The following is a 72,089-nucleotide window of genomic DNA, read 5'->3' as shown; positions in this document are numbered from 1 at the left end:
GATTAACTACAGTGAAGCCTGGTTATTGGCTCACAGGAGAAAAGATGGAACTTATACACCTGAAGTGCAGCAAGTGGCTGAGAGAATTGTAAGCTTCCACCACCACTGTCATTATTTAACTTTTTTTTTTTTATTCCTAATTTTGATCAAATATTTTTGTATTTATTTTGTAGAGTGAGCTAAGAAGTCAAGTTGAGCAGGGAATGTTCCAATCCCAAGGACCGAATGATATCCTAGGTGAAGCACTTCAAAAGAAGCCTAATGGAAGTCGGGTGTAAGGATTAGGTCAATTCATCACCCCATCCATGTATTTCAATGTTCCTGACCCCACGGAGTTGGCGCGAGAACGGTGAATGTATCAGGAGAGTTTTCAGTTTATGCAAGCTCAATTAGATCAAATGAATGCAAGGATAAATGCCTGCAACAACACTGAAGTTGGCAGTTCTAACTTTCCTAACTCCAAAGGTAGTTGCAGTGTTAAGATGGAGATAGATCGTCGATCACCCAGTAAAGTTACTCCAAAGTCAGTGACTAACAACCCCAAAACAACTCCAAAGTCAGTGACCAACAACCCCAGAGCTACCCCCAAGTCGGTGACCAAAGTTACTCTAAAGTCAGTGACCAATGACCCCACTGTTTGTCCAAAACCTAACAAAACCATCGACAAACCTCCCCTGCCATCCCCTGCACAGAATCCAACCCCAGTAGATTGTGAAGCCACTTCAAAAATCACCCCAAGAAGATCTCCAAGATTAACTCCTTCAAAGAGAAAAGTGTATGGCCGAAAGTCTCCTACAAATGACGTGGTATATCTGTATGAACAGAAATGAACAACAAAGGAACCCGTTGTTGTAAAACCAGTGACAGCAAGGAAACTGGTTCTAAGAAAGAATACCCGTGGAGCTGTGAAAGCAAGAAAAGAGAACAAAAGTTCACAAATGAACATCTTTTCTTTGATGATTGAGAGCTCCCTGCCATAGACGATTATGATTGCCCATGATTTGAAGACTTTTGGTGTCTACTGGGAGAGTAGATTGGACAACCAGATTTGTAATGAAGTCATTGAGTTTACAGAGCTCTCAATTTCTGTTTTGGAGATATGGATCAAGTAAGAAATAAAAAACTTGATTTATGTTTTTACTATGTTTTCTGATTTTGCAAACTGTCATTAATTTATTTCTTATATTCATGTCATGAAAGTTTTTTTTTTTAATAGACACTTGTATGAAGAGATAGATAATGGCAGTGGTGTTATTCCAATTCAATTTGGATGCATAGCTAAGTTACAGTCAAGTCAAGCAAGCTACCCAAATAGGTGTTCCTATATTTCAGACCTTTTGGACAAGATTCAAATAGCCCAAATAATTGTCTTCCCATATAACCCAGAGTATAGTTTATTTATGTTTTATTTATTTTATTTTTTAACATAAATGATTTAAATTTATCTTGTAATCTGTTTTTTTTTTTACTTGTTTGTTTAGTGGCCATTGGGTGCTAGTAGCAATTGATAAGGTGAGGCGAAAAATTTATTATCTTGATCCATTAGGTGATAATCCTAATGATAAGTTGAAGCAAATGGTGAATGAGTAAGTTTAATTAGTTTACTTAATTCTTTGTTAATGTTTTATGTTGTAGATTAATTTGTTGCATCTGTTATTTATTATTTATAGTGGGATAACAATGCATCAAGTGAAGAGTAATAAAAAGAAGGCTGTGCAGTGGGTCTCTGTGAAGGTATTAATGGAACAAAGTTATGATTTCCATTGTTACTTCATCAGTATATTTGAAACTAAGTTTTTTTTTTTTTTTAGTGTCCGAAACAACCTGGAACCTTTAAATGTGGTTACTATGTGATGAAGTACATCCAAGATATTGTTCGCGATTTGTGCATTCTTGAAAACAATGTGAGTTTCTCCAGAACTTGTTTAATATTTTTTCGAAGAATGCATTGTGAAATGAATTTTCTTAAGTGAATTGTGAAGATGGTTAATGGATGAACAGTTTGTTGCTTTATGCTTGAAACTAGCAATATAATCATATCTTGTGCTAGGGATGAGAGGAAGTGTTGTGTATGTTTAGGATAATCACATATACTTTATTTGCCATATTTATTATAGGTAAAAGCTATAACACTATATACATTTTACTGAATGCATTCAACATGTTTGGAAAAATTGATGCCAATTTTGAGTGTGTTCTACTATGTATTTTAGGCACTTTAGTGTAAACCAAAATGACTGGAGCTGTTGTATGTACAAATAGAATGCATATAAATCTCAGTGTTAATTGTTAAATTATTATTGAGCAATTATTGGAGCTGCTACTTGTACAAATAGAAGGCATATAAATCCCAGTGCTAAGTGTTAGAAGTAATATTGAGTAAAGTAAATAATATATTATAAATTATCAGCTTCTTAGACAGCTTTGGTAACCGTTGTTTGCTACGGTGATACAATTTATTTGCATGTTCTTCAGTTTTGATGTTAATCGTAACAAACTTAAAAATATATGTTTTTATTGTGTTGTTTTATTTTAGGATAGATTCTAAAATATATGAATACATTTTGTTGCTTTATTTTTTAAGTTCAAGGGTTGTGATGAGTACACTATGGACGATCTTTCGCAACTTCGCAATCAATGGGCCATGTATGTTGCAAAGTTACTTGTAGCATACAATAATGAGGTAAATTATATTTTTGCTTGTAAATATCAAAGAATTGATTTTTGTAGCATAGTAGCTAATTGATTCTATATATTGCAATTATAGGTGGGAAAGGTGAAGGGAAAGGCAAAGGTCAAAGAGTAGATATACTGATTGTTTCCTGCAAACTGTCATTATGTGTTCATGTAAATATTTGACATGTTTTCAAACAATATTTTAGATATTTGTATTATTATTTTATTTTATACCTATTTAAATGTTAGTAGGAATGTTATATACTTATATTTAATTATTCAAATTCGTACTTTAGTTTAATTTGAATAGATTTTCTTTGAATACCATTATTTAATTGGCAAAATTAAAAGAATAATAAAAATAATAGAGTAACAACAATAATGTCAGCATCTTTTCTTTGAAGCCATTAACGCTAAAAAATGTTTCAGCGTCATAATATTAGTGATGCTATAGTATTACAAATTGCTGACACTGAAGTATTAGTATCCGTTCATTCTATCATGTCATCTCCCCAGTGTAAAACAAACTATTGACGTGTAATAATTGCTAGTAAATACTATCACTATAGTGTCATAATATTTGTGATACTATGGTGAAAGTAACTTTTAACAAGCGATCATTATCAGTAATTACTAATACCATAGTGTTATAAATCTGGTAATACTATAGTAATAGTAATCACTAACACCACTTATAAGTGTCACTAATTTTTTTACTCCCAGATTACTGACACAATTAACAAGTGTCAGTGAAAGTAATTTCTGACACTATTCTAAAGTCAGTAAAGACCATTTTTCTAGTAATGCTTGCAGGTCTTTCAATCTCTAGATCAAATTGAAATTCAACAAGTTTGTATTTGCGCATGCAAGAGTGATCTGTTAACAAAGCAATAAAATCAAATATTAGCACCGTCAAAATTGATTTCACAACTCAAAAATAAATAATCAATCCCCGGCAACGGCGCCAAAACCGTGTTGTTAATTTTACTTCAATTGCTATGGTGTCAATATGCAAGTGTACACAACAACTAATAAAATGATGAGTATTCAAGATCGTCTCCACAGGGATTGATGTTATCAGACTTGCTATAACAATTTCAACAGTGTAATCTATGTTCTAAATTAAATTAATACGACTAAGACTACCAAATAACTTGGTAAAATAAAATCTCAATAATTAAAAAAATGCAGTGAATAGAGTTTGCACATTAAACACAAAAGTTAAATCAATATGAATAGAGTAGTTGAGTGATTAAACTCTCTTGATAGTGTTGACTGTTTTATTCATGTCAAGTTCAGTTGCTGCAACATCTACTACAGCACCTGGGAGAAACCAGGTTTATCCTTAGTGGTAGCATGTTGGATGTCTTATATCTTAATGCACCCTAACAGTGACCAGTTGCTATGGTAACATAAGATATAGCATTACATGTTTAGGTTCTTTTTACCATATTAGATTAATCATTATATCCAGTTCATCACTAATCTTAGATTAAGCATGGTCCTTTTAGGACTCAAGTTAAACTCAATCCAGGAAACTTAATCGAAGACCAAGTATTGCTCTGATATGTTCCACTAAGATAGGCTCTTTTATGACTCTTTCCTAGCTTGTACCATTAAATGGGTGGTCAGCCAAAATAATGACTTTAAATAAATACTATCAAAGTAAAATGTTATAGCAAACATGCAGCAATATCTATATTCAGTCAATTAACCATCAAGCTAGTTTAATACTCAACCACAAATAAATTTAGTTCATAATTTGTGAAAGGTAAATAAGCAACCAAGTTCTAGCCGCCGAATACATCTTCAATGATCAATGAATAACAAATAAACAAGAAAAGAAAGAGAAAGAACATATTCCAATCGATTTTGCAAGTTCCTCTATTGGTGCAACCTTGAATTTTGATCGGGAATTCTATATCTTTGTTGTCTCTTTTCTGTTTTGATCTTGCTTGACAGCCTCTCGACTTTTCTTTTCATGTATGCCTAATTTTATATTCGCAAATTAGGGTAACTGAAAACTTTTAGGGCGCGCATCTTCAAATTAGAAAATTGTAAATCACAATATTCTAAATATGTTGCTTGGATTTTTCTGTCAATGCTCGAGAGTTGCTACAACAATGGCTACAACATCTTCACTGTTCCAGACTTGTTCCAATTCTTCTATAGTCATGCTCGTTTATCCTTTATAAGTCCATTGCAACAACATCCTTTTCATAAAATTCAAGTTTCCAAAGTTTCCAATTACCTCCTATTAAGCATATGTTTTAGGTATACAGTTCTTTAAGAATCACATAAGCTTTATCAAATTCAAACTAAAATGAATGTAATGCAAATTATCGTTAAAGTGCACTAAAACACATTAATTACTCTCTAAGTAGTCTTAATTTAAACTTAAAAGTCTCATGATAACTCTCATTTCATAGAGTTATCATGTATCAAGAAGACAAGAACCATATGATATTAGATGAGAAAAAAAAATAGAGAGCTTGGAATTTTGTTTATATGCGCTACTTAATTATGAAAGACAGCTGCATATTTGCTTTATTTAATGTTGGACTTGTTTCCTTAAATTTCTTTTTAAAGTTAGTTTACGTTACGAGGTTGTCTTACCGCAATTAATAAATTTACATTTATGATTAATATTTTGTTATAAGGAGAGTACATTTTTGTCGCCCTCTTATTGCTATTATGATCAATTATCATTGTTCGTTAAATTAAACCTATCTTAAGAGAATTTTAATATTCGAAAAATTATCAAGGGATCTAAGTAGGAAAAAAAAAGAATTTATAAATAATTTGATCGATTGATTGTGCAAATTGAGTTTCTATTTAAAACTTTTTAAAAGATAACATGGACTTTGCTGCAATTTTATTATCTAAAACGGGTGGGAGTATACAAATGGTAGGGGATTATTCGTATTCATAAGTCATAACCACTCAGTTGGCACTCTAAGAGCTCAAAAGCAATTTTCGAAGCCCAACTACCCAGTTAAAACAAAGGACTGGGTTCGGCGGGTCAATTCATGAAGGTTTTTGCCACGCACAAATCACATGCAGCACAAGTACTGACTGATTCAATATTGACCAGCTCATTAAATATATATCTATGTAAATGCAGCAGTTGTTTGTTGTTCAAGATCCGTGTCGTTGATTAATTTAGTAGAGATTAGACCTGACTGACCTGCTCTATTCAACCTTCAAACCGCGGCCTAAAGGTCAACACAAAACAAAAACCTTATAATTATAAATATGTGACCCACAAACAAATTAAATCTCATTCATATATTGACACAACTCTCTAAAGCCCTCTAAAAATCTTTCCCAAAATGGGTTTTAATCAAAGCAAAAAGTTCTCCAAAATCGTGCTCATTTTTTGCACCATTCTTCTGTGTCTGTCATTTTGTCTTCAAGCATCAGCAATGAGGCCCCTATTCGAAGAGCAATGGCTGCAAAAAAATCCAATAAAAATTCAATCGCTTCGAAAGGGTCCTGTGCCTAGTCGCGGCGGCAATCCATGCACGTACATACCTGGCCGAGGCCGCGGCCGCTGCACATTGACCCAAACCAAATGAACTTTGCAGCTACAGCAACAGCTCATGCAACACAACCAGCTTTTCCTGATATCGTCGAGAAATTTGCTGCTGCTTCTGCTAATGATGATCATAACAACAAGACTCATAAACATGATTCTAGCTCTTGATCATTACGTCGGAATTTTTTTGTTTATTTATTTGAAATGTAAATAGCTACAATAAGTCAGCTCCTAACCAAGGATTGTGACAAATTGTAATTTGGCACCATTTTTTTTCATTAGTAAATTGATTAATGGATTCTTTGGTTTAATTATAAGACCGATTCTAATGGTTGTGTGAAGGTTGGCTGACTCAGTAAGATTGTCAAATTAAGGATCCAAATATTGACCATGCACAAAAGTTACAGTAGAGTGTTGATGGGTGTTCTCATACGCACAAATTTTTTTAATCATTTTTGGGTACTCGTGACAGGCGACACTTGTTGAGAGAAAAAGGTATTGATGGGTGTTCTCACAGATCCACAAAATGCTTGGGCCTGCTCCAGATTTATTTATTGAAGTTTGAAAATTTTTGCTCTCTTGGGTGTTTCCAGACTTTCTATTTGAAAAAGTTGGGTGTGGGACTTGCTTGTGCGACATCTTGTACAATCTCAGAGACAAGTTCTCGCCATTTTAAATGCTCACATTTTATTTCAAATTTAGATCAATTAAGCTAAAAAATAGAGTGATTTAAGTTTCTTGAAAGTCTCTTCTAATATCTCACAAACTTATTATAACGGGAGATTGCCACTTTCCCCCATACAGTAATCAACATATACTATTTATCTCCCTACTGTTTTTATAATGGCCAAAAACCCTATTGACAGCATAAGTTTACAATAACACTTTTATTTTCAACTACTCTTTTATTTACATTTATTATAAATTAAATAAATCACATGAATAGAAATTAAATAAAAAAATTAAGTATTAAAAATAAGAAATATATGTTTTGATGTGAGCAAAAAAATTAATAATAAATTTTTTTCTTTTAATTATTTATTTTGTGAACATTTTCTTATAATAAACATTTTTGTAATATTTTAAAATTAAATGTAAAAAGTATAGGCAAAATATTTTAATATTTATCTTATAATAAATTTTTATTTGTTATTCAAATTTTCTTATAATAATTTTTTTATCATTTTATGATAATTTTCTTATATATTTATTATTAGAAAATTTTCACAAAATAAATAAGTACAAGAAAAAAAATTTATTATTAATTTTTTTGCTCATATCAAAATATATATTTCTTTTTTTTAATGCTTAATTTTTTATTTAGTTTCTATTCATGTAATTTATTTAATTTATAATAAATATTAGGGGTGGGCACGGTTCGGTTCGGTTCGATTCGGTTTTTTACTAAATTTTTCATAATCGTTCGATTACGATTATTTTAAAATCATAATCGCGATTAATCAAATTACCAAAATAATCAAATGCTCGATTAATTGAAATAATTCGATTCGGTTCGATTCGATTATTTCGATTATGGGCCTATTGGGCCTATTTTGGCTTTTTTAAATTTAAAACCTTAAATTAATAAATCTACTACAAACATAAAAAAGTTAACAAACAAAAAATCAAAATATGTTCAAGAACACATAACATATTCAAATAACAAGTTCAAATCAAAATAAGTAAGCAAAAAGTCTTTTAAACTTTAACAAAACTACAAAAGCAATAAACATCAATCAACTCCCAAATCTCAATTACTCCTCATATGCTTGTTCTTGTTGAGCTACTATTGGCCTACCAAATTCTACATTAACAAATTAAACAAAAATATTAGAATGATTAGTTAAGAGTGAAATAACCAAAACAATATCAAAATATAGTAGTAACATATTACCTGCTTCAATAACTTCATAGAATTCAGTTTCCTCCTAAGTAGGTTGTATTATCCGTTCTCCTAATAGAGTTGAGCGAAGCCAATTTTGAGTGCAAATCAATGACTCAACAGTTTTATGAGTTAAAGAACTTCTAAAAGGATCAAGAACACGTCCTCCTATGCTAAATGCCGATTCTGAAGCTACAGTAGACACTGGAATTGCCAAAACATCTTTGGCAATCTGAGACAAAATCGGATACCTATGCCCATTCAACTTCCACCAAGTCAAAATATCAAAATGGGCATTACTAGTACTCTCATTAGCATACGTCAAGTACTTTTCAACATAATTTTTCGAACTAATGTCTTCATTTGAATTTTGCTTCATCATTTTGAAAGATGAAAAAAGATCAATTGACATTATACTACTACTAGGACCACCACCACTACCACTACCACCACCACTACTACTACCATCATGGATATCACCAAAACAAACACCACCACTATTCCTCACATCACTCCCACCAATATAGCTATTATATAACTTCATCAACAACTCCTTAATGTTAGATTTCAATTCTTCAACCTTCCTAGGTTCATACATGCTACTAAAACAAAATGTAACAAACTCCAATTTACATCTAGGATCAAGCACATTTGCTACAAATAATAACATGTTAACCTGATCAAAAGAATCACCCCAATATTTAGCAAACTTTTGCTCCATTTTTTCGGCCATTTTCCTCAACAAATCATCACTAGAAGTAGCAAGTGACTTCAAATTAATTAGAACTTTTGCCATTTCATTTAAGTAATCATTGGAAGTGACATCAAGAGAGCTACTAAATTTCAAGGTCACATAATAAAAAATCGATAAAACGTTGACTAACCTCCTTGCATTTGCCCAATCTTCATCGTTCGATGGCCCCTCCCTCTTCTTTTCACCCTCATCCTCAACAAACTAATTAACATAATGTCCATCATCTTCCTTCATCCTATTAAATGCTTTTTCAAACACAACTGCTTTGTGCAACATCAAATATGTTGAATTTCATCTAGTAGGCACATCCAACACCATAAGCCCTCCATATGAGATTTTCTCCCTATCAACACATGTTTTAAACTTTTGCAATCTTGCTGGAGAGGATCTAACACACTTTACTGCATTGCGAATACTAGCTATTGAATGATTCACCTCTGCCAACCCATCTTGCACTATCAAATTTATTATGTGTGCTGAACACCTCACATGCATATATAAACCATTCAAAACCATTGAATTCACACTCCAATTTGCTAACTTTTTCTTCACATAAGTTATTGCAACTTTATTGGCACTTGCATTGTCTACTGTAATTGTGAACAACCTTTCAATCCCCCAATCAATCAAACATGCCTCAATTAGCTTCCCAATACCATCTCCTTTATGATTAGCTATAAATGTGAAACTAAGAATCCTTTTGTGCAACACCCACTCCGCATCAATAAAATGAGCAGTAATGACCATATAGTTAGACATTTGAATTGATGTCCACGTATCTGTGGTAATAAACACTCTCTGCTTGCTTGCACCAAAAACACTTTTTAATAACCCTTTTTCATGCTGATACAATTCAAGAATATCCCTTGTAATTATTCTTCGGGATGGCACATCAAATCTTAGGCAACAAGTTTGTATGAACTCTAAAAACCCTTCAGCCTCCACAAAGCTAAAAGGTAATTCATCCTTGACAATCATCTTCACAAGTGCCATTCTACAAGCCTCTTGACTAAACCCGCCACTAAGTTTAACAACTCCATCATCTTTATCTTTTCCCTTTTGATAGAAAAGTACTTGTTGCTTCGGATCCCCTTCAACCTTCACACTTTCATATGACCTACATCTATCCAAATGATTCTTCAAATTAGTGGTATTTCCTCTATTAGCTGCAAAGGTTTTACTGCAATGATGACATTTTCCTTTGTTTCCACAAGGTAGTTTGGTAAAATGAGCCCAAACATTTGATCTCAAAGGTATTTTTCTTTTTTTTCCATCATCAACCTCCACCTCTTGCACTTCCTCCTCATCATAATTTTCCATTCTACACAAACACATGCAACAACATAGACATAAATATCTAAAAAGCTGATTAATAATATTTATAAAAAAAAGAGTTATAATTATAATTATAACACAACAAAATGCAATTGTGGCTGCCCAATTGTCTTCAGATCCTCAAAACCTTATTGTTAGAATTATAACATAAAGAGTTCGAGTTCAACAAATTGTTAATTCTTTTTTATTGTTTTTAAAACATATTTGCAAATGGGTGAACAACTATTAAACCTTTTATCTTTCTTAATATATTCTCGGTTCAGAAAAATGAAAGGCCTCTAGCCCTATTCAAAACTTGCACGCCAATAGTGCTTTGTTGGCATGTCAATGTTGTCAATTACACGGTTTACACCAAATAAGACCACTAAAATTATCAAGTCAGCATATGCAAAATAAGACCAGAAGTTTCCAGGCTAAATTCGAACAATCTACTAATTTTAGTTGACCAAACAAGACACCAATGACCAATTCTTTTATGAACTAAGCTACATAAATTTTTAGCAAGTGCTTTAGATGACTGGAGCAGCCAAAACTTCCAAGCAGGACCTCAACTAAAACATTTCACCAACGTTTCAGCCAAAACTTCCAAGTTCGACAGAAAGAAGGATGCCTCAATTTGTGCAAGATCCCTTTACCAAAACATACCTCAATTTGTGCAAGAAGAAAGATGCACTGATTGACACTCAAGCAGTCAAGCTCAACAACAGCAACACAATATTCACAAAATCTCTTCCAATAATGCTCCAAGATGATTCCTATTTCCTCTTCTCATCTCATGGCTACATGACTCGATTGGTTGTTTCGCGACATCAACTAATACCAGAAATTCACAAAACAGTTCAACATAAAAAGGCACAGAAATTACCAGAAAGGAAGAAATTCACAAACCCGATAACTGAGACCCAGAAAAGAGACTCACCGTAGAGTGGCTGTAGTTGGATTCACTTCACTAACAGATTTGAATCTGACCGTAAAGAAGCAAATTTAACGGTCGCGAATAACTAGATCGTTTTGGTTTGGACGATTATTTTGAGTTCAGTTCCAGTTCGAGCTTGTAGTGGCGGCGACGAGCAGAGGGGACAGAAGAAGACAGAAGTGTGGCTGAAGGTCAGGACTCGAGCCTGTGGCTGAAGCCTGAAGGTCACGACTCACGAGTTCGATTTTTGCTTTTGGCTTAAGGTCACGATGAGCAGCGGCCAGCGAGAACCGAAGAAGTGACGACGAGCAGCGACCGACCAGCGAGGGAATCAAAGAAGACAGAAGTCAGAACTCATAAGTTTAGATTTAGATTTAGATTTTGGCTTTTAGCTTTAGCTTTCAAAAATCAAAACAATCGGTTTATTTGAGAATTCGGTTCGGTTTTCGGTTTTTTTTTTTAAACCGATAATCGAACCGATTAGTTTTACTATTTTGCTTATATTACTATTTCGGTTTTTTAGAAGTAAAAAAACCACATAAAAACCGAACCGAACCGATCGGTTCGGTTCGGTTTTTAATTAATTAGCTTTTTTTGCCCACCCCTAATAAATATAAATAAAAGATTAGTTGAAAATAAGGGTAGTATTGTAAACTTATGCTATTAGGGGGGTTTTTGGCCATTATAAAAACAGTAGGGGGAGAAATGGTATATGTTGATTACTGTAGGGACCATAGTGGCAATCTCCCTTATTATAACTATATGTAGCTAAATTTCATTTCATTCGGGTCTTAATAAGTCATGTCTGGGTAGGAACTGTACTATGAAAATATATGGTAAATGAGAGATGACAAAAAAATCAAAATATATTGTTTGGATTCATGAGAAAAGCTACTTCTACTAACATGCTATGGTTCTGTACGATTTCAGTGCAATCACATTTGTTCTACATCGCAAATGCATGGATTGGCACATATAGTGCATGGATTGGCACATAAATTAATATCGTACTTCACACTTCGTTGTTATTTATTTATTTATTTATATTTTCATTATCAATATCATTGACAATCGGTGATTGTCAATTCAAGTGTCTCTAAAATATTTTTTTAAAAAAAAAAACTTACAATTTATAGCAACTAAGAGTATATAATTTGCCAACACTTCAAAGCTTGTATTAATAACCACTTGGAATAGTAACCAAATTCATAGGTCAGTCAACACTCTAACGGACTGCAATTACAAAACAATCCTTGCAGCTTTACGGTGACCAAGCTTTTAGTTCATTTTTAAAATTTTTGGCAGATGCCTAAATATTCAAACAACACTTGAGCTATTGAGTGTTACTCTTGAGTGTAAGTTCTATGTAACATAACATAGCCTGACCCTTTAACTTAAGAAAAGCTAAATAAATAATATTTGGATGGGTTATTCACACCATAAAAAGTACTCTAAACATTCATATTTTAATAAAATCATTTATTCCTAAAATTTTTTGAAATCAGGCTAGCTTGTGCCAATCACCTATTTATGGATACTACATTCCATACATGTGAAAATAATAGTTTTTTAGCTCCATCACCACTATCTCTCTATCTCTTTACCATTTTTCTATGTTAAATTAAAGCTAAAATAAAGTTGATTTTGTTGTTTCTCTTAATTGGAAAATGTTATTTGTAATAAATATATATGTCGCTAACCTTTTAAAAAGATACAATTAGTAGTTATAAGATAACAATAGAAAACTAATTAATTCTTAATCGTATATTATCATACTTGCATATGTAACAAAAGATTATAAATAATTGAGCACAACTCAGTTCAACGCTGGATTCAAATCCTTTTTAATCATCACATGAACCCACATCTATTGTTTGTTGAAGGTTTTTTTACGCTTGACTTAAACCATTTTTTTTTTTGTTTTTTTTGTTTTTTTGCCATCAATCATATCCAACTGATAGCATTCAGCGTTCGCATTTTATGAAGTTGTAGACATCTGCATAAGAGAAAAGTACAACCAATAATACTATTGATCCTACTATATTCTCAAAAGACAATGAAAAAATTTATCAAATACTAAAATTAATTTTTAACTTCTCAACATAAATTTTCAATCTCCCAATAGTAATTTCAAACGGTTTGAGAAGAAATTTAAGATTAATAAAGTAAAAATGATACTTTTTAAATAAATAATGTAAATTCATTTTAGCTTAATTCTATTTAAAGATATCTACAAACACAAAAACAAACAAATATACAAGTTATTAGTAACTTGGTTCGTATTTGACGATTAATTAGTTTCTTAGGCATTACATGTTTAAATTATCCTGAATTTCAGGCGCGTGGCAATTGTCTTTGATGGTCAATTTCCTATCTTTTTCTTTATTATTGTTATTATTATAGCACGAGTCTCAGCTCAGTGGTACAGTTAATTGAGCATTAACTAAATACAAAATTTGTATTAGTTGTTTAATTTTGTATTAATAAACATATGATCAAATTCAAATTAAATCTATTAATTTTTGCTTTCCATTAAAGATCTTTTATTTGGATTAATCTGCTCGTCTTCTTGCACTGCAGGTCGTAAAAGACTGCTGAATATAAAGTCAAACTCAATCGACCGACATGTCATTTTGAGGAAATATGTGCATATGAATTATCATTTGTCGTGTTGCTGAAGCCAAACCAACATTTGGTGTTAATGTCATCCAAAGCCATTAAGTTAGTCACGTGCATAACACATGATTTCCAAATTAAAACGGCATGCTATTTCTGTCGTTTTGATGTTACTCGAGCACACGCATAGAAGGCACGCACGCATGGCAGCTATGGCTGTTATTTTTGGCGGGAACCAGCTGGAGCTAACAAACCCAGAAACAGACTTTATAATGACGAATTCTGGTGTGTTCTTTTCAGATCTAATGGAGAAAATTTCGAGCAAGCGAGAGGGAGAGGAAGTTAGTTGCTTGTATTCTCTATGAACATCTCGTGTTCTCTATAACTCTTGAATTTGATATAGTGAAAAAGCTTAAGCTTGTTTCCTCGGTGGATGTAGGCACCATAAACAGGTGCTGAAACACTTGATTCTTGTGCTTTTGTCTTTGTTTTGTTTCTCTTCTTGATCAATAAGTGTGTGTGTGGATTTCTTGATCTGTTAATCTTGTATCTTGAGGATATAGCTTGGTCCTGAGGTGAATCTAATACGATCTATTAAGGACTCAATTTACAACAAAGACAATACTTTAAAGCATAGTATTTTATCGAAACAGAAAAAAGTGATTTTCTTGCTTCCCGTTTCACCCAGGAGTCTTGTTTTCTTAAACTTGCAAGCGAAGTTCCAATATTACACCACTTGTCTTTTCAAGAATTAGACCGGATTATTCGCTTTTTACGAATGGGATACCTCACTTAAACCTGGATATTCAAAAATCACACAAAATAAATTTCATGATTAAAAATTAAGTTTTTATTGCTGCAGTGACTCTCAAGAAACTCCTACCAGGTATGGTCTAGACTTCTAGTGATCTTGCTAAGTTATTATTAGTTTGTTTCTTGATTTTTTGAGGTAAATATAGCTATTGTAAGTCAATTTATCATTGACATATTCGAAACTTTTAATTTTTTTTCTTATTTAACAGTTTAGGTATCAAGAACAAGATGAGATTAGATAAAAATAAAGAAGAGGTCATATGCTTTAGAGGTTTTAGTTCTACTATATGATGAGAAATATTGAAATTCAAAAAGTTTAGTTTGCATTATTTAATTTTGTTAGCAATTAAACTAGAATAATTTTAAAACACAATGTAGCAAACTAGCAATTGCGTTCTAACGAGTCAGGAATATCAGAATCCATGTCAAAATTCCACATTATCTGGTTAGAAATGGTCACTGGACTATTTATATATATCAAGTCCGTCATCAAACACTATGAAGCCTTTAAGTGGATTCAGAAGCAAAACCGACGGTTTCGTTACTATGTGGAAGGCGGGGTATTAGATATTAAAAATGGTTTTAAACTCGGACCTACCTCATGGTGTGAATCACCGAACCCAAACAATAGATTGTAACACCCAAGGGTGGGATCAGGTTAGGACCTATCTCATATCATGAATGATGAGTCCCCGTTTCAACCAGTACGAGGCCTTTTGGATAATTCAAAAGCAAAACCATATGGGCCAAATCTGGAGATGGAATTGAGGCATGGGTTCACTTGGGGGAAGAAGAGATGGCCAGATTTGAAAATGACAAGGAACTACTTGCTCATGTTTCCCTTAATTAATTAGCTACATTTCATGTTCTTTGAAAGTAAAGGCGATGCTTAAAGATTTTCTGGAATCAGGCTATGTTGCGCCAATCACCTAGTTATGGATATTATACATACGTCAAAATGATAGTCTATTGGCGCTCTATCAGCACTCTATCTCCTTAATATATATTTTCTATTTCAAATTAAGCTAAAATAAATTTCTTTATATTAATATATTACACTGCTTATAACTCTATAAAAATTTGATTTTGCTGTTTATGTTAGTTTAATTTTAGCTTACTTTTTTAATTCACTTAATAATCTTAGGTTACACACACACACACACACAAAATGAATAATATTGTTAATTCCCAAAAATAGCTTTTAATATCTTAAAATCAGTTTTCCAATAATCCCAAATGGACTCTTAATTGGGAAGAAAGCATCAGAATTTTAATAGCATAAAAGTTATTTTTTAAAAAATAAATACTATATATTTAATACATACTATGATTTATTGCGTCAAATGTTCAATGACAAGAAAATTTTGCATGAGACAAACTTATCAATTTACTCAACTTATTAAGGTGGTGAGCCCATACAATGATATTCTATCACGTGACAGAGTAAAGAGTCCCAAAATAGGACCACCGGTAGATTCCATTATCCAACCCACAAACAGTGCGGCCCATTGTGGATCTCATAGTGGCAAAGCACCGTTAGATGTACTCGCCACCTCAGCATTCGTGCAGGTTTTCTCTTGCAACGAGAAGCAGCAACTTCCGACTAGACAAAATGTATCAACGTACTCTACAAATCCTAAAAGCTTCTTAGAACACTGCCTAGGTCCTGAAGAATAGATCAAACCTGGTCCAAACCAGGAACCAAACGCATCGCTTGGCCAGTCTACAGAAAGTCAACAATCGCGCGACCATGCCCCTAAAGACACAATACGAGAGTCATCGGCCACACCATCACTGGGTGAAACCTATGGGCCGACTCCAGGCAAGCAACACTTAGCGGATCAACACATCAACAACACCAGGCAAGCCCATACTCTATTATTGTACCGCCCAACAAGTTCGAGAGATCAAGACCATGTTTCTCAAAAAAGAAATATGCATCAAATTACAAAAATAGTCTTAGGTGGGACCCGACTAGCGCATCAAATAAATAACTCAAAAGTATATCATTCTAAGCATGCATGAAGTGTTAAAAGCAAACAATGTCTTAATTAGAATCCATATTAAAAAGATGAATAACGACCTATACTTTTAAAGTTAGGATACTATATTTTAAGTGATGTGCTATCGATTGATGACTACCAACTCTTTAGGAAAAAAAAAATTAAATTTTATACTATCATTGATGATATTTCATACCACCAATGAATGAATGACACGTTAAGTGTCACACTATTTAGAATACAAACTTTGTATCTAAATTTGTAAACATATTATTACTCTAAAAAAATACTCTTTTATTTTGAATTTTATTTATTGTGGTCCATGGCAATTCTCGAAGATGAATCACAGAGAGATAAGATGGAAATACAGAAGAAATATGACCATGCTAAAAAAAATTAGGTGGGACAAGACTACTACATTATAGTACTATGTCATTTGGGATTACTTATGAGATAGTCAAAAGTGATATTAAGAAATTAAAAATTAATTTTGGTGCTTTTGGTAAAAATTTTAAAAATAACTTTAAGCAAAATTATCCATCATATACTAAATTGTTAAAGAATAGGAGGGATAACATTTCAAAATCTGCTTTTAAAAAGTATTTTTATTTTTACATGTAACTTCAAATTTTTATCACTTAAATATGGAAGTCCAAAATGTTTCTTTATTAACATTATTCAATTCCAACTCTATGCAGGGAATAATACTTTAAAATTTAACTAAAATGATCCTTATCGTAAAAAAATTTTAATGGAATTAATAAAAATTTTATATTTAATTATTATAAGATACAACATCAAACATGAATACTAGAAGAATCAAACAAGAATATTAAAGACGACTTTTTTTTTTGATATTATCAATTAGTCTTAAGATAGCAAAAAATAAAAGAGTGTACAACTTTTAATAAATATATTAATCAATATAACATACACAATATATATTATTCACTATTATGCCCATTTTAATTAGCATGTCCTTCTCCCATCTGCATATATATATATATATTGTTGTGCGCGGAATGTGGAATCAAGCGCACTAAATAATTATAAAAAAATAAAGGACACAAAATTTATGTGGTTCGGCAATATGCCTACATCCACAAGAGCAAAAGAAAAATAATTGTATTATTAATAATTATTTGAGTACAAATTTGAGTAAATAAATCTCACTTTCCCAGAACCCAAATACACCAAATACTCTCACACACACTCTCCAATTGCTCACACTCTCAGAACTCTCAAAAGCTTAGAAACTTATAAGCTTAACAAATTTTGGGATGCATGAAATGAATGAAATCCTTAACTATTTATAGGAGAAATGAGTTACTATGCAAAGAATAAAATAATTTAAAATATAATTTTTAATTATTATTATTTTTCAAACATTTTGGCTTTATCCCCTTTGTCTATTCTTTCTTTTCGGCTGCAAAATCAGATTCAATTTGATTTTGCTTCCTTACAATTGTTGGCTACAAGCAACAATATGTTTGACTACAACAAATCTCCACCTCGGTGAAAATTTACCAAATCTGAGCCGACTACCAACGGATTATTATCCCCAAGGTGATCCTTCAATAAGGATCCAGAATGGCTGTGTCATTTCGACTGCCTACGTACCCAAAATTTGGGATCAAGCCAACCGTAGTTTATAATTCTCCAAACTCGACGCATCCGAAGAATTAGTTTCAATCCGTATAAAGATTTACTCAATCTGCACACACGATTCTCCTTTCCATCAACTTTGAAATCACAAGGCTGAGTCATATAGATTTCCTCCTCCAAATCTTCATGTAAGAACGACGTCTTAACATCTAATTTAGCCAACTCTAACTCATATTCTGCAATTAAGGCAAGTAGGATACGAATGGAAGTATGTTTTACAACCGGAGAGAATACTTCATTATAATCAATACCTTCCTTTTGAGCAAAATATTTTGCTATGACCCTTGCCTTGTATCGAAGAGTTGTTTGATTCGGAGATCCTTGATTTTTGGTGTAGACCCATTTATTACTAATAACTCTTTTCCCCTTTGGTAACTTTACAAGTTCCCAAGTCTGGTTTTAATGGAGAGATTTCATCTCTTCCTCCATGGCTAACTTCCCTTAATCAATTTCACTGCTGCGTAATGCTTCACCGAAAGTGTTGGGGATGCCATCATCAATAATTGGATGTGCATAGGCTACCACCATGTCTTTAGTAAGCCATCCGGATTTCTTTATCTCTCTTCTTGGCCTCTTTGTTGCTATAGAATCATCATTATCTACTGTAGAATCTTAGGTGCTATTGACTGATAGAGCAACCCAAGACTCTGCCCCAAGACCTCCAGCCAACAGAACAAGATGCAACAAGATGGTTTACTGAAAAGCTATGACTAAGATGAAATCTATGGAACTAGATGATTAACCAAAATGGTCTAAAGAATCAAAAGAAAGTAACGTAAAGAAAGAACAAAGAATCTTAACGTGGTTCAACTAGATTTCTCTAGCTTACATCCACGGGAGGCCAAGAAACACAGCTTTATTGATTTCCAAGATGAATTACAGAGTAATGCTTGTATATTCAATAAGAGATCACAACTAGCTTTATATACCCAGTTCCCTTCTCTCTCTTTAGCTCTCTCTGCTCTCAAATCTGTTGCTTCCACATCAGCTGTTCCATAACAGCTTTAGTTAACGAACCCAGAAATCCCCAGCACCTCACGTGAGTTCCTCATGCTTCTAACGACATATAACGACCTTTGCAAGCTGACCACAAGCACGTGATATTAGCGTGCTTCACTTAAACCTAAACGACAACTCCATACGTTGTTCAGAAGTGTAATTCTTGTACTCATCAAAACGCAGGATCCTGTGCCGTTTGAGCTTAAGTGTTTCCAGCTTCTAAACGCAAAGTCTTCTGCCGTTTTGGTTTTCTAGATTTGCTTTCACAAACAACATCTACATCATCAATTGTTTCTTTATTTTATGGGACATCAGAATAAACAACCTCTTCTCCAACCCTATGTGTCACGTCCATAGTTGAATCTTTCTCTGATGTAGAACTAACTGGTACATATGGAGTTGCATCAAACTCCACCCGCTGCAATACCTCTTTGGTCTTGTTCTCCACCTACATAAAACTTGAAGCTTTAATCATTGAAGCTTCATCAAACGTGACATCTCTTCTACACAAAAACTTTTTAACTTCGAGACCCCAAATTTTGAAGCCCTTTACTCCACCTTTGAATCCCACAAAGATAACTTTTTCTAGCACGATGATCCAATTTACCATCTTTGACATGATAATAAGCTGGACACCCGAATATACGAAGGGAATCATAGTCTTGTGCATGCTTTCCAGACCACATTTCCATAGGAGTTTTACCTCTAATTGCAGTAGAAGGCAACCGGTTTATCAAGTGACTTGCGTAGTTTACAGCTTCAGCCCAAAACTTTTTATCTAAACCAGTATTAGATAACATACATCGTACTTTCTCTAGGAAAGTATGATTCATACGCTCAACCACATCGTTCTGTTGCGGAGTATGTCTCACCGTGAAATGTCTTTTAATACCCTCATTCTGGCATACTTGCAAGAATGGATCAGAAGTATATTCACCCCCATTATCAAATCGTAATACTTTGATCTTTCTACCAGTTTGAGTCTCCACTAGTTTCTTTTATTTCATAAAAATCTCTAGAACCTCATCATTTGCTCGCATGGTATACACCCACACACGTCTACAGAAATCATCGACAAATGTAACAAAATAATGGCTTCCACCAATTGATACAGTCTTGGTTGGTCCCTATACATCACTGTAAACATATTCAAGGATCTCACGAGTATCGTGATTAGCTGTATCAAACTTGACCCTTATTTTCTTACATACTACATAATGCTCACAGAAATTTAATTTACAGGTTTTGGTACCTTTTAAAAGTCCATGCCTTATCAGAATTTGCAAAGACTTCTCTCCAGCATATCCCAATCGTACATGTCATAGCTTGGTGGTGTCACTGTGTGTCTCGGCAACATTTACTTCATCAGTTGTATCTCCCTTCAAAAAGTACAAATTGTGATGTCGAACCCCTTGCAAAATCACTATAGCCCCATACGTGAACTTCATTGTGTCATTTTCAATAGTAACCTTGTAGCCTTTAACTTCTAGAGCACCCACAGAAATTAAATTTTTTTTTAAAGTTGGAACATACCTAACAGCTTTGAGTTCTCTAACCATTCCATTGAATAGCTTGAGTCAAACTGTACCTATCCCCATTGTGTGACAAGGTTGATAATTCCCCATCACAACTACACCAGATTCCAATTCGCTGAAATCTGTACACCATTCCCGAACAGGACACAAATGGTAGGTTCCTCCAGTATCAAGTATCCAATAGCTCGAATTAGCCATTTATGTTGCAGGAGTAATACTTAGTGAATAATCAGAGTCCTCATCTTTTCGTGCCATGTTTGCTGCTACTGGTTTCTTCCCATCTCTCTTTTGAGCTTTTGGACAATCTTTCTTCCAATGGCTCTTTTTATGACAAAAGGCACACTCGTCTCGAGCTATATTTCTGCTTCTCGATTTGGATCGAGAATTCTTTCCACCACACTTCTTCTTTTCCTCCATCGCCCAATCTTTGCTCACCAAAGTTTCAGACAATGCTCGTTCGGAATTTTTATTATTATTCCGAATCTCAAAGCTAGTCAATGATGTGCAAACATCTTTGAAGATGATCATACTCTTCTTATATATCAAAGTAGTCACAAAATGGCTATATTCACATGGCAATGAGTGTAACAGAATCATAGCCTTGCCGTCATCCTTAATATCTTTATCAAGATTTTTTAAATCAGCAAGTAATTTTTCAAATCTTGAAACATGATCGTATATTGACACCCCAGACTTCATTCAAAAGCCATATACTTGGCTCATTGCATGAAAGCGATTTTCAGGACTTTTCAGCAAGTATTTCTCTTCCAATGTACGCCACAAAGTCATCGCACACTCCTCATTTTTCAACAAGTATGTCACCTTTTTGGTCAAACAACATATGATCTGACCACATGTTTTCTCGTTCATACGATCCCAAATCTCTTCATCATACAAGTGTCTTTTATTTTTCAGAACAATATCGAGATCGATTTGAATAAGAGCATCCATAACTTTGCGCCTCCACATGCCTAAATTGATTTTCCCATCAAACTTTTCAACATCAATCTTTTGGCCTCTTATAACAGGTGCTGAATAGCGATTTGACAAATCCCGCCTCCCCTCTGAAGTGTCTCCTGAAATAGTCTCAGTAGATCTCTCCCTAATTCTGAAAGTTTCACCTTCTATCATTTTCTCAACGAACTATTTCTACTTCAAAAACAGCCTCTATGATGTTAATTTCGCGTGAATAAATGCATCAGGAAAATTCCCAGGAGACTGAATAGGAACTCGGTCCCAATTAAAAACCATAATCCTTAAACTCTTATCGCCTTGTTGACAGAACTTTTCTAAACATGCAAAAATACACACTACTTATAATAGACTGTCTCCCAAGTACAAATGGCCGTCTCCACCGTATACGAAAATAGTACCGTACGTGAACAGTACCGTATACGAAAATAATACTGTATACATGAACAGTATCGTATACGTGAACAATACCGTATCCCCCAAGTATGAACCGTCGGCTCTGATACCACTTGTTGTGCGCAGAATGCGGAATCAAGCGCACCAAATAATTATAGAAAAATAAAAGACACAAAATTTACGCGGTTCAGCAATATGCCTACATCCACATGAGTAAGAGAAAAATAATTGTATTATTAACAATTATTTGAGTACAAATTTGAGTAAAAAAATCTCATTTTCCCAGGACCCAAATACACCAAGTACTCTCACACACTCTCCAATTACTCACACTCTCAGAACTCTCAAAAGCTTAGAAACTTATAAGCTTAACAAATTTTGGGATGCATGAAATGAATGAAATCCTTAGCTATTTATAGGAGAAATGAGTTACTATGCAAAGAATAAAATAATTGAAAATATAATTTTTAATTATTATTATTTTTCAAACATTTTGGCTTCATCCCCTTTCTGCACTCTTTCTTTTCGGGTGCAAAATCAAATTCAATTTAATTTTGCTTCCTTACAACTATTGGCTGCAACCAACAATTTGTTTGGCTTCAACAAATATGTTATTTAATATTGTATTTATTTTAGTCAATGTTATAAAATTTTCACAATAAAATAAGTCATATTAAGACTATTCTAAAAATTTTAGCTATAAAAGGAAAATTTAGGAAAAAATTGAGAAGTTAAAAAAATTTTATTCTAGAGAAAGGGAAAACATGTACCATGTTTTTCTCACCAATACCTTACACAACGAGACAATTGCAGCTCTATGTAAGTTTCATAGCAATAAGTAATCGATCCATCAACATAGTTTTCAATATAGAGGAATCTTAAACTATAAACAACCAATTGGCAACATTGAGTATCTTGAGTTTTACTTGTAAACACTATAAGAAAAAAGAGAATAATTGACATTTAAAAACTATCAAATAAAGGTATGTTTGAGAATTAAAAAGTGCCAAGTATTTCTATGTCAAATATGCTTATTTGACATTTAGCAAAATTGTCATTTATTTTCATCCATTAATGATAATCAAATATTTTTCACAATATAAGATTGTCAAATGTGTATGATACTTAATAATAGTCATATACATGTGACATTGTTCAAAATTGTAAAATACAAATGACTTGATAAAAATATCAAATATTATAATTGTTTTAAAAAAATTACAATAGTGAAATCCCTTATCTTAGGTTGCACATTATATATATTATAACGTTGAAAACCTCTAATTTTGGGGTGTTTACTTCAGCATTCACCTCTAATTTTCCCTTGGAAGGCTTCATAGCTAACTTAGACATCTAGAAATTTAAGAATTCAAATGTGGTTACAATTTAAATTCTCAATTAAGAAATAAAAGAAGAAAACAAGTAATATATGTCAAAATCAATACCTTATTTACTAAGCAACCCACGAAACAAGCTTTTCGAGCCATAATATGTGTTGTCCTAACCCATCACGGAGATTTAGCTGGGTGACGTAGTTTGTCATCAATCATCCTTTCATTGGCATGCCAAGTTAAGTCTTTTGCAGTTCGAGGAGACTGAAACATCCTCTTAAACCTTGGTGTAGGAAGAAAATACCACAAGATTTTAGTAGGAATTCCCTTACTTTTCTTGGTACTTTTCCATCTTGAGACTCCACAAGCGGGACATGCAAATAAATCCTTGTATTCTTTTCTATATAGGATGCAATCGTTAGGACATGCATGTTTTTTTTTTCATATTCTAAGCCTAATGCAACCATAGTCTTATTAGCTTCATATATGGATAAAGGTATTTCATTTTTATTAGGAAGCATATCTGATAAACAACTTGGTAAATTTCAAAAACTTTTGTCTGACCATCCATTTCTTCATTTAATCTTGTAAAGCCTTATTAAGGCAGATAACTTAGTGAATTTCACACAACTAGGAAACAAAGGATTTTCAGCATCTTTAAGTAAAGTTTCAAAAGACTTAGGATCACTATTACAAGTATCAAATGCATCATTAACCATTTCTACTGTATTAGCAGCTTCATCATCTTGTTGACTGCGATCAAATGAAGCTTTTATATTTCATGGTTGTCTACTAGAAGCCCCTTCTCCATGCCAAGTCCATGTTTGATAGTTTTGGTCAATACCTTTCTAATAAAGATGATTTCTTAACTCAATAGGTACATGAAAGACCAAATTATCACATGCTTGGCGTGGACATCTCAAAAGTTTAGGATTACTAGCATAAAATATTGCAAACTTGAGAAAACTCATTTACCCTATTTTCATATTCTATAGACCTTTTATCCATCAACATCCAAGATTTATCCATATTTAAACTATTAAATTTCCTTCAAATGCATCACATATTATTCATTTAGTTTTATTAATATTAGAAATTGATATTGTTTGCAACCACAAGAACAACTAATAAAATTACAGAATCAACCCACAAAAAAAGGCAATGAGATCACAATTTGACTAATTAAGCAACTAGAGTGTCTATAATATAGTTTCTACTACTGTATCTCTGTGATTGTCAAGAATCTAACAGATGTCACGAATAAATATCTATAGTTTATTATTAATCAAATGAAGCTTTCGATATTGATTCCATTAATTAACATTACTTTTAATCTGAAAGCAATTTGAGAAGTAAAAAAAATCATCAAAATTAAAGAAAAAGTTTCTTGAAACTCTAAAAGAAAATGAAGCTGAAGCAAGCTGAAATTCTTCGTGCATTCTTCTTCAAGAGAGAATGAAGATGAAATTCGAAATTGAGCAATTGATAAAAAATGAGAGGTGATTATCATTTCCCAAACTCACCCATACTAATTGTCATAAATGGAAGCCAAAATCAAGAGCCAAGTTTGGCAATCAAATCTAAAATTGAAAACTTAGAGTGAGTTTACAGACTCAATAAATAAAATCTCATTAATTAAAAGCATGTCAAGTGAAGAAATCAAACTTAGGGCATTGAATAGAGAGAAGTCATTTGAAAGAGAGCGGGAGTGAAATAATTACCTTTAGTTCTTTTTTGCACAATCGAGAAGTGAGAATGAACAATGGAGACCAGTCCTAATTCTATTGGAGAGCATCTAATTTAGGAAATTGAGGGTCGAATTTTTTATTTTGGATGTGGAGAAACTTTGATCGGAGATGAAAAATGGCGATAGCAAGCTTATTGAATCGTCAATAGAAGCAGCAAGCTTATTGAATCGTCGTTTTGTGAAGAAGAGTTTGCGTTTTACTGTGTCCAGTTGAATTTCACTTAATAATCAAAGCACATCTTCTCTTTCTTTTTTTTTCTTTTTTTTATACCTAATGCTTTACGCTTAGTGAAAAAAAAAAGTGAAATATATTTATTTTATTTATTTGTTTGAAAAACATCAAATATGTTTTATACATCCATTAAGTGTCATTTATATTTGAGGTATACCTAATATTTAATAAAGCGACAAATAAAATTATTAATTTATAAAAACTGTTGACTAATAAATGTCAAATATACTAATTTTTCTTGTAGTGAAAATGAAAATCAATGTTGAAACAATCTCTTAGGAAATGATCAAACCCTCAACTCCAACCCCAAATCAACTTCACCATTACCAATTTTCCTGTCTTGATCAAATAGCTCCACCTTTTTCTAACTCTTTACTGTGCATCTACCATCTTGATTATAACAAACTTGTCATCTTCATAAATTAAATTTGCAGGCGTTATATATTTTAAATGATCTCAGTTTCCCTTTCACGTGCATGGCACTTTTATTATGGTCAAGTTCCTACTTTTTTTTCATCTTTTTTTTTAATTATAATGCGAGTCTGGTATACTTAATTAAGTGATATAGGATGGTTGTGTGGGACCAGTAAGGTAAAATTCGAAGATCATAACTTGGAATACAAGTGTCCGTTTTGATGTATAATACACAGTTTCAAAGTTGTGATGAGGTGAACTAACTTGGGATACAAGTGTCCATTTTGACTTGTAATCAAGCTGAAAATTCTTCTTCTTCCTGATTATTTCAATTTTAAGATATTTTCCTATTTTTCATGTTTCTTTTAGCATTTTTATCTTCTTCTTTTTTCAGATACTGGATTTGGGCATTATTTATTTTGGATTTCTTATTTAGATTAAGAGAATGTTATTATAAAATAATATTTTAGATTTGCCTATTTTGATAAATTCACAATATTTAGGGTTATTATATAAAGGGACCAAAAACCCTAATTTTGTTAATTCACAATTTTCTATAAAATTTTCATTATTCAGAAACCTAGTTTGTCCAATCATTGAACATTTTAACATTTTTGCATCGTCAGATAATATCAGAGTAAGTTGGCTTGTCAACATAGTATGACCACACGATTAAAAGAGCAACCATCCCGAAGACTATGATCAAGGGATACAGGCAAAAACTATGGAGGCTATCAAATAGATGGTCAGAGAAGCAATCTTGCAAGCCAATTAGGGTGTTTATAACGCAATAGTGACGACAATGGAGCGAATAATCGAAGGTCTTATGCTTTCCATGGACAATAAAGGGAGAGAGAACAACAGAAAAGAGCTAACCGCAAGGAAATAATTCAAGGAGTCAATCATGAAAAACAATCTCAAGATTATCACAGTGAAATGATACGTCAGCATGTTCATTGTGAAGTAGTGCCTTAGGGCGTCAATCACAGCATAGTGCTTTAGAATTAAAAGCCTACAGATGATTCTTGCCACACATACGTGAGGATTTAGGAATCAATTCGAAAGAAGAATAATCTATAAATTATAAAAGGAGATGCAGGGATTACAAGATTAATATTGATATTTCAAATTTTTTCAATGGGATGCATGCTGAAGAATTTTTAGATTGTATATCACAAATAGACAATTTTTCCAAGTATATGGAAATTTTGTAAGAGAAGTAGATTAAGCTTGTGGTGTTTAAGTTGAAGAGTATAGCATCGGCATGATGCCAGTACATTCAGAATACAAAAAGAGTTGCGAGAAAGTCATTAATCAAATCATGGGCTAGAATGCAGAGGATGATAAAAGAGTATTTCCTACAACATATTACCAACAGTAGTTGTATTTAAAATATCATAACTAAAGGCAAGTAAATCATAGTGTTGAGGAATATACAAAAGAATTTTATCATCTACATGAAATAATATGGATGAGTTGAAATTTTGAATAGTTGTGAAGTATATTAGCATATTGAAACAAGAGCTACAAGATGAGATTGTAGATACAATATGGGACATGGGTACGCAGTTGCTGGTGCGAAGAAGTTGGAAGAACACAAGCAGCTTGTTGTTTCTAAAACTTAGTAGTGACAAGTCACTAGTCTGCAAAATAGATTGAGCAGTGTTGGGTTTGAAAACAAGTAGAAAACATGGGCTCGAAGTAATCAGGCGCAGCAAACACTACTGCAACAACTAAAGTAGTAACTAAGCAGACAACGGTAGCCACCCAGACAATAGTAGTATCAATCATAGATGTTAAATAATCCATATATAAGTATGGGGAACCATGGCATCGATCAATTAACTGTCTAAAATTATGAATCGGTAGAGGCTGGAGTTGGTGAGGCAGAGATGAAACTTGATAAGGATGGGCATGATGAAGAAGTACTAGAGTTAAAACTAGATAAAGTGGAGATGTTGAATTGTATTGTGCCGAAGATTTTATTAATGTCAAAATTTAAAGAAGATGCACCATTAATAATAAGGTGCGAAACATGATAATTAATTGTGTTAGTAATGTTTGAAGCATTAGTTGACATGATGGGGCTTTCAATAGAAAAGTATCCAGCACAGTATCGGATATGATAAAAAAATGAAAGAAATACGGGTAACAGAGGTTTGTCATGTTTCTTTCTTAATTGAAAAGATTTATAAAAGTGATGTAGTTGTACAATACGGTATAAATAAATGTGTACATCTTTTACTAGGAAGACATTGACAATTTGATGTTAATATAGTCCGTAAAGGAAGGGATAATATGTATGAGTTTTGGTGGAATAGGAAAAAGTTCGTTTAGAGTCTCTAATAAATAAAAATAATTATATTGTTGTAGAAAAGAACTTTCTAACTATAGTCAAGATTCATTTGGAGGATGATTGCATTGGTTCCAAGAAGCTGGAAAAGAAAGAAGAATTTGAAGTGAAGATTGTTCCTGATGAAGTGTAGTCATTGTTAGTTGAGTTTACTACTGATATAACACCATTTGAGATGCTAGATGGCGTACCACATTTGTGAGATATACAGTGTCAAATAAACCTGGTTTTTAATGCGAGTTTACTTAACTTACCTTATTATCGTATAAGTCTTCACGAGCATGTGATCTTGCAAAGACATGTGATGCAATGGAAGTTTACAGTTCTAATATACCATTAATTCTTTAAAATGCCAGAATAAATGAACACTTTAAATTCACATTGATTCAGAGAATGCCATGAACTTAGGGGCTTAAGTCTCGTTGATCTTGTAAAATATCGAGAATGAACCAAACCTACAAAGTCACATAGAGCTTTGAAAAATGAAAATATTATTTAACTCAAATATGCCTTCACAAGCTACAAGAGAGGGCTATTTATATTAGTAGTAATTATTATAAACCATGAAGTAAAAGGAAACAAAATTATAATTAGAAAGGAAAACAAAAGTCGTAAACCTTAAATAATAAGGAAAATAATCCAAATATAATAAGGATTAGTAGTTTGCATCATTCCCGCTAGGTTGGAGAGAATTCACCCTCAAATTAAGATTATCAATAATAGCATTTTCATCATGATCACCTTTCAAAGGAATAAGATGCTTGATATTGAATACATCTGTGATGCGGATATGATTAGGAAGCTTTAGTCTATAGGCATTAGGATTTATCTTCTCTATAATCTCCAAAGGTCTGATTTTCCTAGGGGAAAGTTATTGTACTCGCTAACTGAGAACTTGTCTTTGGTTAGGATAGCCCAAACAAGATCTATCGCTTGAAATTCTAAAGCTCAATGCCTTTTGTTTGCCTCAATTTTATAACCTTCGATAGTCTTCTTCAAAGACTCTTGCATGGCTATATGAATTGTCTAAAGCTACTCAAAAAAGTCTTCAGCCTTGCTGCTTTTGCAAAAAAAAATGGAATTAAAGCTAAATTAATGGGAGTTCGTGGATTATATATGTAATTCACTTGAAAATGGCTTAAACCAATATTATGCTTAACTGAACGGTTATAAGCAAACTCGAATTGATATAACTTTTGATCTCATCCCTTTAAGTTATTGCCAACCAAACTACATATATGGTTTCCTAAAGAGCAGTTGACAACTTCAGTTTAACCATCTGTCTGTGGGTGGTAAGCAATTTCAAAATTCAAGTGAGTGTTGGTCAACTTCCATAATATCTTCAAAAAATAGCTAAAAAATCATGTATCTCAGTGAGATATTATAGAACTCGGTAAACCATACAATCTATAGGCTTTTTTAAAGAATAAATGAGTAATAGTCAAGGAATTTGTAGTCCTCTTGCGTGCAATAAAGTGAGCCATTTTTTAAAACTAATCCATAGCAAAAAAAAAATATTGAATCCATATCCCTTTGAGTGTGTGGTAATCTCAAAACAAATTATATACTCATATCAACCCAAGGTTGTATTGGAATTGACAATTGCATATATAATCCAACATTAGTTGTAATACCCTTAGAAACCTAACAAATACGATAAGTCTCGACATAGTGATAGACATCACGCATCATAGTAGGCCAAAAATAAGTGTTGGTTATTTGAGCCAGAGTTAACGTCACAACTTATATGCCCTTTATTACGTAATTATGCAATGATCTTCAGTCTCAAACTTGAGGTCATAAACACATAACTAATTACCTTTGAAAGGGAATCCGTCATGTAAATGATAGTCTAAATGAAATCCTGTAGCAATTTATTCTAATAAAGGAGCAAAGAAAGGGTTAGTAGCATATAACTCTCGAAATACTTCAAATATGAGGACTTGATTATGCATTCGTGTCAATAAGAAAGATTGTCAACAAAGTGCATTTACTAACTTGTTAGATTCACCAGAAGTATACTTTACAACGAAAATAAATTGTTGAAGCAATGTTGTCCACATGGTGTGCCAATGGGAAAGCTTATCTTGACTATTAAGATGTTTTAACGTAGAATAATTAGTGCATAAAACAAAGCCTCGATGAACAAGATAATGATGCCAATGTTTTAATGTTTGGACCACTACATAAAATTCCATATTATAAGTACTGTAATGCGCCTTCGCTCTATTCAACTTCTCGCTAAAATAAGTTATAAGCTTACTCTGCTGGATAAGAATAGCTCCAATGCCTATTTTGGATGCATCGCAATGCACCTAAAAATGAGAGAAAAATTTGGTAGTATAAGTAATGGGGCAGTAATCAACTTCTCCTTGATAATCTCAACTGTCTACGCATGTTCTCTAAGAACCATCTTTATTTAGAGTCAACAGTTTCAAATATGGCCTGGAGATGAATGGAAAATAGACTTTAAAGCTCGCGAAGGTTTATACAAGTGGCTATTAATGCCATTTAGCTTATCCAATGCCCCGAGTACTTTCATGCAAGTTATAAATCAAGTTCTTTGCCTTTTTATTGGAAGGTTTATGGTTTTTTACTTTAATGATATACTTATATGTAGCACTAGCCACGAATTACACTTACAATATTTAAGGGAAGTACTTTCTGCTTTAACAGTATCAAGTTTATACACAGCGGTAAACCAAGTGTATTTTCTTGACAAAGAAAGTATTATTTTTAGGATGTGTGATGTCAAAGGATGGTATTATACCTATTGATCAATTGAAAATGGATGCTATTTGAAATTGGCTACGACCAACTATTTTATTTGCCATAAGAAGTTTCCATAAATTAGCATCTTTTTATAGGCTATTCATTCCTCACTCTCAAACAAGACATAGGAAATTATTTGTTAGGTAAGAAGTAGTTTACAGATATTGTAAAAAAGACGAAGAATGTCTATATTTTATTGGAAATGAGAGCACAATAATTAAAGATTCATGAAGCTATGACACCTATATTAGAGGAATTTAAAGAGTTTTTTCCTAAAGAGCAAATCTTTAATTATTGTGCTCATTGTTAGGTAAAAGAACAATCTTAGCGTTGTTAAACATAAAGCTGTAGGTATTTCTTTTTCCATCTATGTTTCGATCATACTGCCAAGATCTGCTCAATAATAGACGACAAGCATCTATAGCCACAACATCACACTAAATTTGCTCTTCATAAATTGGTCCAATAGATAAAGAAACTAAATAATGTTTAGTAGCTGTTACTTGATTTCCTTTCTTTAGCCATATGAGCTTGTACAAAGTTTAATGAGGTTCTGTCTTTAAATTTAGTTTTGTTACAACTTCTTTTGAAATAACATTCTTGCAGTTACCCGAGTCTATGACTATACGACGTACTTTTCATCCAATTGTGCAAATAGTATGAAAAATATTTTATCGTAACCACTTGTCTTCATCCTGACCTTTAAGAGTGAAGAATGTGCGATTTAATATCAACATTGGCCCGCTATCACAATGTTCTTTAATGGATTGTGCACTGCCAATATTATCAAAAATTGGCTGCTAACAAACTCCTCGGTTTTTTCCTCCTGGTAGTCTTCATTTTCCTTAGTGCCTATGAATAAGCCTTAATTGTACTTTCCTACCTTTTTACACTTTGTCATTCAGTGCCCACATTTCTCACAATTTAAACAGCATAATCCCAAAGTTAAGGATTGGGTTTTACTGCTTGGACCGTTTTCACTAGATTTACTGATTTTATTTGGAGGATTTAAAGGAGTGAAATTATGAAATTAGAAAGTCAAGTTTTGAATTATCATTAACAACACTTCGAGAACCCAAAAGTTTGAGTCACTAGTACACCAATTAAATTGCTTCTGCAACTGCAAAGTCTGTTAATGTGCTTCTGAGACAGAGTATGGATCAAGTAAATTCAAATAGTCTTGAAACTGTGATCCAAGGCCCTCAATATAATAGGAAACCTCTTGTTCTTCTGTCTTTGAGAAATCATTGTGCGCTACTGACCAATGAAATTCTATAGTGTAATCATCTACTAATTAATTACCTTGCCTCAAATTATGTGTTGTTGGTATAGTAGTATAGTATAATTGTAAGGTAAAAATGCTCACGCAAGTGCTTTTTCAGCTTTTCTCAAGAGTCAATCATCGTTTTGCCTTGCCTCATCCTTCTGAGTTTTGTTTGTTACCACTAAGCTACTGCCCTTGCACGGAATTGAATTGCTACAAGTGACACCAATTTATTATCAAAAACTTTCCTGTATTTAAAAACATCCTCAATAGCATAATTCAATCTAACAATTCTTCTAGTTGGCTATTTTCTTGGAACTCAGGAATTTCAATTATCAACTCAGCTTCCATTTTTTTTAAAGCTAAAGGGAAAAAAAAAAGAAGGGTAGATGGATGAGGGAAGCTAAGAATTAGGCTTTTGGCTCTGATACCAAATTGATGCAGCATAATTTCACAATTCTAATATCTTGTTGATTCTTGAAAATACCGAAATAAAGGAACTCTTTAAATTCACATTGATTCGGAGAATACCATAAACTTAGAGGGTTAAGACTCATTGATTCCACATAATACTGAGAATTAACTAAACTAAAAAACTCTCACAGAACTTTGAAAACGAAAAATATAATTGAACTCAAATCTGCCTTCAAAAGTTTCAAGAGAGGGCTATCTATATTAGCAGTATTTATCTTAAACTATGAAGTAAAAGGAAAACAAAATTCTAAACTAGAAAAAAAAGTTTTAAACCTTAAATAATTAAAAAAACTAATCCAAATACGATAAGGATTCTTAGTTTGCACTAATAGGTAAATAAGTTATTGCAAAAAAAGTTCATTTGTGAGAGTATGAGTCCATGTGTCCTATTAGCTTTGTTGGTATTGAAGAAAGAATTAAGTTGGTATATGCGTGTACAAAGCAAGCAAATTAACCAAATTGCGGTAAAACATCAATTTCTATTCCAATGTTTCGAGATTTGCTAGATCAGTTAGATAGTGCTCGGATTTTCTCAAAGATAGACTTGCACAGTAGGTATCATCATATGAGAATTAGACCTAGAGATAAGCGGAAGACAACATTCAAGGTGAAAGAAGGGTTGTATGAATAGTTTATGATGGTGCTCAAATTCTGATGTTTTAAGATTCGCTAGATTAGTTAGACGGTGCTCAAATTTTATCAAATATAGAATTGCATAGTATGTATCATAAGATCATAATTAGACCTAGAGATGAGCGTAAGACAACGTTCGAGATGAAGAAAGGGTTGTTTGAATGATTTATCATGCCATTTAGGTTGTCAAATGCTCCAAGAACTTTTTTGCACTTAATGAATCAAGTTTTCAAATTGCAAGTTTTTGTGGTATATTTTGGTATTATTTTGATCTATTCTATTGATGTGATGACACAACTATAGAATAAAAGAATGGTTATGGAAGTGCTATGCAAAAACAAACTTTACATTAATTGGAAGAAGTATATTTATCTATAGAGTAGTGTAGAGTTTTTGGGTTTTATAGTTGGTACAAATGAGATTCGAGCCATTGAGTTGAAGACACAAGCCATTGGAGAATGGGCTATGCCTGAAACTATATGTGAAGTCAGAAGATTTCATAGGCTGCCGATATTTCATAGGAGATTCAGTCATAGTTTTAGTCCAATAATCGCACATATTACGGAATGTTTAAAGAACAAAAAAGTTCAAATAGGGAGAAGAGTAAGAGTTGAGCTTTTCTTTATTACAGGAAAAGCTGTCTTCCACTCTTACATTAGTCTTGCCAAACTTCGACAAGTTGATTGAGGTTGAATGTGATACTTCTGGTGAAGGATAATAGGGTTATTCTTTCTCAAAAAGGATGACCAATTGAGTATATAAGTGAGAAGTTGAATAAATTATAATAAATATGGTCTACTTTGACTAGTCGTTCTAAATAATCCTTACGGTATTGAAGTCATAAGTACATTATTTGATTCAGAAGGAGTTCAGACTTTATAGTAACCATTAACCATTGTAGTGCATTAATAGATAATAAAATCTAAGTAAAATGTATCCAAGATGGGTAAGCTATATGCAAAATTTACTTCTTCTTTTTCTAAAGCATAGAACTGGGCAACAAGATAAAGTAACAGATACTCTAAGTAGGTGTATTAGTAACACTAGACAATGAAATTACTAGTTTTAAATGTTTGAAGGAATTGATTGAAACTTTAGCGTGGGCTCACGAACGCACACCCTTAGCTAATTTGATTCGATGGAGAGATAAACCAGTGGCCCTTTCCATTGTGCAAGCACGATTGGTTGGATTAGCCCACTTCTCTGTAGGTTATATATTCACTTATGCGGCTTTCTTGATTGCCTCTACATCGGGCAAATTTGGTTAATTCTTTCTGTCTTGTATCCGCGCGATAATATCATTTCTTTCGGTAGAGAAGGGGTATGCCTTCTTATATTTCTACAGCTATATTTCTACATCTAGGATCCGACTTGTATCATTGATAATAATAGGGACGGAACCGCTATGGCAAGGCAAAGTTTGATTCAGAGGGAAAAGAAAAGGCACAAATTGGAACAAAAATATCATTTGATTCGTCGATCCTCAAAAAAAGAAATAAACAAAGCTCCATCGTTGAGCGATAAATGGAAAATTCATGGAAAGTTACAATCCTCACCGCGTAATAGTGCACCTACCCGTCTTCATCGACGTTGTTTTTTGACCGGAAGGCCGAGAGCTAACTATCGAGACTTTGGACTATCCGGACACATGTATACCAGGGATAAAGACTTTGGGCATATTTAGGATCGATATGTCGATCATCAAAATACGGAGGATTTCCTCATTCAAGATAGGTACTTGTTAAAGGATAATAAGTTATTTGTGCCTCAAAGTTCTATAAAGGAGCAGATTATCCATGAGTTGTATGGAGGAGGCTTAGGTGGTCATACTAGTCGAGATAAAGCCAACACACGTGTGGAAGAGCATTATTATTGGTGACAATTGAATAAAGATATGTGCAACATTATGCAGACATGTCAGATTTGTCAAGAAAGCAAAGGACATGCACAAAACACAAGATTATACATGCCATTACCTATTATGGAGAATATTTGGTTAGACCTATTCATAGATTTTGCATTCGGTTTGCTTCGTACAAGGACTAGTCAAGATTCTATATTGGTTGCTATTGATAAGTTTTTCAAAATAGTACATTTTATTGCTTGTAAGAATACTAAAAATTCTGCTTCAGTTGTGCATTTATTCTTTCAAAAGGTGGCGTATTTGCATGGTATACCAAAGATTGTTACTTCTATTAGGGATGTGAAGTTCATCAATAAGTTTTGACATCATCTCTGGGATAAGTAAGGTACAAAATTACAATTTAGTAATGTTTTTCATGCTCAGAAGATGGTCAAACTGAGTTGCACAATTGAACTTTGGGCAATATGTTGTGCTGTATTTATGGTGACAAGCAACGGAACTAAGTAGCTGTATTTCCTTAGGTTGATTTTGCTTATAGAAGCATGGCGAACTGATCTACTAGCAAGACCTCTTTTAAGATTGTCTACACTTGTTCTTTATGTTATATTCATGATTTGTCTATTACGCCAGCAGTAGCTAGAGGTACGAGATCACTTGAAGTAAGCAAAGCAGTGGATAATACGATAGAAAAGTCTCTGTAGATTTATGCGAAAGTGCGAGCTCACTTGAAGGCTATCAATCCTAAGTACAAGACTAATGCGGACGAGCACTAATGCAAGAAAGTGTTTCAAGAAGGTGATTTGGTGATGGTGCACCTGTGGTGTAGTCGTTTTCCTAGTATTCGTGCAAAGTTAGAGAAGCGAAAATTTAGTCCATTTCAAGCGGCAAGGAAAATTAATGATAATGATTATATACTCTAATTGGCGGAGAACTAGAATATCTCTCACACTTTCGACATCACTGATCTGTTTCAATACCATCTGGATAATAAAAAGTTGTATAAGCTTTAACTTGAGGATGAAATGGTGAGGGTTGTATTGCATATGGCATCCGATCTGGCCAACTATGGATGCATTTCTATATTCGTTACCACATCTCCTCGAGTTCCGAGCAAAGATCTTGAGCCACCCATTGAAACAAAAACTTCCTTTAGAGCAAATATGTCTAGGTCCGATATTGAAGAGGAGGTGCTACCAAGGACGACGTTGTTACAGCAATATCACTCTCCACTCCATGACAATAATAACAACATTGATGATAATGGCATTACATTAATGGATGTTGGAGAAAATGTATTACTACTAACGACGTCGTTGAAGCAACGGTATTCTCCGTATCACAATAATGATTTCCATGACAATGATGATCCTGTTGATGACATTAGCAACGCAGAGGCGGATAATGTTTGTGCAAAATCTTCTAATAGTATGAGGGCCACTCATTTCAATAATGCATGTATGATGGAAGTGTTGGTCTTTCTAATATTTAATCGTTTCAGCATGAGGATGAGTGTGAAGATGATATTCCTATTAATAACAGAGACAATCGATCTATTTCTCCAATGGCCGGTTCGAGAAGGAGGATTGACCCCCTCACAAGTCTTGTTCCAATTTTGCCTTCGAACATGGTTGCTCCAAGCTGTCTTAGCAATTCTAACTCAGATGATATCAGTGTGGGTAAGTTATTCGCTGAGAAGAATGAGTTAATATTACAACTACGCAAGGTTGCCTTTAGGGATAAGTTTGATTTGCACGGTCTACAACGACACGTTTTGAGGCTCATTGTTGTACGGAATCATATAAATGGCGTATCCGAGCAATTAGAAGTTCGAACTAGCATAATAGTCCTTGGGTGGTGAGGAGAATTGACAATGTACACACTTGTCATAATGAGGTATTGGTTTATGGTCGTCATTAAGTAAGGAGCTGAGTTGTCGGTCACATTATTATAGATAAATATATTCAAAAAAAAGATATACACTCCGAATGACATCAGAGCAGATGTGCTACAGGAATACGGTGTGCAGTCAACATATCAGTAGGCATATTGGACTAGAGAAGTTAGTCTTGAAATAGTTCGAGGGAACTCTACAGAGTCATACAACTTGCTCCCTAAATACTCTCACGTATTGACTAAAGCGAATGAGGGTACAATCACTCACCTCGAGCGGGATGAAAATGGTAATTTCTTGTACTACTTTGTAGCACTTGAATCTTCCATTAAGGGTTTTATGCAATACATTCAACCTGTCATTAATGTCGATGGTACTCATTTAAAAGGACTATATCGTGGAAGCATGTTCATGGCAACATGTCTGGATGCTAACAATCAACTGTATCAGTTAGCCGTTGGGGTCATGGATTCAAAAAACAATGATGTTTGGGAATAGTTTATGATGAAGTTACATGGAGTGATTGGCGATAGGTCGGAGTTGATAATTATCTTTAATCGACGCATTGCCATAAGGAGAAACGTTCTGAAAGTATTTCACAATACAGCTCATGGCGTTTGTTTTTACTATGTGAAAGGTAACATTAAGTCAAAATTCAGGATGTCCAAAGCTCTTTGGGATGAATTTGAGCCTGCCTTTATTAAAACAGTAAAGGCATATGGACACGAAGAATTTAAAAGGCAACTTGAAAGGTTGTGGATGCTCTACTCGGGTGCGGCTGATTACTTAGAGAATAATGTGGGTACGTGTAATTGGGCAATGTCTTAATTTGAAGGTAGGAAGTACAGTATAATTACCACCAACATCGCGGAGAGTGTTAATTCTTTCATTAGCGTAAAGCCGTAAACATTGTACTTTTCAATTTTATGATTTGGCTTTTCCAAACGAGTCATCTTAAATTTCTCGTCTTTCTCGTTCAATGCATTGTTAAGACTCTCGTATACCGTTTCCCACGACAAACGACCCCATGGACAATTTAGGAAGTGATCTATATCATCTACTTCGTTAAGCCATGAGAAATTGATTTGACAGTGGCCTTTTCTTCCATTTAGAACTCTGTCCGCAAAATAAATGAGCACGATCTTTAATGTATCAATGTCGTCCATAGTCTCGAAGTCCAACTCCTCAAATAATGCATCGAATTGCTTAAGATTGATGTTGTGAAATAAACTATCAAAATACGTATTCAGTAGCCTATGCACCGTTTTGTTATTTGTTAGTGCGGTATCTACACCATAGGAAAGTCCTGTAACCAGGCACCATTCTCCAATTGACAAACGTATCAAATGCTCACCAATTTGAAACCATAACTGATCCTCCCCCTTGTATTCTCCATGGGCCGCTTGCCTAAGTAAAACATTGTGCAAAGTTACACCACTGAACGGAAAGTTTTGACACTCCAAGAAATGCCCAAATATGTCGTTCTTAAACAGACGCAACTGCCGTTTTGTTAAATTTCGCTCGATAGCTTTTACGACTGTAGAAAAGTTACACATGCTCAAAATTCACCTCGGGAAGTGATCGACATAAGCTAACTTCATCCTGCCTAGTTCGTTTCTCGATACTTCTGATTTCGCCATGTATCTGTAATATTAATAACATTATTACATTGCATTTACAAAAAAAAAAAGGAAATTAACTTCACTAAAAAAGAAAAAAAATATTGTAATTTGGTGTGACATGCTGCATGTCGCACCTGTCGCACGCGTGCGCGACATCGCGCCCGTCGCACAAATCTTGTACTAATAAATAGTTGGAACAGTAATCAAATTCATAGGCCGGTCAACACTAACAGACTGCAATCACAAAACAATCCTTATATTTTTACAGCTGACCAAGCTTTTAGTTCATTTTAAAATTGTTGGCACATGCCTTAATAACCAAACAACACTTTAAGTTATTTAGTGTAACTCTTAAGTTGATGTAAGGTATATACAACACCTAACACTTTAATTTAAGAAAAATTAGATAAATACTATTTAGATAGATTATTTACACTGTAAAAAATATTTTGAGCACTTGCATTTTTATAAAATTATATATTCTTAAAATACATACAAATGTTTCTCTTAACATATATAACTTAAAGTAATTTCTTTGATTCTAATTTCATCGATGTAAATCTTAATTCATATACAGCAATTAATTTGTTTAATTAGCAAGTGAGTTTAAATTACTCACGTTTCTCTGCACCTCTATCACCACACAACTTCATCATATATTATAGTCTCTTTGATTGTACATCTATCTACGTATAATGGTAAATATATAGTACTTAATTTTACTGAAAAATGACTGCACAGATTTGCTAAAAAAATCTTATATTTAAGGGCAAATTGGACAAATAGCTTATATTGTTATTAATCAGGCAGGAGATTACTTCAGTCAATAAACTTAATAGGAAGAAGATTCTAGTCTTTTTGTAGATGTTTACGGGGAAGTTGTGAGAGAGAAATGGTCGAGAGGAGAGCTATTAGGAGGAGGTAGAAATTCAGAAACGTTGGAGTATTTTATTGGCGGCTGTAAAGGAACCAAACAAGGATGCAACCTTGTAGGTGATTTTTTTTTTTCTTTTTAACTGCTCTAGCGAAACAGTACCCACCCTGTCCATGTGAGCAGGATTCAATTCAAATTTTCTTATTTTTAACACAAAATTTTTTACTATCTCTAATAAATAGCACACGCAACAAGCTCTTTTAATATTTTTGAGAGTGTGTTGAATAACAATTCATTTTTAAAGTTAAATAAATGAGTGTTATGATTAATAAGGTGTTGGAAACAAATGAGCGCTTAATTTTTTTAAGTATTGATGACGATGAGTGTTCTCCAATGTATAATTTTTAATTATTTTGAGTAAACATTACACTGTTACTTTTACTTGATTGATTCATTTCTTAATTTAATTGTAAATTCATTGATTTAAAAAATAAAAAAATGCTACGATTATGTTTTTATAAATAATGTTACAAAGCATGATCCTAGCACCGTTCCATTTTCATTAGGATGTGAAGCAAAGAGCCGATTTCACCAGTACTTCCGATTTTATTCTTCTTCCACAATAAAATTCATAGTGTTCGTTCTAACGGTGTTTCAGTAACTACCATTAGTTTATAATTTTTTCCATGCTAATTAGTGCAACGCAAAGAAGACAAGTATTTAAGAAAATAGATATATTAGCCAACCAAATCTAATAAAAAAAGTTATACTTTCTTAGTTTTGTACCTATTCTCTTAGTTTTTCTCAATGAAAGTTGTATTTTCTTATCAAAAAGAAAAAAAAATCTAATAAGAAAAAGTTATCGCAGGATGGCAAGAACACGTGGACGTGGTAAAATGTTGAATTTTTCTTTCCGGGCAAGTCCAGCCTTTATAATTGCAAAAACATGGGCCTAGACCTAATATAGCTTTTGCACAAAAAGTATGAGGAGTCCAAGTTTGTTTGTAGTTTCCTCTAATATCTAATTTTCATATTAAGATTCATTTCACTACATTCCTAATGAAGCATAGGTTTATAAGGCAGGAAATGTTTAGAGAGATCAGTTTTAGGGGAAAAAAAGGAGAAATGGGAGTGAAAAAACATAAGGTGAAAAACCAGAATAAATTGTTTAGATTCATGAAACGTTATTTTCACTAAAATGATATGGTTGCAATTTGAGTACAAATCTCAATTATTTCACATCACAAATGGATTGACGCATAAGTTAATTTGATATCTCACACTTATGTTAGTTTTGATGCTTCACACTTTTGTTACTGCTGTGATTTCTTTGTTTATGTTTGTGATTCGAAAAACTGAACAAAAAAGAAATTTAAGAAATATAATAAAAACCTTCATTGATGTCCTAAAAAATGATGAGATAATGTATATACATAAAACACAGTTTTTAATATGTATTTTTTTTTGTTAGTAGCATTTTACTTTATTAAAATGATAATGTCCTCATTAGAGAAAAATTATATATATATATATATATATAGAAAATCAGGAACAGAATTTTTGTCACCTTTAATAAATTCAATATCAAAATCAAAAACACTTAAAATAGCTTGCCAACGTGCAAAAATTTGTTTTGATGCAATGTTTTGAACATCTTTTTCTTCTGGTATCAGAGCCAAGGGGAGGAAAGTGTTTTATCGTTTAAAGTTTCCTTGTTTTAAAGCCTTGTGTTTAATTTTGAAGTTTTGTTTTGTGGTGAATTTTTACTGGTAGTAAGTCCCGTTATAGGATAAGTTTTCCGCTGAGGGCTGTAAACCCATACCTGTAGCCATTTTGACCAAACCAAAGATTAACCATACGGTTTTAACCATGGATCCTATACACTGTAGAACATCATCCTTTTCTAGCTCTTCTTCCGGGAAGACTAGTGATTCAAAGCATGTTGTGAGTTCAGAGGAATTCTTTATTGAGAACTTTGATAAAGCAATTGATTGTTGGGAACTTCCAAAAATTTCTAAAGAAAAGATTTACAAAACAAAAAAGCTTGATTTTTTAAAGAATGATTATATTATAAAGACTGAAGAACGTGACATAACTCTTTCAAAAGCTTTTGAAACAATTCACTTGTTTTCTGAGCATTCTTTAAAGAAATTAAAAGAAAAGAATTTTAATTATATTCACATCGGCCTTATTCAAGTAGGAATAAAACCCTTAACCAAAGAAGGCTTGGATACTTCTATCCTTGCTATCCTAAGAGATGGGCGATTCATCTCTTTTGATGATTCTTTGCTAAGCAGCATCGAATCTAGTCTTTGTAAAGGTCCCATATCTTTTGATTGTTATCCAAATATAACAATTTCCCTTAAAGACAAAAATATTTTGAAAAGCATGATTTTACAAATCAAAACTCATAATTATAATATGATTGAGGGATCTATCCCAGTTGCCTTAATTTTTAAAATCTCATATAAGGCAATGATCACTGCATTTAGTACGCAACATAAATTCCAGTCAAAAAGAGATGAGACTCTTCTCTTGCAGACTGATTTGTCTAGAGCCAACACAGTTATTCCAAAACCTATTCAATGGAAAGATGTCCATCTTCCAGAAGAATGGATTCTTGAAGGAGCCGCTCCACCAGCGATTCCAAAACAACTTGAGCCAAATACAGAGTTACAAAACGTAACTCAGTATTCAGATGGTAAAGTCAAACTATCGTTCAGAAGATCCACCTCATCCAGATTTTCTGATAAAGCATCGTGCTCAAGTATTCCTTCATTAGAAAGGAAATTCACAAAAGTCCCTTCTGTTATAAATCTTCCTTTTCAAAGTCAACCTAGGTTTTCTACTTCAGATATTCCTAGTACCTCCATCCGATCAGTTGATTATACCACTAGTGTTCCTCATCCGATCTACACTAGTAATCAACATATTCAAAGTCAGGAAGAGAAGGAACCTTCTCCTCCAACATCTCCTACGTTTTCTGCTGTTACAGAAAATGTCATTAGTGTCATTGAAAAAGAATTTGAATTAGATAAAACTCTTCTGCATAATGATTTTTATTCTGATTTAAACAAAGAAAAAAGACTTTGGTTTTTCAAACACTTTTTAAACCAAAGAAAAGAAATCCAACAATCATATTATGAATTTGTGAATCTTCATAAAGTTCATATATTATTTTTTGATTGGTTCGAGATATATTCCTCTAATAACAACATCTCTTACCCCTTCAAAGAGTCAAATCCTATTACTATTAGGAAAAAGACCACTGAGTGGAAACTCTCCGAAAGTAATAGAACAGTCGATTCTGAGCATCCACCCCTCCGGAGCGTAACCGTTGACCACGGCGAACCTCCTGTAGAAATCAGAGCTTCACCTTACAAAATCCCCAAACCAAATGATACTGATAGTAATTTAAGTAGTATTATTCAACATAATAATTTCTGTAATACTAACTTAAATACTATAGGAAAACAGTTGACTAGAATAGAAAACCAATTCCAACAGTCAACCATATCTGTTTCTCCTAGTCAAAAGCCCATTCCTTCAAAACCAGATTCTGATAAAAAGCTTAAGGAACCTATTTTCAAACCTTTTCAGGTTTTGAAAACTAGCCAAAAGCTTGTTCAAGAATCAAAATCAGATTTTGCTAAAGCCATTAGAGAACAACTAGATAGGATAGAAGCTGCTTCTTCCTCATCTAGCAAAGCTCAGATAGCTCCTGATACTCCTCAATCTAGCAAAATTGGAGTATTAGAAAAAGATGACCAAACTTCTATAGCCTCTTCGGATGTTGAAGCCTTCCAAGAGGAATCCACTCCTAAAGCAAACAAAATCCATTGGGAATTAGCCCTTCCCACTGTCAAGACTCCACCTGATCTAGCAATAGATAATAGGCCAAGTGCATTAAATCAATCTCGATATAATGCATCTTCAGTCTATGAGTGGAATATCGATGGCATGTCTGAGTATAATATCCTAGCATTGTTGCAACAAATGACAATGGCAGCCAATGCCTATAAAACCCAAGCAGGAACTTCTGATCGTGCCATATCGGAAATCCTCATTGCCGGTTTTACTGGTCAATTGAAAGGTTGGTGGGATCATCTTCTCACTAATCGGCAACAACTAGACATCCTAAATTCTATCCAAACCGATGAGAATGGAGCTCCTATTCTTGATGAGTTCAACAATCCAATCCAGGATGCTGTTGCAACTCTCATTTTGACAATTTCCCTCCATTTCATTGGTGACCCTTCTCACCTCCGTGATAAAAACGCTGAGCTACTACATAACTTGAGATGTAGGAAACTTAGTGAATTCCAAAGCTACAAAACCTCCTTTTTCACCAGATTATTTCTAAGAGATGATGCAAATCATACTACTTGGAAAGAAAAATTTCTTGCTGGATTACCTACCCTTTTGGGTGAAAAGGTAAGAAATTCTATCAAAGCCCTTTATGACAACCGTATTCCGTATGATGAGCTCACCTATGGTGAACTTGTCAGTTTTGTCAACAAAGAAGGTTTAAAGATTTGTCAAGATTTGAAATTACAGAAACGACTTAAGTGGGAGCTTAAGAAGTCTAAACAAGAATTAGGCGGTTTCTGTAAACAATTCAATTATGATCCCTTTAAAACTTCTATTTCCAAAGATTGTAATGGTGAGTGTTCTTCTAAACCTCGCAGGAAACATTACAAATCTAAACACTTTAGAAAACCTTTTCGTGATTTTAGGAAACTTCCTTATAAGAAACCTTCGAGGCCTTATAAGAGACAAAGTTTCTCTAAAAAGAAAGAACTTAAAGCCAAACCTATAACCCCATTCAATTTCAAAGATGCTACATGTTTCAAATGTGGCATGAAAGGTCATACTGCAAAATTTTGCAGAATGAACAAAAGACTTCATGAACTTGACCTCGATGAAGACATTCTTTCCAAATTAGCTCCCCTCCTTGTTGAATTTTCAGATTCTGAATCTTCCATGTCGGGAGATAATGATCCTTACCAAGTTGATGAGCTTTTTGACTCAGATGACTCTGCATCTAGCAGTAGTGAATCTGAATCCGATTCATTTTTAAAGAAAATCAATGTTTTGACCAAAGACCAAGAAACTTTTCTTGAACTTGTAAAGCATATTTCTGATCCAAATCTTCAAAAAGAATATCTTGATAAACTTTTGAAAACTTTGGATTTTAACAAAGCTGAGACTTCTAAAGTCCCAATTGTTAAAAAAAATTCTTATGATCTTACTCAGATTTTGGACAAAAAGAAAACAAAAAAGTCAGCACCCACTATCCAAGATCTTCAAAACGAAATCAAGCAGATTAAGCTTGAAATCAAGGATTTAAAAGAAAAACAAAAAAATGATTCTGATACTATTCAACTCCTTTTACAAAAACAATTACAGGATAATTCAGACAATGAATCTAATCCTGATGATGATGGTGATGATATTAAAGTAGAAAATATTGAGTCAGTACCCAATGATTTTCTGTTTGTTTTAAAACAAATCACCACAAGAAAGTATTTGATTAAAGTCACTCTCATCTTTTCTGATGATTTTGCCATGGACGCCATTGCCCTTTTTGATACTGGCGCCGATTTAAATTGCATTAGAGAAGATATTGTCCCCAAAAGATTTCATGAAAAGACAAAAGAAAAACTTTCTGCCGCGAATAACTCGAAATTGAATGTTAGCTCCAAAGTTGAAGCCTCGATTTATAATAATCAAATTGAATTTAAAACTTCTTTTGTCCTTACAAATGATATTCATCATGCTATCATTTTAGGCACTCCTTTTATAAATCTCATAACTCCTTATGCTGTCAACTATGATGGTATATATTTCAAAGCAAAATCTAAAGAACTGGTTTTCCCATTTATTGAAAAACCAAAAACTAGGAATCTAAACATTGTTAAAGCTTGTTCTGTTTATCAGCACAAAATCAATGCCATTCTTAAATCCAAACAAGATGATTTGTTTTTTTTAAAAAAGGATTTAAACTTCCAAAGAATTGAGAGTCAATTACAAAATAATTTTATTCAAAGAAAAATTTCCGATTTTAAAAACCTTATTGAAAAAGAAATATGTGCCGATTTACCTTCTGCTTTTTGGAATCGAAAACAGCATTTAGTAGATTTGCCTTATGAAAGTTCTTTCGATGAAAAACAAATACCCACCAGAGCACGTCCAATCCAAATGAACATGGATTTGGAGCAACATTGCAAAAAAGAAATCAATGATTTGGAGTCAAAGGGACTCATTGTCAAGTCAAGGTCCCCATGGTCTTGCGCCGCTTTTTATGTAAATAAAAATTCTGAAATTGAAAGAGGTGTACCTAGACTTGTGATAAATTATAAGCCCTTAAATAAAGCCTTAAAATGGATTAGGTACCCCATACCTAATAAAAAGGATTTGCTCCAAAAATTGTGTTCTGCTCTTATTTTTTCAAAATTTGACATGAAGTCTGGTTTTTGGCAAATACAAATCCATCCTAAAGATCGTTATAAAACAGCTTTTACTGTTCCCTTTGGACAATACGAATGGACAGTAATGCCTTTTGGTTTAAAAAATGCACCCTCAGAATTTCAAAGAATCATGAATGATATTTATAATCCCTATTCTGAGTTTTGCATTGTTTACATAGATGATGTGTTGATTTTTTCTCAAAGTATTGATCAACATTTCAAACATCTAAAGACTTTTCATCTTGTTACTAAAAAAGCTGGATTAGCCCTTTCTAGTTCAAAGATTTCTTTATTCCAAACAAAAGTCCGATTTTTAGGACATCATATTTCTAAAGGAACCATCACTCCTATAGAAAGGTCACTTTTGTTTGCGGATAAATTTCCGGACAAGATTTTGGACAAAACCCAATTACAAAGATTCCTTGGTAGTTTAAATTATGTTCTTGATTTCTGCCCTAACATCAATAGGATGTCTAAACCTTTGCATGATAGGTTAAAAAAGAATCCTGTTGCATGGACAGAAGAACATACCAAAGTGGTTAGATTAATAAAGCAATCTGTAAAAAATATTCCTTGTTTATTTCTTGCAAATCCTGCATTACCTAAAATTGTTGAAACTGATGCATCTGACATAGGTTATGGAGGAATATTAAAACAAAGGGATAATGATAAAGAACAAATAGTTCAATATGTTTCTGCTCATTGGAATGACTGCCAGAAAAACTATTCTACTATCAAAAAAGAAATCCTTTCCATTGTTTTATGCATTACAAAATTTCAAAGTGATTTATTAAATCAAAAATTTTTACTTAGAATTGACTGCAAAGCTGCAAAACATGTTTTAGAAAAAGATGTTCAAAACATTGCATCAAAACAAATTTTTGCACGTTGGCAAGCTATTTTAAGTGTTTTTGATTTTGATATTGAATTTATTAAAGGTGACAAAAATTCTGTTCCTGATTTTCTAACTCGGGAATTTCTTCAAAACAGATAATGCCGCCAAAGAAGAATAAAGGTAAAGCAGTTCTCAAAGACACTGGTTCCCAAGAACCTTCCAAAGAACCCCAGTCAACCCCTTCTAAAGAAAAATTACTTTCTTCTGCCATGCCCATTAAATCTTGGATTGAAATGGTTGAAGAACATGGAGCCCAATACAAATCTATTTCTTCTGATGACCAAGTAAAGAAATGGATGAGTTCCATTACAAAATCACCTGAGCTCATGCTCGCCCTCCAAAACCTTTCTCAAAGCCAAATTTCTCCCCAAAAAGAAATTGAAATTACAAAACCCTCTTCCCAAAATGTTGTTGTCTCTGCTGAAAGCTCATCCTCCCAAATTGTGCTTTCTCAGCCAACACCTTCAAAGAAAACCTCCGATTGGTTTGATAAAACCCATTTTCAAAACATTCTTTCTCTAGAAGATGAATTTTACCATTCTGATCCTTTTCAAAGCATTTCAAAGTTTTTCCCCAAAGGCTGGTTTTTTCAAACCATGGGATTTGACAAAACCCCAGTCTTATTATCAAAGCATTTTGGAAATAACTGAATCAGTTAAATTCAAACATTTCTTTCTTGACAAAGCCCATCCAGAACCGGCTTATTCCACGGCCACAATCCTCAAAGTATTGAGCCCAAATCAGTGGGGTGACCTACTCCACAATTTTAAAACCTTCCCTCTAAATTTTGAAACCCGTTTACCACATTGTCGGACTTTTTCCTACTGGGATTACCAACAAGCATGGTATAACACCTTTTTTATCCAAAACCCTAAAAAATCCCATTCTTGGTTATTCTTCTTCAACACAAAGATAACCGTTCAAAGCCTTCCAAATTGGTTTCAGCATTGGTGGAATCATTTTGGCCCAATTCCACAAATCTTGTCACCAAACGCTACAAATTGCCTAAACCTCTTCAAAGCCCATTATTTACCCTCTGTCTCAGAAAAAAGATTTCCCCCCTTTCTTTGCTTTTGTGCAAATTTCTTCCTTCCTTGGGTTTGTTCGTGGAACCTACGTTTCCACAACCAAGATTCCCAAGTCATCCTTCAAAGAACCTTTAAAGTCAAATGGTGGTCAAAATTTGATGAACAGTCCAAATTGACTGTCAACATGATCAAAGATTGGCTCTCCTCTAAAAACCTCCTACAACCAACCCTGGAAGCCTCTAAAGCCCAACAGACCTTCCTAACCCAAAAATCCAAAGCCCAGTCTCTTTTGGCAAGCGCCAAAACGGAAGATGAGTATTTCAAAGCCATGGAACAGCTCCTCGCCTCTCGATCAAAGTCCTCAGCTGCAGGTTCCTCTGAAGATGAAGATGAAGATGTTGATGATGATGAAGAGCCTTTCATTTCTCTTGGAGACGATAATGAAGATGACTGTTTCGGCATTTTCTCTCCGATAAAGCATTGTAAATAATTATTTGATTATTTACTTAAAAAAAAAAAAAAAAAAAAAAAAAAAAAAAGAAAAGAAGTTTTTTCGGGTGGTCCCCTGGACACAAGTGAGAGCGCACATGTCTCTTCACCCGTATTGTACGTATTTCTGTACAAAGTATCTACTATTCAAAGTTACGATCCATTTATTACTGTGCACTTAAAAACCCGCTACAGTGAACAGTGCAGAGTTCCAGATGTTACTGTGCACTTAAAGTCCCGCTACAGTGAACAGTTTAAAGATTTTGTATATAAACCGAGAGGAAGACTTAGACTCCTCAGGTTTTTCATTTCTCTCTTCAAAGCTTCTCTCTCTTCTTCTCTTCCTTCTCTCTAAAACCTCTCTCTCTCTCCGAAGGGTTCCAAAGAAGTTTTCTGCTTACACAATAGTTCTATCACAAGAGCTTTGGGTGATCAGACTAGTTCTTTACCTTCAATCTTCCCGTCTTTCAATCTTCCCTTCTGGAAAGATTTGAAAATTTGTAAAGCCAGAAAGCAAAGATGTATGTTTAAATCCAGTTCTTTAAATTTTTAAAGTTTAATGTAATTTAAATTTTCGCAATTTACTTTAAAGCATTTACTTTTCTGCAATTTAATTTTATGCACATTTAAATTCCAGCAATTTATTTTCAAAGCACTTTTCTTTTCAAAGCATGCTTGCAGACTGATCTGTATCAGATCTGCCATATAAATTCTACATTCCTCTGAGGCAAAGAGACCGGATCTCGATCCTCAGTTGTAAATCTTCTCTTCTCCCTCCATTCCTTCAGAGCACCATTTCCGGGATCCGGATCTGGTACTGTGTATGTACCCAAACCTTTAAAAGAACCTAATCTAAATCTGATAATAGCCCAATAAAAAGAATCAACCACGTTTAAAGCAACTTAACTTTATTTGGTAAACTAAAACTGATTTGGTATATCGGCTGGAAACCCGAACGTGCGGGCTATTGATCTGTTCTAAGTCAGATCTGGGTCCAAAGGCTTCACTCTGTGTAGCATCGATCTGGTTTAACAACGCCACGTATCAATTAGTTATTAAAATTGACTAACCGCGTTCAAATTTGTTTGAACATTGTATGATCCAAAGAATTCCATAATCAAAGCTGGTAATTTATTATTTTATAAAATTTGGAAAAGCCGATCCATTAATTGGTTTATTTAAAGTTTTTAATATTGAGATCTAACGAAAGCACATCCATCCTTCGATCCTATTTCCTTCTGGTATCAAAGAAAAATTACTTTCTTCTGCCATGCCCATTAAATCTTGGATTGAAATGGTTGAAGAACATGGAGCCCAATACAAATCTATTTCTTCTGATGACCAAGTAAAGCAATGGATGAGTTCCATTACAAAATCACCTGAGCTCATGCTCGCCCTCAAAAACCTTTCTCAAAGCCAAATTTCTCCCCAAAAAGAAATTGAAATTACAAAACCCTCTTCCCAAAATGTTGTTGTCTCTGCTGAAAGCTCATCCTCCCAAATTGTGCTTTCTCAGCCAACACCTTCAAAGAAAACCTCCGATTGGTTTGATAAAACCCATTTTCAAAACATTCTTTCTCTAGAAGATGGATTTTACCATTCTGATCCTTTTCAAAGCATTTCAAAGTTTTTCCCCAAAGGTTGGTTTTTCAAACCATGGGATTTGACAAAACCCCAGTCTTATATATATATATATATATATATGTATGTATGTATGTATGTATGTATATGTATATATTGTAGTTTTCTGGTCATGAATTTTAAAGTGCAAAAAAGTTTTAAAACCGCACGGCTTTAAAGGTTTACAATTTAAGCCTTTAAAACCTTGCGGTTTTAAAGGTTTCCCGCACTTTCCCACATTTTAAAATTCCGAACTGGAACATTTCTATATATGTGTGTGTGTGTGTGTGTGTGTGTGTGTGTGTGTGTGTGTATAATACCATATATTGTAATAATAAGTTTGTACAAAATTTATATTTAAGCATCCCAACCTAAGAAACTCTTTGTGTATTTATATAGATATGTGTATTATATCCTAGGAATATTACTTTAAAAAAAAAATCATGTTAACTAAGACTAAACAAGCTCTATGTCTACTCACAACCGACTATTGGCTTATGTGACATTTGGTTTTTTATCTGAAATCTGAATAGATCTGAATAAGTCTGAATTCTGAATAAATCTGAATGTCTGAATCTGAATAATATTTTTATTTTTTTGTTTGAATCTCAGAAAATAAGTATTAAGTTGTTTTTTTTCAACTTATAAAACTAAAAATATGTACTTTTACATTTGTATCCTTATTAAATTTGAATGTCAAATAAATAATATATTAAATACCACAATATTTTAATATTTATAAATAAAACTAATTATGAGATTATTATGTGGGGTAAATGTCTATGGGTGAGTTTTGAGATAGATATGAAAAATAAATTATAAAGCAGGGATATTTTTGACATTAGCAAGTAATTGACTTAATTCAGGTTTCTTCATTAAGTAAAAAGCCAAAAAAAATGGTTTATTTTATTAAGTAAAAATTATCTAAAAAGTCTCATTAAGTTATAAAAATAAACACTTCTAATTAACTTAATTAATTAAGTTAAGTCACTTTAAGTCATTAAGTTAAAAAATAAACGTCACCTTATTGTGTCAATTTTTTGTGCTCTTTTTATTAAACAAAAATATGATGTCATTAGCTTGATTGAAACCCTAGGTAGGGATGGCATTGGGTACTACCACTGTACATTTTTCATTACTAAATTTGCACCCACAAAAAAATTAAATAACCAAATTCACCTGTAACTGCACCAGATTTTTTGCAAGTTTTCTCATTTAAAATCAAATATTAAAAAAATACTATTAATAACACATAAAAACTTAAATTATGTAATTGAAACTATAATTTATTACAATAGCCTACAAAATCCACATAAAATATTCAATTTTAGATTTTATCAATGCAAATAAGAAATTAAAATTTCAACATTAAACAAATATCATAAATATATTAATTTAACACAAAATATTTCTATTGTAGGGAAATCGTCGTCTCAAATACTAATGCCTTGCTCCATCTTTTAATCAGAGAAATCGTCATCTCAAATACTAGTGCCTTCCTGTATCTTTTAATCAATATATAAGTATTGTTGATAATATTACAAGTAAATTTTGTGTAACTACCATTAACAATTAATTAAACAAATGAAAATACAACTTTAATAAGCAATTATTAGGTTCAACGCATTAAAGTAAAACAAAGAAAATCAATAAAATTAAATTAAATATTAGTAACATTAAATTTAAAAATTATAAAATTTCTACTTATTAAAAGCTTATATATATACAGTATAATTGTTTTAACTTACATATATTTCTGATTAAATTTTTTTATTTAATTTTATATTAAAATTAAAAATAGAAATAATTAAAATAAAAAATACCGGTTTGTGAATATCTGTGCGAGTATATAGCGAATTTGTTTTACAATATTACACTTAGCTGTAATCCACAAAACTACTCAAAAGAACGAATTTTAACGGACGAAATTATAGATTCGAGAGCAATTTTATTATCCCTACACTCAAGCATCCACAAAAGAGAGTTGGGAGGCAAAGAAATTGAAAAGAGTTTGAAAACTTAGCCATAAAAGTGTGTGTCCTGAGAGGAGTCAAGCTGTGTGCGGGACAAGAAATGACAACACTCAACTAGTCCACCCTCTTCCTGCCAATCACATGCTTAATGCTCAGGGCCACCGACCAAGCTAGCCAAAAGCTCAAAAACAAACTAAAATTAAAACCAAAAAGAAAAGTTAAAAAACCAAAAATGTGACAAATTACAAATGTTGTGAGGCAAAGGCAATTAAAGTTACCTTAAATTGTAGTGTTTTTATGAGAAAAAGGACCGTGGTGTGACATTTCAATTCAAAACATGTGAAAGTGTGTCATAACAAACCTCCAATTATCAGTTGTCTCAGCTTAGCTGTCTTCTTTTTCCATTTTGACTGCAAAATCTAGGCATATTGTGGCACTCTCTTCGACGTCTCACGACAGTACCCCAAATTGAAGTATAAAGCATATTAAATGATGATTTTTTTTTTTTTTGAAAAACAAGATTAAGATGTTTGAAATTCAGAATCAATGCTCAAACATTTGGAGTGGGACAGCAGCCAAGCAAAAGCAAAATTTAATTTATCAATAGGAGAGAAAGCTAGCATAACTGTTTGTTAAAAGGGCACATAATTAACACTTGAAAAAGTTGACAAAATAAAACAATTGAAAGGAAAAGACGGGATTAGAGAATTTGAGTACATCTATCAATGGGACATCCCAACAACCCATCATGTTTGCGGAGCTGGGAGCAAGAGCCTCACCTCATAAATTTCCATGATCTCAATTACCACCATACAGACCCTAATATTTGTGAATTTTGGTATCTTAGTCCCACCAAAGGACATTTCAGAAAAAAATAAAATAAAAAGTCTCACCAAATTAAAGGGGCCCCTCCAATAAAAGCTCAAGATTCCTCAACGTCAAACACAAAAAAAAAGTTAAAATAAACTTACACATTTATATCATTAATTGGGATCCGACTACGGTGTAACTGCGGTATCATGTTATAGTTACATTCAGTCGTTGGATGTATTTAGATGGATAAGATCTATTGACATCTAACGATTGAATACAACTGTGGTACGATACCACAGTTGCATCACAGGCTTCCCCCACTAATTGATAATGACTACAAATCTGTGATTCTATGGAAGGGTGTAGTGACCATGGCTGAGTTTTTGTGACCCACTCTGAAGACCTAGTTTGAGGAAATGAACTAACGGATAAGTTAAGGGTCAATTTGATGTTGAACTAAGGGACCTATTGGGACCTAATTAGGCCAGTTATAGTGGACTGTACAGCACTATGGGGGAGACATGTGAAATCTGAAGTTGGGGTCCCAACTCCCAAGAGGTGTATAGTTTCATTTTGTGTCATTAATGAATTATTGATTTTGCAATCACCACCAACTATTTGATGTTACGCAGTCTTGATGAATGAAAGAAAATTGCAGTGTTATAAATGGTTCCGTATTTATTAATTAATCATCTTCAATTCTTCAGTACATGGAAGATTAATTAAGTGGACTAATTAAATCAATTTATTAAACTTATATTAATACTGTCGAAGGGCTTACAGACCATTGACAATGAAGTTGAGGGTACAAAAGTTAAGAGTAACAGTTTTAAGCTTGGGCTTTACATACTTTTTTTAATTAGGAACAAAAATTTTAGTTGTAACTACGATGAATTCGAAAAAAATTCTAGATTGTTATCATATGTAGATTTCTAATAGTAATATTAATATTTAGAGTGGTAACGACTTTTCCACAGAGAAATAAGTTCAAATCGTTCTGGAGATTAATTGTTATCAATACAAATAATATTTGTGTGTATGTGATAGTTATCGTCTCTATTAGAATCTTAATGGAGTAAAACTACTATTAGTAGTTTGTTAATGACTAATATATAAAATCACATTGTAAATGACTCTTAACAGAAAATTACAGACCTAATAAGATTATTTTTTTAAGTTAAGATTCTAACGGATATTGCTAGTGATGCCATAAAGTTATTAAATAATAATGGGAAATTATCACCGGTATACCCTTAAATGTCACCGTTATCAAACATACTACAATACTTTTCACTTATATCACTCGTATACCCTAAGTTGACAAAAGAGTTCTGGCGTCCACCTTTCCGTTTACTACCGTTAAGAACTTAACAAAATTTGAGCAAAATGACTATTTTACCCTTTAAACTCAAAATGAGGTAAATGGGATGACATGTCATTTTTATCAAAATATATCATATGACATGTCGTTTTTTACTAGATAAATGGGATGACATGTCGTTTTTAAGAAAAAGACTAAATTACTCTTGTGATGTCAGCGCTCGTAAACGGCAGTTAACGGATCGGTGGACGGCAGAAGTGTTTTGTCAACTTAGGGTATACGAGTGATACACTTAAAAAGTGTTGTAACACGTTTGATACTGGTGTCATTTAAGGGTATATGACTGATAATTTCCCAATAATAATTATAATGATGTCAGACTAATAAAATTTTGAATACTATAGCTCAAGAGCTGCATCTTTTATACGGAAGATTCAGGATAGTAATTTTGTAAGTATTATTAGCTCTCACCATTATAATTTTGAAGATGAATTATGGTAAATTTATTTGGATTGTGCCATAATAAAATAGAATTAAGGCAATCTTAATAAATTTTTAATTGTAAATTCTAAACATAAGTAGACTCTTAATTTTAAACATCAATATTCAAAAAAATTATACCAAAAAACTGACACATTTATTTGTGATGAAGCAACATTAGTTAGGATATAAATTTTGTATTCTAACTTTATAATCATTGTAATATTGAGAGATAAGAGGAGAAAATCTATTGAGAACTTAGATATATTTTAACAAGAGTAGGTAAATGAAAACCCTAGATAAATCAATTAACCCAACTATTAATCCTGAAATCAGTATTCACCGATTATTGTTCATCCAATACTATTCTAAGTCATTGTTCATACGATATTGTTTATATGAGTTACTGTTTATAAATACTATTTTGCACTATTCATTCACCTTCAATATATTATATAGGCTAAAAATGGTAACTAAGTATAAAGAGAATTTTTATATGGTTTGGATCACAATCTAAATCCATGAGATCACGCCCAGACTATAAGCAATTCATCAAATAAAGAAAAAGATTACAACCTAATAGATTCTTACATAATTTCATATTTCCTCTTACTCTTGCCGCCACCTTGTTAAATCTAACTTAGTCAATCTTTCTTAGCTAGTACTACTTGTCTTCAATTGTATCTGTTGCTTTACTTGAGATCTCCTCAACATAACAAACAACCTCTTTATCTCGAAGAGACCAAAGTAAATATAGAGAATGTCTAATTAAAGATTTCATATGAAGACTTGATGAAGAAGACTAAATCATCATAGAAACATGGAACATCGTATGTGACCAAATAGAGTTTTTTTTTTTTTTTTTGTTCTCTGCATTGGCTACTTCTCTGATATAAAATACAATATGCGTGTCTTCTTCACCATCTTTAATGTGTGAAATACTTTCTTTTATATAGGTATAGTAATTCAACCAATGTAGTATTTCAACCAAACCTTAAAAAAGGGGTACTAGGATATACGTTTTTTAAGAGTCCAATATTCCATAAATACTTGATATACTTATCAATGTAGTTGTCATCTTTATTTAGAACTCTTTGATATGTAGTCCTATTTACACACCAATTTGCTTCTTTATGCCTCTAAAAATATTCTCTAATATTCCACATAATCTAATCTAATTAATTCTCAAGAATAGAAAAATCCTTAATAAAAGGAAACAAATCCCTATTAAAATAAATAAACAAATTACAATATCATTGACACACAATGTATTAATAATAAAAGCCCTAACAAGACATATATGATATATAGTCTTTTTTTCCCTTTTTAAACACATTAAAATTTCAATTTATAAAATCAAATACTAATTACTCAAAAAACAATAACATATATAGAAATACAGGATTGGTGAAGTTATTGTATCTTTATTAATAAAAGTTAATGCGATAGAAATACTTTTATAAAATTTTATTGTTGTGACAAACCCCTCTGGTATGGAACTAATGTGGTTGATGCGTTTTCAAATTTGAGTTCCTCACCGTTAGTTGGATTATGTCTCTTGTACACATGCTCATGCTTATGCAGAGCATTCTACCATAAGTACCATTTTTTATAAAAGAATTTCATCATCATACTCCAGCAATATAAATAAGTTCATATTTATTTCCAACAGCACTAAGAGACTATGCCTTCAGTACATTTGTATTATGGTTCTTTCAAGAGCAAAGTTTATTATGTTCCCCTAATTAAGTTTCTTTTTTATTTAATTAATAAAATTTTCATCAATGAGCCTTTGGTCCAATGGGAGAAGCCTTGCAATTACAATGTTGAGTGCAAGGGTTCGAGCCTCCATAAGAGCTTTATGGGGATTAATTTCAGTACTTCCTCAATTATCAACATAATTGAGTAGAAACAGTCTCTCACTTACGAAATGTGAGTGTAGTAGACACTCCTTGAATATTGGAGAGTGTTTAAAATATATGGGCAAATACTTCAGTGTGTCAATGAATGGCGGTGGTCATAGTTATATAATATGAATATTGGAGAGTGTTTAAAATATATGGTCAAGTACTTCAGTGTGTCAATGAATGCCGATGATCCTAGTTATATAGTATGATTGCAAATATTAATTGTAATGTCTGATACATAATTAAGTGGAAACAGTCTCTCCCTTACGAAATGTGAGTGGAGTAGGCACCCTTTGAATATTGGAGATGGTTTAAAATATATGGGCAAGTATTTCAGTGTATCAACGAATGACGGTGGTCATAGTTATATAGTATGATTGTAAATATTAATTATAATGTCTGATACATAATTGAGTGAAGACAGCCTCTCCCTTACGAAATATGAGTGGAGTAGGCACCCCTTGAATATTAGAGAGGGTTTAAAATATATGAACAAGTATTTCAGTGTGTCAATGAATGGTGGTAGTCATAGTTATATAGTATGATTATAAATATTAATTATAATGTCTGATATAATATCAATAATATTTCTATATGATAGACTTAAAAAAATTTAATAAAATTTTACTCATTTGGTGGAGGTTCACTTTAAAAAAAAAAAAGAGATGTCTTTATAAAGAATATGTCATATTCTCGATTTAAACTATATATTATATTGGTTTACTTCTTTCATAGCCTCATCTTTTAATTGATTTGAGTCATTTAATTGGTAAACTTTTTGCAAAGATCGATAGATTATAGCATGAAATCCTCTAGATTATAACGTCTAATATGGAAGAAAACTACAAAAAAAAAAAAAAAATTGCCAATAGAAAAATTGTCACCGGTCGACAGAAAACGAGACGATCATGCGGAGTAACATGATCACGCTTGTGTTCATAGTCCATCAATATTAATTAAGCACATTCACGCGTGATGGGACGTCAGAAATTAAGCGTGGTGGAATATAGCAACAAGTGGAATCTGCTTTAACAAGAGAGTAGTACAACGTCAACGTCACAAATGAACGCAAGTGACGATAAGTGTTGGACCAAACGGTCTAAGACCAGCAGACACTGTCATGTTAATCTTAGATACCATAATCTTACTACTTTACACACACAACTTTGATTTTTAATTTCAATTTTTATTTATTATCTCTGTTCTGGTCCGTGCTCTCTCTCTCTCTGGGCTCTGGCTCTCTCCCTCTCTGTGCTGTTTCTATTATTCATCACGTGACCTCTCCGCCCTCTCCCCTCTTCTGAAGAGACCTTACTCAACTCTGTCTTGTGAGGTGTGTCTCTCCCTGAGCTATCTCATTGAGGTGTCCTGTCACTGTTTAACTCTTTGAAAGTGAACTAACGGTGGAAAGAGGCAAAAGGGTATCTGTTATCTGTTTGCTCTCTTTGCACTTTCAGTGAGTGCTGCTACTCAAAGTCTTGTAGTTCTTTTCTGTGAAAAAAGGTCATTGATATAGTGAGAGAAAGTGATAGATACAGTCTTTCTAGAGAGAGAGCGTGTGTGTATAAGAAATGCAACAGCACCTGATGCAGATGCAGCCCATGATGGCAGCTTATTATCCCAACAACGTCACTACTGACCACATTCAACAGGTTCTCTCTTCTTCTCTCTGTCTCTTTCTTTTTCATTAGTAGCCACACACCTTCGCACTTTATCATTTAATTTCTTCTGTCAAAGTTTTTAAATCTTTATCTTAAGTTTTGATGCTAACTGATCTTATACTAATTAGTGTTTAATGTTTCTGCTCAATCTTTTGGTGTCTGTATTAATTGATGGGTGGGTTAGTTTTTTGAAGCTTTTTAATGAAATATTGATGGGTATATTTTGTGAATGTGTATCTTTTATTTTGACGTTCCATTGTCAATTCGTCATCCTTATAAAGTGGAGCTTTTGTTTTGGCCCATCATGTGTTGGAGTTGGAGGCAGAGATTTGCTTGCTGGCTTTGGTGTTTCTGTTTTGCTTTTTGTGTATGACTGTATTCTTTAATTCCTGTTTGTTTTTATTTATACAAACAGGTCTAATATATTAAATATCTAATGTATCTCATTTTTCACTTGTCAAGTCGTCTCTAGCTACCGTCTTGTAGAGAGATTGTTTTCTTTAGATAGAAAATGAAAAATTATTGGTGCACTTTGGAAAATGAGTTCTTAATCATTTGCTTATGTTTTTAATTTGTAGATTAATATATTGTTGTTGGTTTATTTTTAGCACTGCAATGAAGAACAAAAAACTTAGGGCAAGGCATCGTATGATTGACATTACTTTAGTTGATTTTATCCTCATTGTGGGGCAGAAAATGAAGTTTGGATTGCTCGAGTGCACACCTGACTTGTTCATAAATCTAGCTGAGCTTATTTTGATTCAGATGAAACCAATGGATGAATGTATTAGTTGGTGTGAGAAACTTTAAACTTCCATTTACCTTTTGGTATCCTTGATATGTCTATGGCAAAACTTCTATCCATGATACTCTTTTCTTTATGCATTACCTTTTGGTATCCTTTATGTGTTTATGGATCATTCGCAACATGCCCATAAAACATTTAGATATAAGTTGGTACCTTGTCATGGTTTCTGTCTACCTTTTTCATTTTTTTCCCCTTCCTTATTAGTGGTGCTTTTTAAAATGTTTCCTTTTGATATAGTCTCTGCATGCTATTGTGGTCCTCTTTCATTGTCTTTGCTGGTGGTCCTCAATCAATGTCTTTGTAATATATATGTTGATGTCTTTGTCTTAATATCTGTTACTTTTGCTCCAATCATGAAATACACTAGATTTTGGTTGAGTATTTGAATAGCAATCTCATTGAAGATGATCTGAGTACTTGTTTACAAATTTTTACTGGCTTAAAATTTGGAAGAAATTGTATGGCACTGATTCCTGTGCTCGTGTAATGTTGAGTTTCTAGTCTACATGTACTAGGCTACCTCCAAGGCTTTGCATTTCTTTAACTATATAACACTGTTTAATATTGTTTTGACTATATGTTGAAGATGCTTTGAAATCTTTTCAGCGAATGCAAATAAGACATTGTCCATAATGTGAGATAATGGAAATGAGACTTGTTCTTGAACTGGAAATGGATACTGGTAGGGAAGTGAAATTTAGGAGGATGGGCATGGCTGTTTTGTAGCAAAGTGACTAGTTGGTCGTTCCCTTTCCTGATTTTTTTGATAATAATGGTACTGCCGAAGAAGAGTAGTTTTGTTGGATTTTTCATGTTGTAGTTTACCTTTTTCTTGGTTCATTGAGGGCCTATCATATATCCATACAAAGATAAACAATGAGGAATAGTATTTCAAAAAAGATTGGTTTCAAACTGCTTAAGAAGTTACCTTTTTATACTTTTTAACAGGTTTTCATTCTTTCAGTTCCTTTTACCGAACAGTGGTTTCATTTATTATGCATGGACTACTCCAACAGCAAAGGATTATTTCTTTACCTTTTATATTGGATATTTGTTTTTTACTGAGTTATTTAGCCAACTACTCTACTGATATTAGTCTTCTGTGGCTTCACATCTGTGCATGCAGTATCTAGATGAGAACAAATCATTGATTTTGAAGATTGTTGAGAGCCAGAATTCAGGGAAACTGAGCGAGTGTGCAGAGTGAGTGACGCTTTTTTTTTCCATTAAATAAATAATTTGTAGCTTTGCAATTGTTTTGTTCCCTTTGCTTGCAATATACACACCCGTATGCAGTCACTTGATTTTCTAATAACCCAGGGTCCTGGATCATTGTTTCTTTCTCATTTGATTTGAAATTTATAAATGTTATCCTGCCATGAGTCTTGAGAAGTCTTGCAGTCTAGTGTTTGTCAAAGTGTTTTTTTGGGGTAAAATAATATGTCAGTGATTTTCTGAGTCTTAATGCTGGGTTGAACTATGGCCATGTTGTCTCATGAAAGTAAAATGATGGTTAGAAAACCAAGTTTCTTTAAGTTTCATGTATTTTTGGCTAAGATAGAAAAGCCTACTTGTGTGGCTTGATGATAATGGGAAAATGCTGGTTTTTACCTTAAAAGAAATCAAATGGTTTATTTAGTGACTAGCTTCTCATTCTATTTTTACACTACCTTTACTGATAAACATGGGAACTATCAAATGCTAAGTAATACTCTGGAATTCATTTAAGCATTCTAACAAAAGTAGAAGGTAGTGCGAGAATAAATACTATGTGGTTAAAAGCTACCTGATTGTACTTTGACATACTGTTGTGTCTGAATTGTTGGAAGGCTCTTAATTCATTTTACTTTCTGGCAGGAACCAGGCAAGATTGCAGCGGAATCTCATGTACCTGGCTGCTATTGCTGATGCTCAACCCCAACCACCTAGCGTTCATGCCCAGGTACTATCCCTGTTCTTTTGCGGTGCAACTTGTTCAGCTATTGAAGGCTGTTCAATATGAAAACTTTTAAGGAAGTGCATTTTGTTATTTTTGCGTGGACTCCTTACCCTAAACCCTAACCATCTAAACCAGCAACACTTATGTTTGTGAAAAAATTCTGCGCTACATTTTTTCTCCACTTATTCAATTCTCTGTTGAATAAGATGATATTTATAACTGTTTTGTTGATTGAATGCTATCTAATATTTGATTCTTCTAGTTGTTCTGATTATATTCTTGGTAATTTGTAACGGACAACTCTGAAATTTTTGTTTAACTTGCTTGCTTTTATACTATCATACTCTTTTCCAAAATCTTTTAGTGATGTCTTTGGACTAATTAATAATTTAGGTACGCTAATGTTTCTAAAAAATTCTCTTAATTTGAATGTGTTTTAAGTTGCGGATCCCCTGAATTTTAGTCATGATTCTGCAGTTCTCTTCTGGTGGCATTATGCAGCCAGGAGCTCACTATATGCAACACCAGCAATCTCAGCCAATGACACCACAGTCACTTATGGCTGCACGCTCATCCATGGTGTACTCTCAACAGCAATTTTCAGTGCTTCAGCAACAGCAAGCCTTGCATGGTCAGCTTGGCATGAGCTCTGGTGGTAGCTCAGGACTTCACATGCTGCAAAGTGAGGGTAGTACTGCAGGAGGTAGTGGTTCACTTGGGGGTGGGGGATTCCCTGATTTTGGCCGTGGCTCATCTGGTGAAGGCTTGCACTCAAGGGGAATGGGGAGCAAGCATGATATAGGCAGTTCTGGATCTGCTGAAGGACGAGGAGGGAGCTCAGGAAGCCAAGATGGAGGCGAAACTCTCTACTTGAAAGGGGCTGATGATGGAAATTAAGTGTTATGAGTGTTGAATCTAATGGATCTCTTAAACATCTAAAGCTTTAGGAGATTTTTAAGTTAGATGAATTATGAAGTTAAAGTATAAACACTATGTTATCGGATGCTAATCAAATTGAGGGCCTGCCCTCAAAACTTCGGCTTTCTTTGTTTTTAAGTAGTGGGACTACGTATGCATCTTGTGGTAATGTATCATGTAAATTTGTAGGTTAATTTTAATGTGGCTTGATCTGTCACTTATTTTATCCCGGTCTTTCATATTGGTGCAAAAATTTTTGTTATATGCTCACATCATGCTTAGAGCAGCTTCCATCAAAGACTGATCTTAGGCTTTGGCCTTTTGTAATGGAAGCAAGAGGCTCAAGGATGGAGTCTCCAGTAAATTATACTTGCCTCGGCTTGAATGCGGTGTGTGGTAGCCTAAAATAAAGAAAACAAAAGACCTTTATCGCAGTTCGTAGTAATTTCCTGATTCTGTGAAACATTTCAATTCTTTATGATTGAATCATCTAGAACTTACCTAGATCAAAGAAGTTGAGCATGTAACTAAGCTACGCCAAAACAATAGTCCAAAAAGGTCACGTTTTGTACAAATCACATCAAGCAAACAAAATCTATCATAGAAGTCAATCTTTACGGCTCGTTGGTCCAGCCATTAATTCTCAAATTAAATTCACAAATATTGATATGGTGTCAGAGCTATAATGCGAACGCCAGCTCTTCACAAACACTTGCACACAAGATATTTTAAAAGTTTGGTTTTTGGTTTGGCCATCACGTGAGGAAGCAAGGAATTAAAAGGATTGATAAGGATTGTTTTAATATGGCAAGCATGTGCAAGGCAATAAGAATAAATAAACAATTTTAAAAAAGTAGCTTTGTGGTGCGAACTGCCCAAGTTGCTAGTTCGAGTGTCCACAATTTCAGACCAAAAGCCTAAAACAAGGCAAGAGTACTAGATTGACTCAATTCTAGATTTTTCTACCAAACTCTAGCACATCTCAAGTTTGTATATATATAGAATTCTCTACACATCTCTAACACATGTAAATATCTAGATATCTAGGCAAGTTGGTAGAATTCTCTAGAAATCTAGAGCTAGGCAAGCTTCCCCTATAAATAGAGCATGGCAGTTGACATTTGGACATCAAGCTTAGAGCAAGCAACTCAAACACTCTCGTAAGCTCTCTTGTAATCTCTCTTGCGAGTAATACAATTTTCCTCATTCGGCTCAATTGCTTTCTTCTCTCTAACTCTTTCGAAAACCTTTAGCCTTAGCTAGTCGAGAAGCTCAAAGGTTTACTTGGTAACTTTTGGCAAGAGTTGTTTAAGTGCCGCACGGGTTTGTTGCGAAAAACACTCATCCCGTGATAAGTGGTATTAGAGCTAAGGTTTGCACCTACACAAGTTAGCTCACGAGCAATGACCAACCCTCCTAACCCATCATAAGAGGGTGTTGTTGGTGTGGATGTTCCACCAGAACTATCCTGCGGTCGCGAAGAAGGACGCGCTCAAGGCAAGTCCCGCGGCAAGGCCAAGACCCCATCTGTTGATGCCTTAGAGCCTTGCATGGCTATGCTCGAAACGACTATGACCGCCGCTCAAGACACCCTTGAAAGGTTGGAGGAAATGGTGGATGGTCTCGAGGGAGAGTATGCCGACTTCACTGTCACAACAAAGGCCTGTTGAGTGTTAGAAAATACATATTTATAAAGGAGAAAACCGTCATTTTACATTTCAAGTCTTACTAACAACCCTTACTTTTATGTATTTAACCTTCTTGTGATTTAATTACATGTGTTTTATTTTTATTAAGTATTTTATGTATTTTAGGGGCATTATAGTCATTTCACAATAAACGAGAAATCAGATGGCAAAACGGACATCACTTTTGAACTCAGGACGGTCGAAAACCTTAGGAGGAGCATAAAAGGAAAAATGGCACAGTTCACATGTACGGTACTATTCACGTGTACGGTACTGTATACGTTACTGTTCACGACACTGTTCACATAGACGGACCGATGATGTGGCATTGACTGATGAGGTGTCACGATCCTGTTGGACTAAAATTCTTATATACTGTTGATGGTGACGTGGCAGCATATCAGTGGACGAAAAATCTCGCATACGGTGCATGCATCACACAGGATTATTTTCAACCAAACCGCGTTACTGTTCATCCGGGTCAAACCGCGTTATTGTTCAAAGTCGGGTCAAACCGTGTTACTGTTCATCCGCGTGATCAAACCGTAGACTGTTGACTGATGACGTGGCGCAATCCTGAGCGTCCAAACTGTTTTTAATTCGATGGTCATGATTTACTCCATGTATCTATAAAAAGGGGGCCTCTCCCCCCTAATTTGATATCTCTGAATCCATTTTTGGACTCCATTTTCTGTAATTCCCTCTCCATCTTGTATTTTCTTTGTATTTTAATAAATTCCCATTTTGCCCCTAGTTTAATTATGAGTGGCTAATTTTCTTTCAAGCTTGGGTTGAAGGTGAAGTCTCAACATGTGTCATGGGCTTTATTTGGTAAATTTATTTCTCTTCCCCTCTAGTTTTTGTGGATGTTTTGACTTCTCGTCGACAAGTAATACTAATCTTGTCTAGTACCGCCTTGGTTTCACCGGCCCTCTAGTACAAGGTTATTATTATTTGACACGATAAGCCCTTAGCACCATATTGATTAGAGCGTGGTTCATGAGGTGTGGATTCCCCCCTCATGATTTAATTGACATTAATACGGATTATTTAGCCCATGATGCATGTTGATACGGATCCAGATACCCAAGTACGTCATTTTAATAGAATTCTCTTCAATTTATTCTCGCCATTTCAATTCCAATTTTAGAATTTATTCTCGCCATTTTAATTTAATTATTAGCATATTCTAAATCATTTCCACCATAAATCCAACTACCCATTTACAAAATTAATTCTATATATAATTAAAATCCACCTCCTCGTGGGATCGACACTCGTCACCATTAGTCTATACTACAACAGATTCGTGCGCTTGCGAGTACATTAAAATTTGCACAACAAGTTTTTGGCGCCGTTGCCGGGGAGGTAAGTAATTTTAATTCATAGAATTAATTTTTGTGAATAATTTCTTTTAATTGTTTTCTTCTAATTTTTTTTATTAAAAAAAAAAAAAGAAAAAAGAGTGAATTTACATTTTGAACTAAGAATTTTATTTTCTCTCTTCTTTAAAATTCTGTAACTTAATTTTGAATTTATTTTTCTTTGTAATTTTTTTTATCTTATTAATTTATTTTTATTTAATTTATTTCACGTATTTGTTTTTGTGTATTTTTATAGTAAGGTTGTAATAGCGCAATAAGGTTAGTATCGTAATTTCTCCCTCTTCTTTATTTTTATTTGTTTTGTTCTCATCTTTATTTTTTTTTATTTTTTTTGCATGCATGGTCGTAGGTCATTATTACTTAATCTTGAACCTATAGACCTTGAACTAGAAAAAACACTTCGCACGCACAAGAACGTTAAAAATAAAATGGATTTACAAGCACCACAGGAGAGGCCATTTAAGGACTATTTTAGTCCCTTAGCTAATTTGAGCACATCATGCATAAGATACCCAAATGTAGCAGCTAGGAGTTTTGAATTAAAACCCAGTGTGCTAAATTGTCTCCCAACATTTTATGGCCTAGAAAATGAGGACCCATATAATCATCTGAATGATTTTCATGCAATTTGTCAAACTTTTAAATATGAAAATTTTTCAGACGATGATGTTAAACTCAGATTATTCCCATTTTCTTTAAAGGATAGTGCTCGTTCATGATTAAATACTTTACCTGCTAATAGCATTTCATCATGGGAACAAATGGTAACAAAATTTTTGAATAAATATTTCCCAGTGCATAAAACCAACGCTATTCGCAGGAAAATCTCGGAGTTTACCCAGAGAGAGGACGAGCAGTTTTTTGAAACATGGGAGCGATTCAATGGGCTACTCTTGAAGTGTCCACATCATGGGTACGAAAAATGGCACCAATGCCAATACTTTTTGGAGGGATTATTGCTGAATGTGCAAGAATAGCTAATGGCAACAAGTGGAGGAGAGCTAATGTCAAAAAGTGCATCAGAGATTTGGGAATTCTTCCAGCGACAAGCGGATAATTCCCAACAACGGAGTCGATCACTCAGGAATACGAGAAGAATTAAGGGAGTAAATGAGGTTCACATTGGCGAGTCAAGTTCAGAAATTAAAGAAGTCAAAGCGATAATTGAAGGTCTCTCTCGACAAATAGCATCGTTATCGACTGCTAAATCAACAGAGCCACATGACCATGACTCATACTCAGATCAAGCCAATGCCATAGGTATAATGAGAAAGCCATCAAACTACAACCCATACTCCAACACATATAACCCTGGATGGAGAGACCACCCCAATTTTTCATGGTCTCAAGGATTCCAACAGAATGGACCAACAGCTCCAGCTCCACCAATGCAACAAATTCCTCAAGCCTCTCAGCCCCCATTTAAACCATTCAATCAGAATCAGAACTACTCTCAACCCAGACCATGGGAGGATGCATTCCAGAATTTCAAGAATGTTACTCACTCCACGATTGAGCAACAGAACCGCACCATTGATGGACTACGAAATGAATTGAGAGCGGGCTTCAACTCACAAGCCCAATCAATTTCAAGCCTCGAGAAGATGGTGGGACAACTTGCATCTTCAGTTCAAACCTTGGCAATGACTGTTGAGAAAGGCAAATTTTCAAGTCAACCAGTGCCTAATCCTAAAGGAGTACATGAAGCAAGTACCAGTTCACCACAGCAGCATGGAGAGGTCAAAGTAGTAATGACCTTGCGAAAAGGAAAGGAAGTCGACAACAAAGTGGAGATGCCGGCGACAAAAGAAAATCAAATTGTACCTGTGAATGTTGAGGACTCACCACCGGAAGAAAAAGAAGAAACCAACCCACGAGAATATGTTCCTAAAGTTCCATTTCCTCAGAGGTTAACCAAAGGCAAAAAGGGAAAATCCACAGGTGAGATTCTCGAAATCTTCAAACAGGTAAGTGGTAACATCCCTTTACTTGATGCTATTAAACAAGTTCCATCTTATGCCAAGTTTCTTAAAGACCTTTGTACTAAAAAGAGAAATATGCATGTGCAAAAGAAGACATTTTTAACAGAAAACGTTAGTTCTATACTCCAACATAAAATTCCTTTAAAATGCAAAGACCCAGGCTCCCCCACTATTTCATGTAGCATAGGGAACCACACAATTGAGAATGCTTTGTTGGATTTAGGAGCTAGTGTAAATTTGTTGCCTTATTCTGTATTTGTGAAACTTGGACTTGGAGAATTACACCCAACTCCAGTGGTGTTACAGCTTGCAGATCGGTCCACGAAAATAACTCGTGGTATTGTGGAGGACGTGCTTATCCAGGTAGACAAGTTTTATTTTCCTGTTGATTTCATTGTAATTGACACTCAACCAATACAGGATTCAAGGAAGTACATCCCCATTATTCTAGGCCGACCTTTCTTGGTAACTGCGGATGCTCACATTCAATGCAGGACTGGAAATATGCAGTTGTCCTTCGGCAACATGACTATGGAGCTGAACATCTTCAACATTGCCAAACAACCTCACAATGCAGATGATGGAATTGTTGATGTGGATTTAATTGAAAGAATAGTTGATAACACTTTTCTTTCAAACCTTAGTGATGATCATTTACAAACATGTTTAACTCACTTTGGTTTTGATTTTGATATTGACAGATCGGTCGATGAGGTCAATGCCCTACTTGACTCAGCACCATCCATGGACACTAATAAATGGAAGTCAAGAGTTGAACAACTAGCACCATCAGAGAAGAAACTCATCCCATCATCAGAATCACCACCGAAACTCGAGCTCAAACCATTGCCCAACACTTTGGAATATGCATTTTTGGGAAAAGAAAGTACTTTGCCGGTAATCATCTCATCATCCCTCAATGATGAACAAAAAGGTAAGTTGTTGGATGTTTTAAAAGAGCACAAAGGGGCATTAGGATGGACCATAGCAGACATTAAAGGTATAAACCCAGTAGATTGCATGCATTACATTCACCTTGATGAAAATGCTAAAACTACTAAAGAGATGCAACGTCGGTTAAATCCTAACATGAAAGAAGTTGTTAGAACTGAAGTCCTTAAGCTATTAGATGCAGGTATCATTTACCCAATTTCTGATAGTTCATGGGTCAGTCCTATGCAAGTTGTCTCCAAAAAGTCAGGAGTCACAGTAGTTACGAATGCTGATAATGAATTGATACCCACTAGAGTGACTACAGGATGACGTGTATGCATTGATTATAGGAAGTTGAATTCTGTCACACGTAAAAACCATTTTCCTTTACCATTTATTGATCAAATGCTTGATAGATTAGCAAGCCATGAATTTTATTGCTTTCTAGATGGCTACTCAGGATATAATCAGATTCCCATAGCACCAAAAGATCAAGAGAAAACTACTTTCACTTGCCCTTTTGGCACATTTGCATATAGGAGAATGTCATTTGGATTATGTAATGCACCTGCTACATTTCAACGATGCATGTTGAGCATTTTTTTTGATATGGTGGAACGATTCCTTGAAGTCTTTATGGATGATTTTTCTGTCTTTGGTGACTCGTTTGATCAATGTTTACATCATCTAACACTAGTTCTGCAGAGATGTATCGAGAAGAACTTGGTCTTAAATTGGGAGAAATGTCATTTTATGGTAAAACAAGGTATTGTTCTCGGTCACATCATTTCGAGTAAAGGTATTGAGGTTGACAAAGCCAAGGTGGATCTCATTTCTAATCTTCCTCCACCCAAAACAGTCAAAGAAGTAAGATCTTTCCTTGGGCATGCTGGTTTTTATAGACGTTTCATTAAAGATTTTAGCAAAGTTTCTAGACCCTTATGCAATCTACTTGCTAAGGATGTACCTTTTGTCTTTGATGATTCATGTCTTGTTGCGTTTGAAAAATTAAAGCATTTGTTGACATCATCACCCATCATTCAGCCCCCGAACTGGAGCTTACCATTTGAGCTCATGTGTGATGCATCTGATTATGCAGTAGGAGCAGTATTAGGACAAAGGGTTGATCGAATTCCTCATATTATTTATTATGCTAGTATGACATTGAATGATACACAGTTGAACTATTCAACTACTGAAAAAGAAATGCTAGCAGTAGTGTTTGCATTAGAAAAATTTCGATCTTATCTCATTGGTTGTAAAATAATTATATTCACAGATCATGCTGCTCTTAAATATCTTCTCACAAAGAAAGATGCAAAAGCTAGACTAATTCGTTGGGTGTTACTTTTGCAGGAATTTGACTTGGAATTCAAAGATAAAAAAAGGGACAGAAAATGTTGTGGCGGACCACCTCTCTCGTCTCCATCTTGACACAATTACAGAGCCATTAATATTGAATGAGTCATTTCCAGATGAACAATTAATGAGTGTGGAAGTATTACCTTGGTATGCTGATATAGTTAATTATCTTGTTACAGGTAAACTTCCAGAGCATTGGACCAAGCAAGACAAGGCTAAATTCTTTGCAGAGATAAAGAATTTCTTTTGGGATAACCCGTATTTGTTCAAGTATTGTGCTGATCAAATTGTTAGACGATGTATCCTAGAAAATAAAATTCAGAATATTCTTTCATTATGCCATGAACAAGCTTGTGGAGGCCATTTCAGTGCTAAGAAAACAGCAACTAAAGTTTTATAATGTGGTTTTTATTGGCCAACTATATTTCGAGATGCTTACACTTTTTGTTCTTCATGTGATAGGTGTCAACGAATGGGGAGTATTACGCGAAGGAATATGATGCCACTAAATCCAATTTTAGTGGTTGAGATTTTTGATGTATGGGGTATCGACTTCATGGGACCCTTTCCCCCGTCTTTTGGCCATCAATACATATTGGTTGATGTTGACTACGTATCGAAATGGGTAGAAGCAATTTCATGTAGGACCAATGATCACAAGGTGGTGATAGCATTTTTGAAAAGCAACATTGTTTCACGCTTTGGATTCCCTCGAGCAATAATCAGTGATGGTGGTGCCCACTTTTGTAACAAAGCATTCAAAGCTCTTTTGACAAAGTATTCAATCACACACAAAGTGGCGACTCCGTATCATCCGCAAACCAGTGGCCAAGTTGAAATCTCCAATCGAGAAATAAAGCACATTTTAGAAAAGACGGTAAGGCCAGGCAGAAAAGATTGGTCATTAAAACTTGATGATGCCTTATGGGCATATAGAACGGCTTTCAAGACCCCGATTGGGATGTCACCCTACAGGCTAGTGTATGGAAAAGATTGCCACCTACCTGTGGAACTCGAGCATCGTGCATATTGGGCCATCAAGAAATTCAATTTTGACATGCAGCAAGCCAGCTCAGAAAGAAGATTACAGCTGGCAGAACTTGAAGAAATTCGCAATGATGCATACGAAAATGCCAAGATTTACAAGCAACGAATGAAAGTCTTCCATGATAAGCAAATTATGAGAAAATCGTTCACTCCAGGTCAGAAAGTGCTTTTATTCAATTCTCGCTTGCAGCTATTCCCAGGTAAGTTACGCTCTCGTTGGTCTGGTCCCTTTATTGTTCATACTGTTTTTCCACATGGGGCAATTGAAATTAAGGACCCAAAGAACGGTGTCACGTTTAAAGTTAATGGTCAAAGATTAAAGCCATATTTAGAGTACCAACCACATGAAGAAGACACCGAAATAAATTTGAGTGACCCACCAAATTTGAATTGATTTTTTTTTCTTTTCGTTGATTTGATTTTTCTTTCTTTCTTTTTATTATTATTCTTTTGCTAATTGAAATTGTTTTTGCATAAGTGTGTTTATTTTACCATTAAGTTTTCTCTTATCCTTTTTAATCATGAGTCTCATACTTAGACCGTTCCTCCTGAACATTTTTAAACCACTTCAACGTGTCAAAACTCATCTCAAAAGGCAGATTCAATTTTGTAAAACACAACGCATTTGGGCTCTACAACCACCAGAGTTAGTAGCCTATGTTGAGGGTTTAGAACGCCAACTCAGAGACATTGAGAGAAGTGTTTACGACATCCAGTTGGAGCTTGAGGTAAATTCAATAAGAGGACGATTTTAATTGTGTGTTTTAATTTGTTTTTCTATTTGTGTGCTTTCGTTTGTTACCCCGGTGAAGTGGCGGATAACGGTACTCCGTGACAATCAAGTCGGTTACTTCAGTTTCCCATAATAACTTATATTCTAAGGCGAAGGTATGGACATAAACGAGATTCTAGCGAAGCTTCACAAGCGATTCCCTTCACTTCCTCAGAATGCCCTCCTTACGATCTATAAAGCTCGGTCCGAACGCATGCGATTACTCATGAGGAATAACATACCTGCTGACATCCGTTGGTTAATCGAGGCTAAAGTACGATCGGCAGGTGAGTTACCTCCAAAATTTATTGCATACATGCCTGGTTGTGGTAAAGGAAATTATGCAAGAAAACGACGAGCTCGAAGAATTTTTGTAGCTTGTCATAAGTGTGCCAGAATGCATTGCAATAAAAACCCATGTTCTTTAGGAATGATGTCTGATAACAGGGAAGATAAGATTCAATTCATTAGGGATGGCTTGAATAAGGAGTCATTGGATGATATCCTTTTGTCTCTTGAAACGCATCCCAGTGGATATGTGCAAGGAGCGATTATCCAGTTATGGCCATTATTCAGAAAGAGCATGCACGATATAGTCTCGGGAATCTGACTATAAACGACCATGTTTGCCAGCTTATAAGAAAACTGGATAGGAAGCCTATCCTCGACCCATAGAGGGCGTTCAAGCCGTTTCTGGACGTAAAACCAGAGGAAGATGTGAGCCACAGTCGCAACTACCTGTAAATATCATTTCACTTTACTGTTATTTTATTTCACTATTGTTTTATTGTGTGCATTATTGTCTTTAAAAATTTTATTACTGTTTGCTTTTTCCTTATTACTGTTTTCTTTAGCGAGCCACGTGCTTTATGCGTTATTTGACACTGACATGTTATCTCATACACAACTGTGATCCACTGTCACCAAGATTCTTAAATGTGATTTCCTTTTTGTCAAGCACTCACAAATTATTTTCGAGAAGTATCACAATGGCAGCTACTCCCAATAGACAATTCAAGAACATTTG

At 33.9% G+C, this 72,089-nt stretch overlaps 1 protein-coding gene, 1 long non-coding RNA gene and 1 other non-coding gene across 4 annotated transcripts; 1 reads left to right on the top strand and 2 right to left on the bottom strand.

The window, feature by feature from the left end:
• Positions 1-22,336: 22,336 nt before the first annotated feature.
• On the bottom strand, positions 22,337-25,394 carry LOC107178297 (uncharacterized). The gene is made up of 3 exons (XR_008051150.1): positions 25,153-25,394; positions 23,546-23,714; positions 22,337-23,453 (listed from the first exon to the last, which is right to left on the bottom strand). It is a non-coding gene; the product is annotated as an uncharacterized LOC107178297 (long non-coding RNA).
• Positions 25,395-57,474: 32,080 nt separating this feature from the next.
• Positions 57,475-62,119, top strand: LOC102625389 (GRF1-interacting factor 1). 2 transcript variants are annotated; one of them, XM_006487701.4, is made up of 4 exons: positions 57,475-58,219; positions 60,163-60,239; positions 60,894-60,978; positions 61,477-62,119. In XM_006487701.4, the coding sequence occupies exons 1-4, from the start codon at positions 58,139-58,141 to the stop codon at positions 61,870-61,872; spliced, it is 639 nt and encodes a 212-aa protein (XP_006487764.1). In that variant the 5' UTR covers positions 57,475-58,138; the 3' UTR covers positions 61,873-62,119. The 2 variants fall into 2 exon arrangements, with proteins under 2 accessions (XP_006487764.1, XP_006487763.1); XM_006487700.4 differs by having other exon boundaries at positions 57,516-58,219; positions 61,453-62,119.
• Positions 62,120-65,778: 3,659 nt separating this feature from the next.
• Positions 65,779-65,882, bottom strand: LOC127899500 (small nucleolar RNA R71). The gene has a single exon (XR_008051377.1). It is a non-coding gene; the product is annotated as a small nucleolar RNA R71 (small nucleolar RNA).
• Positions 65,883-72,089: the final 6,207 nt, after the last annotated feature.

Source organism: Citrus sinensis, chromosome 8 (genome assembly GCF_022201045.2).
Source record: "Citrus sinensis cultivar Valencia sweet orange chromosome 8, DVS_A1.0, whole genome shotgun sequence".
NCBI lineage: Eukaryota > Viridiplantae > Streptophyta > Magnoliopsida > Sapindales > Rutaceae > Citrus > Citrus sinensis.
Note: the sequence above shows the minus strand (reverse complement) of the source record. Positions and strands in the feature narration are given on the sequence as shown.

Bases quoted from the DNA above. Each gene is read 5' to 3' on its own strand.
- LOC102625389 (XM_006487700.4), top strand. From the start codon at position 58,139: ATGCAACAGCACCTGATGCAGATGCAGCCCATGATGGCAGCTTATTAT. The intron at 60,240-60,893 runs GTGAGTGACGCT...ACTTTCTGGCAG, and splicing joins AAACTGAGCGAGTGTGCAGA to GAACCAGGCAAGATTGCAGC. The intron at 60,979-61,452 runs GTACTATCCCTG...ATGATTCTGCAG, and splicing joins CACCTAGCGTTCATGCCCAG to TTCTCTTCTGGTGGCATTAT.